The sequence below is a fragment of the Zingiber officinale genome, chromosome 11B (genome assembly GCF_018446385.1).
Source record: "Zingiber officinale cultivar Zhangliang chromosome 11B, Zo_v1.1, whole genome shotgun sequence".
In the NCBI taxonomy this organism is placed as follows: Eukaryota; Viridiplantae; Streptophyta; class Magnoliopsida; order Zingiberales; family Zingiberaceae; genus Zingiber; species Zingiber officinale.
This window is the reverse complement of record NC_056007.1, coordinates 88,118,547-88,173,291: the sequence shown is the minus strand read 5'-3', so window position 1 is coordinate 88,173,291 and position 54,745 is coordinate 88,118,547. Positions and strand designations below refer to the sequence as shown.

Sequence of the window (54,745 nt, the reverse complement as noted above, 5' to 3'; positions counted from 1 at the left end):
ATTAATAGTATTTTTTTTTATTATATTATTGTTTTTTTAATAATGAGAAAAAGAGTAAATAAGATGCTTATTTATTAATTAGTTAATTTATAATTATTTATCGGCAAATAATTTGACAGGCTAGTTAATTATTTAATAATTAATTATTGAATCATGATAAATTATGAATTGCACTGTGAACATCTATTGATTTCGAATCGTGATGGTCTAATTCTGCTATGAGGCCCATGAGGTACTCTATCGAGTCCACTACGTGGCGATCCAGCAATAACTTCCAGTCTATTGAGGCTGCCTCCGGCCATCGGACCGGTTAAAATTATATCCTGGGTGAACCCAGAGGGATCATCGTTAGCATCGCGATCTGTGTCAGAATCCGACCGATTTTGAGTAGGTTTTTTTTTTTGCCGTCGATCTGAGCTCCTGCGTAGATCTGGCCAGATTCTGGTGCCGATCGTGTCGATGACGATCCTTGGGATCTGGCCGATGGCCACCGGTGATGGGCTGGAACTACGAGTGAAATACGGGGACAGATTTTGAGGACAAAGATCCGATCTCCCGTCAATTCCTTAACACAATGCTGGTTCAATCATTAATTGATAAATGGCATTTCAATTAATAAATGTTGTGATTGCGGAACGTGTCGTCGCCGGTGACGAATGACGATGACGAACTCCGTATAAGAACCAGAGGAAGAGCAGAGCATAAGGAATAGATCGAATCATGGTAACGGAAAGGGAATCGGAGTATGCGAAGCAGCTTGCGCAGCCTTCGCTGGATCAGGAAGCGGCCGCAGCCTGCCGGTGGCGCTCGGCCCATTACCTCCGCCGCCGCCGGTGCGCCTTCTGGTGCTGCGGGTGCCTTGGCGCGGCGGTGACCGTCCGATGCGTCCTCGCCCTCGCCTTAACTCTCTTCAAGGTCAAGGACCCCGAACTCACCATCAACTCCCTCTCCCTCGCCGGCTCCCGCTTCGCGGTGGACAACGGCGTCCTCTCCATCTTCCTTTTCAACTTCACGTTCGAGGCCGACGTATCGATAAAGAACCCCGACGTAGCGTCGTTCCGGTTCGGGAGCAGCGTGACTACGTTTTTCTACGAGGAGACGACGGTGGGGGTGGCGTACGCGCTGGGAGGGAGGAGGGGGCGGACCGGACGGTGAGGATGACGGTGAGGGGCGATGTGATGACCAATCCGGTGGCGAGGAGGATGAACGTGACGACCGAGAAGCTAGTGACGGGGGTGGAGGTGGAGCTGAGGAGCTCGACGGAGGTGGAGGGGAGGATGAAGGTGTGGGGGATATACAAGCGGGATCTGGAGGTGGCGATCAGTTGCGATATCACGGTGATAAATACGGTGACAAAAGGTGAATACGTTCGTTTCCAATGCCCCGTCAATTCATCTAAGATTTAACACGAAGAAAGTAAATCACGATTGATGTTGATGCCATATCAAGTGATCAAGAACACACGATGTTCTGCAGCCGTGAGTGAAGAGGATCGAATTTAATTGAAGCATTAATAATTTAATATTTAGTAAAAACCTACTCTTTGAAGATTGATTTATATATAAGATTATGCAATTCATTTTCCATGTAATGCTTCTGATCAACAGATCTTGTGGGGTCATCGTCAATTGTTTGTTGTTATTGATACATAGGTTTCTTTATGTTCCTACGTGTGTAATGGAGGTCAAGTGTTGTAATTTGACTTAAGAGAATGTTAACTTTGTTTAAATAAAACTCAGATTGAACCAGATTAAACTAGTTCAGGGTACCCATCAAGTCTGACTAAAGGATAAACACCAGTAGAATTTTGTTGATAGATTTTGTCACCGATTACTTTGGCTATTATTAATTAGGAAGGTTTTAATGTTTTATTTTTCATTTTAAATGACATTTTATTTGATGATATGTATTTGAAAAAAATAATAGATTATAAAATAAAATTTATAATTTTAAATATTGAAGTAATTAGTTTGAATGAATTAAAATATTTTTCCTTTTTGTTTAACATTTTTCCCTGACTAAAAATGAAACAATCTATTCCAATTTTGTTAAAACTTAGTCCATCACCTCCTTCCACCCTTCTCCTCCCTTACCCTTGACCCTTGCTTTGTTGTTGCATCAATCTCCCACCCTCCTGATCTCCCCTTCTCCATGATTGACGATCCACTTGCCACACGGCCCTCCGCTGTGAAGGGTACATCCCCCCCCCCGAAGGATGACCCTCTCCGCCACACGCCCGACCCTCGCTCCGAAAAAACATGCTTTCCCAGCGCCTGCACCTCCCGATCGTCCTCCGTCTCTGCCACTGCCTACCCCCTGCAGCCTGAGCACCGCCTTGCGATCCGTCAAGAAAAGGAGGAGCAACGACAAGCCGGGAGAGTGATCACCCTGCTTGTAGAGCCTCTACTTCCGTGTTAAAGGATATACTTCCCATGATTTTAGGAATTCCGGATCAGGTTTACAATTATCTCCAAATTTTTAGTGATCGTATCTAATCCCATAAATTAAGGATCTATATTTATTTGTATTTATCATGATCCCACAAATTAAGAATCTTTACTTATTATTATTCATCTTTAAATAGTGTATCAACAATAGTAGTTGTACAACAAGAATTAATACAATATATCCTTCTATATATCCATTTGTTCTTCTTGATATTAGAGCCATAAGGAAAATTTCAACGATCCTATGGCTGAAAAGCTACAACTAACGACGTCGTTCACTACCCAAATATCGACAAAACTAAACCAGAGGAACTACACCCTTTAGAAACCTCAGGTACTACCTATACTAAAAGGTCATTGCTTATTTCAATTTATTTATGGAGAGTTCGTAACCCCAGTTAAGACGATAGTAACTCAAAATGAAGCCGGTGTAGAGGAGATCAAAGTCAATCCTGAATATGCAATCTGGGAGCAACAAGACCAACGTCTTCTCAGTTGACTTTTGTCAACACTGTTAGAGGAAGTCTTGGGGTCAAATCATTGGCCCCCTTGCACCACCTCAATGTGCTTATGGACATTGTTGGAGAAAATGGTAGCCTCACAATCTGGTGCACGCCTCATGCAACTCCGGCTTCAACTACAGACAATGAAGAAGGGCGGGCTATTCATGACCGAATATTTATAAAAGGTAAAATCCATCTCGGACGATCTCATAGGCGCTGGACATTGGGTTCCAAAGACCGATTTAGTGCTTTACATCCTTGGAGGACTCGAATCTAAGTATGAATCTATGGTGGTTGCCATAACAACCAAAAGTGAAGGAGTAAACATAGAAGAGTTAACTAACATGCAGTACTCATGAACAACGTTTGGAGTAGCTACATGCCATTGAGCCATCTCCATGGCATACTTGGCACTTGAATCGTCTGGGAGAAACTTTCACGGAGGTACTGCTCCAGATAGGCGCTATTACAAAGAACCCTCTGTTGGGCGCCCCCTTCTTCGAACCTTCTGGGGCTCTCAACTCTTACGGGTCACCCAACCAATATCAAGCCCAATATTCAGAGAACTCAAGCCTAGCTCCTTTTATATCTACACATGGATTCTCGAACCATAATCAACAATGCGGGGGGCATTCATACCGCGGAGGTTAGCATAATGGAAATAGGCGACCTAAGTGTCAATTGTCTGATAAGTTTGGTCATGTCACTGCTAACTGCCATACATCATACCATTGCCAAATATGTGATGGGAAGGACCATTCTGTAGCATTGTGTCAACGTAGCTTTGACCAGAATTTTAAGATTCTACTACCACCATTAGCTATGATTGACGAACCTGGCACAGTCTCCGATCCTACTTGGTACCCTGATTCAGGCTCTACTGACCATCTTACAACTGATTTAGAGAATTTATAAGTTCACTCTCCTTATTGAGGTATAGAACAAATTATTGTTGGCAATGATATGACTCTTCCCATATCAAATATTGGTGACTCATCTATTTTTAACCTTGCCAGATTATTGCAGCTTCGAAATATATTACATGTGTCTGCCATTACTAAGAATTTAGTCAGTGTTACTTGTTTTACGGTTGACAATAGTGTATTTTTTAAATTTCATCCGACCTTTTGTGTTATTAAGGATCAGGCTACGAAGGTGAAACTACTTCGAGACATCCTTAAAGATGGTCTCTATCGTCTAGCCCAGATTGGTGAGCCCGTTACTAGGTAATCTACTTGTCTTGGAGAGCGCTATTCTATCAGCACATGACATCATCATTTAGGACATCTAGTGTCCGCTATAGTTGCTCGTCTTATCTCTCATTATGATCTACCTACTTTAGGCAATAAGATTATTTTTTCTATGATGCATGTCAATTTGGAAAGGCCCATAAATTATCTTTTTCCTATCTCAGTCTCAAAGTGTAGGACCTCTTGATTTGATACATTCTGATGTTTGGGGACCATATATCCCCTAATTTCTCTACTAATGGGTATCACTACTTTATACATTTTGTGGATGATTTTAGCTGCTATACTTGGATATTTCCTTTTAAATGCAAATTTGATGTACTCTCAACTTTTCTCCGATCTTAAATTTTTATTGAAAATCAATTTAGTAGGATGATCAAAGTAATAAAGATAGATTGTGGGAGGAAAGACATTACCTATCATGTCCACACATGAGTGAACAGAATAGTGTTGCTGAACGTAAAATTCATCACATCACCGAGACGAGTCTTGCTATGCTAGCTCACGCCTCTATGCCCTTACTTTATTGGAATGAAGCATTTCCTAATGTAGCATACTTAATCAATCGACTTTTCCACTGTCACACTGGATCAGGGGCGTAGCCAGGATCTTAATTTACATGGGGTTGTATCTATTTCAAGAATCATGCATATTTCTAGCACCATCATATCTTTATTCCCGTATATTGCGAATATGTAAGTCGTAACAACTAAAAGCATCAGATATTTCTTTTTCTAAGTGTTGCAATAATTGTATCAGTCACATCTATAATGGTGAAAAATCGTTCTGGTAGATATTTACTCTTTTGCTTTAAAAAATAAGTTGATAGTCTTCATTCCCTGAATTTTCTATATTAAAGTGAATAAATATAAAAATTTATCTCATCCTTTTTGATGATCAATCTAATATCTAATATCAAACTAACAATAAAGAAAAGTAATCAATTATATAAATAAAACTAATCAAATTAATTAATAAATCCGTTAATAAATTTAATCAATTTATCAAAAGAAAAAAATAATAATTGACTCGTACAAATAATATCAAAAGAAAATAAACCTACGGTGATGATCACACAGATATTATGTGCTATTCGAGAGAAAGGATATCGCGGTTATACTCGTTGAATTACTATTGAATGTCTATACATTATATGAATATAAAATATCAAGTGAATGATAATGTAAAGACCTTTAAGAAATTAAGAGATTACACCGTTGAGAAAGGAGCTCGAAGGAAATTCATTCCAAAGGCGAACAAATGTGTTCGAACCCAATGATGGAAAAAGACAGAGAATCGAAACCAAAATCTTTTGCACCTGCGGTTCCACGATTGCGAGGAAGAATAAGGAAGGCAGCAACACCTATTGTTCATGTAGCGTGGGACAAATAGAACAATGCGTGGGATTGTGGAGATAAAAGAGTCGTGCACAATTTTTGATTTAATTAAAAATCCTAATAAAGTAATGAGTACTTGGACGTTTAATTAAATCAAATAAAATTTTTTTGATTTAATAAACGTAACCACATGGTACAAGCAATAGGGGAAAAAAAAAGGAAAGAGGCTAGAAAACTTTTTTGGTTTTATTGTTTGTAAGATGGGTGGGGCTGGAGCCCACCCTAGCCCTAGGGTGGCTCCGCCCATGCACTGGATTATCGTTCTCCTTTTGAGATGTTATTTCAACTGTCTCCTAATTATAGGTTCTTTAAAATTTTTAGTTGTAGTTGCTTTCCTCTTACTCGCCCATACAATCGTCACAAGCTAACTTTTCGATCCATCAAATGTATTTTTCTCGGATATAGCCTATCACACAAAGGTTATCATTGTCTTCATATTTCTACAGGGAGGCTATTTATTTCTCGGCATGTGGTTTTTAATGAAACCTCTTTTCCTTTTATTGATCACAAGGATTCTGGATCACTCCATGCTCCTACTCCTATCGTATTAGATATCCTTGCAGGCTCCAAGTCACATACCAATGGTTTCTCATCATTGTTGCCCAGTAACCCCTCCACTGTCACCAGAAATTCTGCTCCTCTAGTCGAGGTACCATCTTCCTCAGACTCTCCGCCAACATCGTCTGACATGGGCCTTCTCAGGGCTCTTGCTTGTTCTCTACCTTCCTCCTTAGATTCCCCGTTGACAATGTCTAACACGAGGCCTTCTCAGGGCCCATTCTTATTCTTTACATCCCATGATTACTCGTGACAAAATTGGGCCTCTTCGTCTCCGTGCCCATCTTGTCACTTCCGATCCTTCTGAGCCAACCAACTATTATGGCTTCAGAGTACAACGCTCTCATTAGCAATGATACATGGTCCTTGGTTCCTTGTACTGCTCATTAAAATCTTGTTGATTGAAAATGGGTATTTAAATTGAAACGAAAGGCAAACAACTCTATTGATCATCATAAAGCTCGTCTGGTTGCCAAGGGTTTCCACCAACAACTAAGCATTGACTATGTTGAGACCTTTAGCCTTTTGGTCAAGCCCACTATAGTTCATATTGTTAGAATTTGAGGGATGTCCTAAGGCAATAGTCTGACGATTTTTTTATTTATTTGATAAGTATAGATTCACTATTTGATTGCATATTATATGTCTGATTGTCTTAAACTTATTTACTGAATGTTCGTAATATAATTCATAGCATGAAAGAATTTGCGATTGGATCGCAACTAGTGATTATCTCTACATGTGTAATTATGAATATATTGAAATTTCTCTAGTCATCGAATTGATGCATTCGGACATCATCAATTCTATAATACTAGCACGGGGTTATACTGCTTGATTCAGCCAAGCAGTTGTTTTCTTACTGTCTGGAGATATTGGGATATCATGAGTTAAACGTGGATGCTGGTTATGGTAATTAGTTCATTGGAGTGACTCGTTGTAAGATTTCATATGATTTTCTACATATATATAGATATATATGTGAAGTTCTTACTGCAGCACGAGTACAAGTTTCCTTCAACTCGAGGTATACAAGTTATCTTTGTCATAGAGACTTATGTATACTTTGACATCTTGAGCAAGCATCTCATTGAGGTGTAGGCCCGGGATGATTGGGTATAAGTTGAAGTGTCTGAAGGTGTTTGGATAGCCCACGGAGAATTCACTGCTCCTTGCGAGGAGACGTATACCCTATGCCTACTCGTTAGGATTATTACTTAAAGTTTTTGGCTAAAGTATCACATGTTAAGAGTGCGAGACTCTTGTACATATGTACCACTGATTTAAATCCGTAGAACAAGAAAGTATCACTTGGACTAGGTGTGACGTAGTCAGCCTAGTGGGGAAAGACACACAGACCATGCCTTAATCCAAGTGGGTATAAGACGAGTGAAAGGAATGAAACATGACTCACTGTAGCTGCTAAAGGATTTAGAATTAATTCTAAGATCAACTATGATTTTCCAACTAATTGGGGATCATGATGTACTACTAGGTGTCACTCATGATCGTTCTATAATTAAGTAGTTAATTATGGGCGACCAACATAAACCGAGAATATATTGGGTCACACATACTAACGAGTCTTTGAAAGACGTAAAACAAGTTAAAGAATAAGATTCTTATATCAACAAATAAATATTTGGTTAGACCATACATAAGATAAATATGAAAATATTTGTCACAATGAAAGTGCGGATGAGCCACATTTCTTATGGAAAAGTTGGAATATATTTAGTTTAATCATAAATTAGTCATGAACCAACTTGGTTTAGTTGTGAGTCAAACCAAGGGGTTAATGGGTTAATTTTTGGTTAAAGGGTAATGAGTTGAATTTGGGCATTCTAATCCAACTCATTAATGAGGGCTATATATTGATATAGTTGGGAGAAGATTATACATATGAGATCATTAATTGACTTATAAAGTTTTTGGAAAAACCTTAACCTAATTTCTCTTCTCCTCTCCCTCTCTCTTTGCCGCCGCCAATAAGGGGAAGCCCTTCCCTTATTCTCGTGACCACCACAAGGAGAAAACTCTCCCTTGTGTGTTTCTCTTCCTCTTCCTCTTAATCCCTCTTCTTCGCTCGTGACTAGTAACTTCCGAAGGAGAGGCTTATACTCAAGGAGTTGTTTTGAGGAACTCGGCGTAGATACGTATAGAGGCAAGGTATAATGTCTGGGCAGAGGGTCTTGTAAGATCTCCTTAGAGAATTGTCGATTGATCCGTTCGGGCGACGTGTTGTTTCGGGGCGCCTTGCTTTTCGTGCATCCCGAACGAGGGCATCATTCGAAGATGATCCCCGTTCTTGATTCACCTAGGATATTTCTGAGGAGATTTAGACCAAGGTGCAATGAAAGGGGATCGGTGCGAGCGGGGTTTCCCCCTGTGTGCCAGTTGACCTTCTATTATGCCCCCATACGAAGATTTGCTTCGCTCGATCTTCCTGCCCTGCCCGTCTCCCGGTTGCTAATGTCGTAGGTTGCGACGCTTGCCGATCGACTAATGCCTGTTGTTGTTGTTGCTCGGTCATCTTTGTCACTCGAACTTGCACGAGCATATCGAGCTCTTCCTGGGTGAGCGTCACGGTGGTGAGTCATCTAGGGTCCTCCATCTTCCTGGCTTGGATGCAAGTTAAGTTCCTACAGAGGACGCTAAATATGATCCTGTTAGAAAGTCGAAGAGATGAAAAGCTGGGGATGTGACACTCCCGTTGACCGCTTATAGACTCCGCTTTGACCTACAACACAGATGACGTCGGTGTCGAGCCAGGGAAGGAGTCCCCGACGTTGGCTCTCCGACGCTCAACTCAGTCACGGACAATGAAGTGTAAAACGGAACAACAAGAAGACTATGGTACAAACAGTGAGTATCACATACTTCCACCGATACTTGGACCCCCCTTTATATAGAGCTCCTGTAGCGCATGTGCATACTATCTAAGGCGAGCACGTTTCCCAAAGTTTTCCCTGAAAAGACTTGTCAGTAAAGTGTCCCTGACACAGTACATTAACATGCCGAGCATATCTTTGAAGTGACAGTGGAAGCTTCCGCGGTACAATCTTCTAGCTGTCCATATCCGGCGTCGACGGCAACTAACTCCCAAAGGGATGTCGATGGATACCAGGGAGAGTATGCCGCTAGGCCGAGCTGGCTGGTCGCTCGGTCGGAACTTTACTGTTCCTGTATCTCGTCCGCTCCGCCGGAACCCAACCGTGCTCTTGACACGTTCGCTCGATCGTATTTCACTATGTTTGTCTCGCCTTGTTGCCTGATCGAGCGGGGTAGCCGTTCAGCAGAAGTTCCATTGTGTCAATATCAAGTCCTACTGCCTCGCGCGATCGAGATAACCACTTGGCTTGGTTTCTGCACATCGTCTCCTACTCCATTGAGCGTCAGTCGTTTAACTCCTCCCCGTGTCGGAGGCTGCGGTGGATCAGGACCTTCTCCCTCCGGTCGAGGAATGGTCGCCCGACAGACCGATGATATCTGAATGTTGACCGTTTTGACTTTGACCTCCACCGTACCAACTACCTTCCGTGGGGTGGTACCTCTCCTCATCACCATATATATATATATATATATATATATATGGGATGGGTTTTGGATGAGTTCATTAAAACTCATAACCTACTTCGAATTCACTTCTAAACCTGATAAACAGATTTAAACCGATCTCATAATCCGTTTAATCAAGTTTAAACTCACCTCAAATGTGACAAATTTAATATAGAATCGAGTTTAAATCTGAGCTATTACGGCTACTATAACTCATCCCTATACGTCTTCTAGACATCAGTACATATGATCAACATATAAATAAAAGCATGCTTAAACTACTGAATTTCAACTGTAAGCCTTTATATCGTAATATTTTAAATCTGAACCACCAGACTGTCCCCTGAAGAAAAAACCACCAGTATCGTATCTCGGTGGGAGCGTTGGTATTTCATGCCGGCAGTGACAGTAGAGAAGAACATCATGCCAATTGATTCATCCAAGACAAAACAGGTAAATTTTCCAATGTCAGTGCAACCAAGAGAGAGAGACAGAGGATGAAGCTCGGATATGGAGACAATTAGTGGGAGAGCGTAAGGAGCAGAGCGGTAGTGGTGGCTTATCTTTTTCAGTGGTCAAAGCTTTTTATTGTTCCGGTCATTGTCTTCCCTTTTCTTTCCTTTTGCTTTCAGAATTGAAGTGAAAGAAAACACGAAAGCAGGATTTCGTGCTGCCGATGAGCTAACCTACGCCCTCGCCCATCGGAAAGCCAAGGGAAAGAAGGAAAGAGACGACCTCTGCCTCCAATAAAAAAAGAAAACCAAGACGACTGTCGCCGGTTACTTAAATAATCAAAAGGATGGCACGATTTCCAACGCTCGGAATCATTCAGGTCTTTGTCCTCTTCCTCGCCATCATTCCCGGACCATCTCTCTAATTCGATACATCGCTTCGAGTTTTTCTTTTTCTATCAGGTGCAACAAGAACATATCAGATCATTAGATGCCTTACAAGTTACAAGACGAGAGGAGTCGAGTAATCAAACGAACAGCAGAATCTTACTAGTTACAAACGTTACATGGAAATGTACGAGGAAGGGAGTAAACACTGCGCTAGACAGAGAAAGGACGGGATTTTGATTTTTTTTTTTTTTTATGGTGAATTGAAATCGTTCTCCGTTCTAATAAAAATTCGGAACGGACGATGATGAGACGACGACGTCGCAGCTCCTGCTGGATTCTGCTGATCTGCCGTCGCCGGGATCGCTTCTTGATCGAGTAAGCGGCGACTCGGAACCTGCAGGGAGAGTTGACCCTGCGAGTTAGATGGGGATTCGACCTCGACAGAGGGAAGATGGTACCTTTGTTGAAGGAGCGCTTGCAGTGGGCGATGGCGCTTTGGATGCCGTCTTGCTGCTCCAGGAGCGAGTCGTCTCGTCGCCCGGACGCCAGCGAAGGAGAGCGGAATGAGACGGCGGCCGACGCTGATCGGCTCTTCCTTAGCCGTCGGCACACCACCCTCAGCCCCGCTGGGATGTTCGCATCTTGGGCCTTCGACGATCGCTTGGGGCCACTCGCCGCCGAAGGTTGTACTTTCGGGTGATCTCCGAAGCCATCTTCGCCGAGCTCCCCGGCGGGGCGCACCTTACCGGCGTCGCTGGATACCAGCGGCCCGGAGAAGCGTAGCTTCTTGCTGTACCGCTTAGAGAGCAGGACGTAGAGCGGCTTGATCTTGCTGATGTAGCGATGAAGCACGTCCTTAGGAAACCGACTCGCGCCGGAGCTGCTGCTGCAGGAGCTTCGGGAGCTGATGTCCCTGGTGAAGTGGGGCGCCGCCGCCGCCTCTGTTTTGAAATTCACAAACGGTTTGTCAGCGGGATCAGCTGGCGGGAAGCTCGAATTCGATTTCCTGCGAAATCCCAGCTTGAAGGCGCGGAACTTGGCGGCGGGGTTGAGAAAGGCCGGAATTTGAGGCGTCGACGACCCCGGCTCCGACGCTGCAAAATCACTGAGCAAAGGCGGCTGAAGCGGGAAGAGCCTACCTTTGAGGAAGAGATCGTCAGAGAAGACGGCGACGCCGTCCATGCGTCGGAGGCTACCGCCGCCGCAGCCTTCAAGACCGCACCTTGCACCCTCCGGGGACATCGCGAGCTCGAACTCGTCGGTCTCCTCATCCGACTCCGCGTCAGAGTAGTTCTGTTGTTGCTTTTCTAGAGCATGCCGCGCTCCATCCTGCAGCGGTAAGGTCATGAACTCGAGGTCGAAGAAAGGGCCGTCGTCCTCACAATCTCCGCCGCCGCCGAAGTCAACGGTGGTGGAGATGGTGGTGGTGACGATGGCGGCGCGCCTCGAAGAAAGGAAAAGTGGCCCGCCGCCTTGTTTAGCTTGAGCGAGGAGTCTGAGGAGCTTCATGGCGCTCGCACCCTGTGGCCTATGGCTTTGTTTTAGGGATCTGCTTTGAGGGCTTTTGTAGTCGTAGAGGGAACAAGAAGAAAAGAGCAAAAGGCAGGCTCAAGTTAAAGGAGGGCACGCATGCAATTGGGGGCGTGGTCATGGTGCCGTGCATGAGGGGCGCGGCTCCTCAGCAGGAGGGAGAAGGAGAACGCCAGCATCAGCTGACAGAGATAGAGTGGAAGTAGACAGTAGGAGACGCCGACGCGCCATGAATTGGATTCGGATTCGATCGGATAGCGAGAGCACGGCTGTCTGCTCTCCTTCCTGCCCTCCTTTGACCGGAGCCTGTGCCCTACGACAGGATAAAGCGACGTGATTTCTCATTTCAGCGGGCACGCATCACGCGGGAGATCACATCCGCCGTTCATTTGACTCATGCAAAAAATCAAAACCTTTTCGGTTGATTGTTTCGCTCAATAGAGATGAAACATTATTATAGGACTCTTGATAGAGGTTTAATTATAATTAATCAAGTTTTTCATGAGTTATTCGAAATTTAATTTGATAAAAATTTATTTGTGTTTGTTTAATGAGATTTATTATAATAAATAAATGAAGCTCAAGCTTGATTCATTAGCATATGAACATATTCATGTTAGGAAGTTTATGAAACAATTTTTAAATTAAAAATAATAATTTTAATATTGAATTTATAGTTTTTACATTCACTTATAAAAAATATAAATAAATATATTAAATTTATTTATTATAATAAAATTATAAATTTTAATAAAAATATTATAATTATCTGTAAATACATAATTTAATTTTTTTATTAATATTTAAATTTATAATTTATATTTATTAAGTTCATTTAGACTCAATAAAAACTCGTGAGCCATAAATATATTCATTAAATAAAACTCGAGTTTAGCTCGATTATAAACGAGTCAAACTTAAACATTTAAGAGTTTGACTTGGCTTGGCTTGGCTTGATAACACCCTTAACTCTTGAGGGTGGATTTAAAAATTCCCTACAAGCGGTGTAATGATTGAGATATGAAATATTATTATATGAGATTTTATGGTCAAAACTCGATTTACCTAAGTATGTCTTCTTTTATATTTTGGCCATCTGCACTATAACTAGTGGCCATCTATAATTTATCTTCTTCGTGTTGGCCTAAGAATAAATTAGCGGGAAAATTGAGATAAACGAATCACCTTTTGTCACATGAAAGTCTTGATTTAAAAATTAAGAAAAAATTTGTGTGCAAAATTTTCCTCAGTGTATTTCACATAAGAGAATGAATTTGATATCCTTCTCCTTATTTACTTGATCTAAAATCATAGACAGATGGATTTATAAATCCATCCATTGATTCCTTCATGAATAAAATTTTATCAATCTAAAATTTGACGGAACGCCACTTTCCTTCCTTCCTTGTGATTGTCACTGTCCTCAACCATGCGTGTCGATTGCACTGTGTCGCCACCGACATCGAGCATGTTCGAACATCGATAATAATGAAAAGAAAACAAAAACAGAAGAGAGGATCTTTGCCATCCCGAAGGTCCTCCGTCGTCCCTAAGGTCCCAGCCACACTTTGAACATCTTGCATGGGTTGTGGATCTTCGCCGTCCATTTTGCCCCACGACCGCTATCAGACGTCACAGTACTGCCTTGGGGTGGAAGGAGGCGAAGGCAATTCCATGGCTATTATTGGAGCATGAGATCGAGGGGTCTATGAGACACTCCGTTCATAATATGCTCCGCAATTAGGGTGAGTTCTCAACAAAGAAGAGACAACGATAGACTTTCCGGACACCACATGTGCCAAGGCTGACACGAAGGTCGACATCTCCCAAGCTAACCAACGATGAGAGAGAAAGGGAGGGACAACATTTCCTACCTCTCCAACGATGGGAAAAGCATCGCCATAGTTGGAGGATGAAGAGGGAAAAGGAAAAGTACCCATAGGCGACTGCTTGGGCAAAGCTGTGAGTTCTAAAAGAGAGAGGGAAAGCTATCACGTATTTAAATAAAACCCCACGTTTCCGAACTCCTCGCGTCACCGATTCTACTCACTGACCGCTAGCAAAGAGAGGCATTGCGCAGCAGCTCGCAAAGGGAAGGGAGGTCTTGCGCTAATGCTATTTTTTTTTTTTTTTTTCCTTTCGTGAGTTTCTCTATTTCTCTCTTTTTTCCTCACCTTTTCCGCAATGATTCACTTTTCTCCCTCTCCTTTGCCCTTTTCCACAATGATTCTCCTCTCTCCTTTCCCTTTTTTTCTCTTCTTTCACGTGAAAGAACTAGCTTTCGCAAAGAATCCTTCCCTATCTCGATTCATAACTCAAAGTAATATTGTTTTATCTTGTTATTTTTTTACTACACATTACACATTACATCAATTGTCCTATAATTTTTATTATCTTTATTTTTTATTATTTTTTTTTTACTTTTTTATTATTTTTACACTCTCCCTATATAATATTTACTTTTCATTATCCAATGTATTCCTTTTATTTTTTTTCTCTCTCAACTTAAATGATATTTTAATATTTAAAAAATAAATTTTATTTTTTAAATTTAGAAAAATACTATTTATAAAATCTAAATTTAGAGAATAGATAACGTACCTAATGTAAAAAACTTTTATATAAAATATAAAATTTAAGATAAATTCTGTATTTAGATAAATTAATTTAGATGTTCTTATTTAAAATTTAAGATAAATTCTATATTTAAAGAAATTGATATAAATACCCTTATTTAAAATTTAAGATAAATTTTGTAGAGACAAAAGCTCCCATAAAGTGGTAAATCAAGTAGGTGAAAAGGATTGGATGTATGCTCATATTTCTGAATCATATCACTCATGTAAGGCAATGGATTGCATAACGATTTTCTCACCAGGTTAATAAAGTTGCAAAAAGGGAATCGGAGACATCTTTTTACCGTGCGTGTTCAAGGCAAAATTGCGCAAACGACGAGGTTAAAGAAAGGGGAGCAGGGAGTTGATCTGTTTGGAGACGACTACTGGTGACTAGGTGCGAGGCATGTGCAGCACCGAGCTTGTCCAAACTCAAAAGTAGAGGGAGAGGGGAGTCTCAAGCCCTCAGCAAAGACTAGGCAGCTTTTACTTTCTTCTTTTTCATTTATCATCAAAAGGAGACCTCATGGCTTAAAGTTATTCACCAAGTTGACCTTTTAAAACCTTCAAAACATTGCTCAATGTTCATCAAAGTTACTTTATGTTACTATAACAACATGAAAAATATGACAATATAATTGATTTGATATGATATGACGGAGGCAGGTGCAGATGTTATATCATCACACTACCCTCAAGTTTTAGGACTATGACAGTGATACTATACGGTGGCAGCTGAAGTGAAATCTAATGCAAGAACAATTGTAGCAGCAGCAGAAAAAATGGTCCTTTTCTAACTCTACCAAATTGCTGGGGACACTTCGACTGTCTGAAGAGCTCATATGATTTGTTTCCGTATGCATCCAAATTGGTAGGAAGCAATAACGTTGATGGTCGACCCATCTTGTCTGCTCTGCTAAGCTAAATTCTTACAACCACCAAATTTATTTCATAAGAGACAATAATTTGGTTGAGACATCATGGTGACAAATGTTAGGTTTCACCTCACTTTTTTAAAACAGAGTATTATTAGGTGCAGGCACTGGCAAATATTTCTTCCTTTGTGTCTGAAACTGGCAAATATACCAGCCACCTGCTCCAAGGTTAATTTGGCTGTATAGAACCGTGTGACAACAAAATTCTCCATATTTTTTTTTTCAATAAATCAAGAACCTCTGAAATATGACCAGTAGTTGATCGTTGGCCAAGAAATCAAGCTTAGAGCTGATACCAGTGTGCGCATTTACCCAATGGTCAACCCATTATTAGATCATCATGTCGAACTTCATTCTAACCAAGAGTGTCCGGTTTGTCCAAAGTCAGAGCCTTTCTTTTCAAATTCTCATAACTTGTACATTGTCCAACACATGTTTTGTAACTTGTGGACCAGAGGTATTTGTTTTATAATAGACATCTCTGGTTCTTATGAGACAGCCATTCTTTTTCTGTTCCATCAACTGCAAAATGTAAGAAAGAAGCACAAGTTAACCGAGCATGGTGGAATGGACAGTGAAGTGCTGGAAGAACTTGTCAAATCATGGTCAAGGGCACATGAAATGCCCAAATGACAAACAGCAAAATTAAGTCCAAAATAAAAAAATAAAAAAAAACTTACATCTTACTCGTTGCTATCCGAGAAAGTGATAATCCAGAGATCCTTGTAACAACTTGCCCATGCCTTAGTCTCTGGATATCATGTTGATGAAGTAGAAGCAGATTCCTTAATTTAAGGTGAGCCACACATGTTGACACTTGCAAGATACATTTGCTATTCTCGACCTTTTTTCAATCAAAATTCTTGGCCTTTACAGAGCATACAATCTTCTGGTGGGTCTACAGTAAGGATTAGTGCTGTCCTGTTATTGGAATTCAACAGCAGATACAATTCAAAAGGTGGCATGATTGGATATTGAAAGTTACTCCTGCATAATTCCGAGCAACCGTTCCTGACTTTAAAAATCTAATCAAAAGCTGCTGCTGCTGCTTCGTAGAAAAATGAATACCCTCTGCAAACCTAAAAATGAAGGTCCCACAATGTGCTGCTTGTCACTGGGAAGCCAGGCAAAGGTCAGGATCACCAGTCTGATTCAAGCTTGAGCTATCGGACCATTTCAATGTGCAATCCTGAAGTTGGTTAGGTAGGCCGAGATCTATTTTCAGATGGTGGACCCACAAGTACAGAAATCCATTAATCAGGCGATTGTGCAATTGGCCAGATAAATTAACCAAGGATCTATATTCTATACGCATGAGGATGAACAGAAACAAAAATAAGAAATTTGCACAATTGGATTTGCACACAGGAAGTAAAGGTGGATGTAGAAGCACATAGGGCCTGCCGAGATTCGCCAATTTATCAAATTTAAAGCATGTGCTAAAGTAAAAGCCAATGAAAATCATTTCTCACTTAAACTAAGAAATAAAACACCAGAGAAAAGGAAAGTATTGCGCAAAAGAGAACTCTAGTAAATCCCCAAATGCTGAAGAATTGAGGTAACTGCCACAAACTTAGTATATATAGATCCTCCTTGCCAGACAATTCGAATAGGCCCTTCTGTGTAATTTCCAATTTACATTAGATACTGACATCATCAGCAACAGCATCCTTTACAGTTTCCTCAATCAACAATTCCAACCCTACCACACTCATTCATTTTTAGTGATGAATAATCAATGGACAATCTCAATTACTATACAGTAAATCTGCTATTTATCTGAACTCATGGTCTTGCACAGAGACACAAGTATATAGCTAATTCAGAGTAGGAACTCTAAAATGTTTTGGAGCCACCTCCTGAAATTTTCAACACTGAGAACTATCATCTTTCCATTCTCATTATTAGGTCTCAATCCAAGTAATGGCTGTAAAAAAACAATCATGCATGGTGACCAACAGAAAAGAATGCCACTTCTGGAGCATTCACGCCAGTTACTGCTTCAATCTCTTCCATTTCCAAAATTGCATTTTTAATATCAATCTTAGATAAACAGGCATGAGAAAATATATTCATCTCTATTTAATTGATCAAAGTATTCTGTATACATGGAACTAAAAGTAGTATGATCTGAGAATATTGCAACAAATATCAGTCAAGCACTTTTAGTTTCATATGTCACACAAGGCCACTAAAGGGATAAGATTCATGTAACTGACCCCAAACAGTTGGCAGTTAGATGATGACAAAAAAATGGGCACAATCCACATTTACTTTCTACCCGTGAAGTTCCCTACCCATAAACAGTAAACAGTTCTTCGATTAGAAAGACCACCAAAACTAGCAGGAATAGTCTGAATGCCAACATTTAAGTACGCTGAAACAATTATGTTTGAATCAACTCATCATTTGAAAGGATAAGTGTAATCTAGATCTAGAGAACCCAATTCCAATTCAACATTGAATATAGAATAGTCATCAATGGATGGCCCAGATGATTATCCAAAAGGCAAGGATTAACAGTCATTCATGTGAAACAGTACTGTATGATCATGTAGTGGTTGGCACAGACAAAAAAAAAAACATCGAATTCAAATTTTACTCAAAATTGACCATGAGGTTTCTTTCTCCCAATAAATAATTTGCAATGAGTATTCTCTGGGTAAACCTAATAAACCTGACTTTGATTAGAAATCATTGTAGATCATAGATGTACTTAATCTTTTAGTGCCTTTCTTGATATTAGTTAAAAATCAACACTAACCGCCTCAATTTTTTTCCATGTAAAGAAGCATATATTAAACTGGAATCCAAGTCTCCAAGAAAATACTGATCCAACAATACTTTTCATTCGAAGCCAATGCAGACAACTTCTTTTGAGTAAAATGGGGTGTAATTGAAATATAATATCCCATTCCACTTGAAAGCAAAAAATAGCTAAATCAAAGGGTCAAACAAATGGGCACAATCCACATTTACTTTCTACCCGTGTTGATGTAGTCCTGCTTATAAAATTACATGTCATCAATGCATAGTGGAATCAGTATCAAGTTCCTTACCCATAAACAATAAACAGTTCTTCTTTGATCATTAAGTCCACCAAAACTAGCAGGAATAGTCTGAATGTTAACATAAGTATGCCGAAGAACTAATGTTTGAATCAAATCTCCATTTGGAAAGGATAAGGGATAATCGAGATCTAGCGAACCCAATTCCAATTCAACATTTAATATAGAATAGTAATCAATGAATGGCCCAGATTATTACCCAAAAGGCAAGGATTATCAATCATTCATCTGACAAACAGTACTATATGATCATGAAGTGGTTGGCACAAACAAAGAAAAAAAATCAAATTCAAATTTTACTAAAAATTGACCATGAGGTGTCTTTTCTCCCAATGAATAATTCGCAATGAGCATTCTCTGGGTTAACGTAATAAACCTTACGGGCTTACTTCGATTAGAAATCATTGTAGATCATAGATGTGTACTTAATCTTTTAGTGTCTTTCTTGATATTAGTTAAAAATCAACACAAACCACCTCAATTTATTTCCATGTAAAGAATCATGTAGTAAACTGGAATCCAAGTCTCCAAGAAAAGACTGATCCAACAATACTTTTCATTTGAAGCCATTGCAGACAGCTTCTCTGAGTAAAGTGGGGTGCAATTGCAACATAATATCCCATTCCACTTGAAAGATAAAAAAAGATAAATTAAATGGTCAAACAAAACCATACATTACTGACAATCCTTCTCACTTCAATAGCATATTTTGCCCATTTAATTCTTTATACACACTAGTTGATGTAAACTATTTCACTCTGGATGGAATCGAGCAAGAGGAAGAAATAAATTAAGATTGTTTGTCTGCTTAGCATGCCATCAGCTTTACTTCTGGTATGGTCTAGTCAAATAGCGAGGATGTAAGTCTAACTCCATTCTTGAGTCAAACCATGACAAGGAAAACTGTCAACTTCCAACATCTAGAGCAACTCAAACAAGGAATCTTTCACAAACCATTTGGACACAGTATTATGAAATATCATTAACATCAGTTCTTCTCCCTGATGTAAAAGTAACTGCAAGCATCTTGTAATTTGCTACAATTTTGGTTCTAGCTGGAAGAGATGCTTGGCAGCTGCTACTGCACTAGGATGATCAAAATACAATCTGAAAGCTCTGAGCAAGGCACCCCTTAAATAATATGATTCTCAGATCCTTGAATCATATTTTTGACTAAACTGTATGCATCAGACAACCTCGCAGCTCAGTATACATATTTTCCATTTAATATTTTACTTGATGCGGTCATAATTCCACACTTGTATATGCATCCATAACAGAGTTGGAACCATCTTAATTCAGAGAGTATTTTGATAGCTTGAGCATGAATGCCCATTATTATCTTTAGGAAGGGAATGCAGGACACAGCAGAGAGCCAAATGAAAATTATAAATTTTCAAACGTGAGACTCAAAACTTTATTGATGGTATTAATCTCAGTACAGGTTTCACTAATTTAAATCTGAAGTAAATAAAGTATCTCATTTTCTCAACTCTGATAAGAATGCCCAGTGAAGAATGCTTGTCATCTGTGAAATTTACCATCCTCTCAATAACCGAAATTTGCACAAGCAAGAATCACATTAGCGAAAATAGATTGAGAAGGATTATATCGTCTCATGGCTATCCAATTGAACAAATTGAGAGCTTCACGTGACTGGTTGTCTTAGAACACCAATCATACCACTCAAGATAGCATTCTAAATCTCCATCTTGTTTAAAAAAAAAAAAAATCCATACCTTTAGAGCAACCGATGAGAGCAAGTTTGATACCACGGAGTTCATTAGGGAAATCCCATGGCTAAGACCTTGCGTGCGGCTGCAATACCACGGAGTTCCACTTTAGGGCATACAGATGAGCGCCGTCTCAACAAATGGGTGCACGCTGTGACAACGAAGTGAAACGTGCGTCCGTCGGGCTCACGCCGCACAAGATGTTAGCACCACCATCTCAGCCGCCGACGAACCGTAGGGTTCCCGTGCTTGAGGCATCCCTTGATAAGGAGGGTATTCGTTGAACACGCCGAGTGGAAGCAATCGGCGAGGAGGAGACTTCGGAGGTGAGATTGTAGCAATCATGGGCCGGGCCGGGCCGGACGCGGAGATCTTAGGATAACAGGACAGAGATCTAATTGGGCCGGGCCCGACGCTTGGTTTGTTTTAATCTTAGCCCTTAATCGAATTTGGGGAGGAGAGCTGAATGCTCCGGCGACATTCCCGTGAAACCCATTCAATGCAGCTTCTTTGATTCCTCCCTTCCCTTTCCCTCCCCGTGATCTCACTTATTGCCCTTCCTCTGCCCCACGCACTCGCTCCGCGTATAAAAAACCTCCCTTCCCTCCAAATTCCCATCCAAAATGGCCGCCGTCGCAACCTTCTTGTGCCTTCTCATACTAACGTTTGTTCCCCTGTTCTCGTCGGAGTACACCGTGGTCATGCCGGACTCCTCCTCCGCTCTCGTCGATGCCCCGCAAACTGGCTTCTCCGACCGCGCCCGGACCGACCCCGCCGAGCAGCGCGCGGTGTACGCCATCATGGAGGCCACCGGCAACGGGTGGGCCACGTCCATCCCCGACGTGTGCCGCGGCCGCTGGCACGGCATCGAGTGCATGCCGGACACCGAGGATGTCTACCACGTCGTCTCCCTCGCCTTCGGCTCCCTCTCCGCCGACACAGCCTTCCCCACCTGCGACCTCGCGCGCGCCGGCTTCTCCCCGGCGCTCCTCGCGCTCCCCCATCTCCGCTCCCTTTTCTTCTACCGTTGCTTCGCCGGCGGCAACACCCGACTCCCGGAATTCCTCGGTCGGCTCGGCCCTATGCTTCGCTCTCTCGTCGTCCGAGACAACGAGCTCGCCGGCGGCATCCCGGAGGAGCTCGGGAACCTCACTGGGCTACGCGTGCTCGACCTCCACGGCAACGGGCTGAGTAATTCCGTTCCCACTTCGCTTTGCCGGCTGACGCGGCTCCGATTACTCGACCTCAGTTATAACCAACTCAACGGTCCGCTGCCGGATTTCAGCTTCCCGGATTTGACCGTCATGGATGTCAGCCACAACCACCTCCAGGGACGGATCCCAAGCTCGATTTCCCAGTGCAATTCCTTGGTCAAAATCGATCTCAGCCGGAATCTTCTCGCCGGCCCAATTCCGCCATCCCTCGGGGAGCTAACGGACCTAATTCTACTGGATTTGAGCCACAATCGACTCTCCGGTCCATTCCCCTGTTCTTTCCCTAACTCACTGACCACTCTGCTCCTCAACAGCAACCCCATGTGCTCGGCCACGATACCAGAGAAGGCATTCAAGGGCATGACGGAGCTAAACACTCTGGTGCTATCCAACATGGGCCTGCGAGGACCCTTACCCGAATCGATTGGAGAACTAGAAAAGCTTCGGATTCTATATCTCGACGGCAATAAGTTCAACGGCTCGTTGCCCAGAAACCTGATGAAGCTGGAGAAGCTGAGCGAGCTGAGAGTGAACGACAACATGCTCGCCGGACCGATCCCCATCGGGCGGGAACTTGTGTGGAAGATGGGCCGGAAGCTGATGGTTCACAACAACTCGGGGCTGTGCTATGATCTGAGCAATGGGAGATACGAGGGGATGGAGTCGATGTCGGGCGTCAAGTACTGCCAAGTGAAGTCGGCGGAGGGGGAAGAAGGGAGGCACGCGACGAAGCATTATGCAGCGGCGGCGGACCCGGCGAGGGTGAACCGCACTCCTGCCTCGGTTTCCGGTTCGAGCTCGTCGGACTCGGTCCCTGGATTAGGAGGGACCCTGGGGCGGCTCGTCGCGGTCGCTGAGTTGCTGTTCTTGGTAACCGTCTTTTTATAGCTTCAGCCTCTGTATGTAAATATGACTTCTTCAACAGAACGCAAGGTAACAATCATTGAGTCTAGCTAACTGATTCGGTTCTACCAAAATTTCTTATCAATCATCAAAATAAATCAAAAAATATTCATAACGGACAGATTCAAGTTACAAATATCTGAATAACAATTTAAATATTTCACCATTGTATCACAACTCAACACATAATAATAAATAGTTATTGAACATTAGATTTGATTTAATTCAGGTTTGTTTTCTTTGAAGGAAAGCAAATGCAAAGCTCAAGCAAGGTGGTATTCACTGGATCCATCATTAATTAATTAATTAATTTATTATTATTATTATATATTTTTTAAAAAAGAAAAATATCTACCGTTTTGAGTTGAGTCATCTACGTCGACTGCACAAGCGCCCGATCCAATTAATCCGATCAATCTTATAATCCAAACGCCATGTGCGTCATGTGACGGACTAAAGACCTGAGCACATTCGCATCGGGTCCACGCGCGGGGAAATGAGTGCTTCATCACCCGTCGCATTATTTAAATAGAAAGCAATAAAATAGAATGAAATAAAAAATAAAATCCGAAACCAAAAAGTGCGCTTCCCGGTACCGAATCGTCTCTGTCGTATCCTCTCTCTCCCTTTCTTCCTTCTTCAGAATCGAAACAAAAATCGCATCTTCACTTCGGAACCGTTCGAGTCTTTCTTGCTTCGTCGGTTTGGGCGCCGGATCACGGAGGCTGAGTGAGGGGAGGAAGGATGCAGCAACTTGGGCCCGAGAGACCGGCCATGACCTTCGATGAGGTCTCTTTGGAGCGGAGCAAGAGCTTCGTCCAAGCGTTGCAGGTGAGCCCTGATTCTCCTCCTAATCCGATGGGCTCCTGATCTGATATTCATCCCTTCTTTATGATTTCTTCGACGCTGATTTCTCTCCTTCGTTGTTTCGTTTATGGCTCATGATATCGTTTACCCAAAGATTATATATTTCCCCCCTTTTCTTATATTACTTGCTGGATATTTGCTTCTTTGTTCCAGTTTTTATTTCCTGCTTGCTGTAATTGGGCCTGCTGGCGATTCTAATTTGTCGCTGTTCTATCGCTTTAGGTTACTTGATTCTCACGATAATTTTCTTACTACGCAATAGAGTGGGAAACAACCGCCGCAAGTCATTTTTCGGTTGTATTAACAATTTTTGCTGTTATATTGGTATAAATATGGTCTGAAACACTTCTCGAAATACTTTCTTTGATCATGCTTAGGAACTCAAAAATTTGAGGCCTCAGCTTTATTCTGCTGCGGACTACTGCGAAAAAGCTTATCTTCACAGTGAACAGAAACAAATGTAAGTTTTCTCTTCTTGTAATTGTTGTTTGACTGTTTTTATTTTGTCTGTTTATCTTTCTTTCAGTTTGTTACAAATATTGTCTTGAATACATTTATAAGCAATCTACATCCTTTTCCCCTTTAGCACTTTTGAACCATCTAGAAAGCTCATGAGGTCTTGTCAAGTTGTACTAATTTAATATTTTAGATGGTAAAGTATAGCTGTTCTGAAGTTGTCTGTGTGAAGTATATGGTGGATATTTGTTGGCTTTCAGGAAATCTAATATTGGGCAACCGATTATCGACTATTTTTGGCTGTTCGCTTACCTGATCTGTGATCTCGCGCTTTCAGGGTATTGGATCATCTGAAAGAGTATGCTGTCCGTGCCCTTGTAAATGCTGTTGATCATCTTGGTACAGTTACTTACAAATTGACAGAGATTTCTGAGCAGCAATCATCTGACATCTCAACTGTAGAGCTGAAGATTTCATGCCTATCTCAGGTTAATGTGCGACAAAATGGAGCAGAATTTATTTGGTATTTCACTAAGACTTTTTTTTTAATAATTTTCAGCAAATACTTACCTGCCAAACTTTCGCCGATAAAGAAGGTCTTAGGCAGCAGCAACTGTCATCAAGAACGACACCGAGGCATAAAAAACATTACATACTTCCGAGTATGATTTTAAATTAAAATTTGCTATTTTCTGAAATTGTTTAAACAATATATATAATTCTTTCATTTTAATTGCTAAGTTAGGTCCCATCCACAAACGTCTAGAGAACATTTCAAACTTACCAAAGGATAACAGGTCAAGTCATGTTCAATCAATGCCTCTTCCTCAATCTTATGGTGTGTAGTTTTTTTCATCTATGTATGTTGATGTTGGCCTTGTTCTTATAACAGTTTTTTGCTGAATCTCAAGCGTTTTTTTTTTTTGGTTGGCCAATAAGGAGTTCTTACACCCAAAACTTTATCTTGGCACCTTGCCTCGGATAACAGCCCTGCACCGAGCAAAGAATCATGGACATCACTTTTGTAGTCCCTGGATTTCTTCCCTGAATGCTAATTCACACAATTTTAACTTTGCATTTTTTTTCTATGGATAATTCTTTATCTCTTGCCTTCTGACAGGGTTGAAGATTCTAGAGATCGAAATGTGACTATGAATTCTCTCCCTCCTTCAGGTATCTTGCCTTTCAATGGCTTCTCATTCTTGTTCTCTCTTTTGATATTCTCACTCATTTTACTGAAGTCCATTCAATTGTAAATAGAGCATGGGGTGCCAATGTCCTTATCAAGTCATCTTCAGGCTGCCAAGGGAAATGGTACTAGTGTGAAGGTGAGAATTTTCTTGATGATGCATAAGTCTGCATATCCAAAGAATCTCCTTCTTCATTAACTTGAATTTTTGTTATAGCGCAAAAACTTGTCTGTTCAAAATGTTAATAATTGTAAATGATCAATCCTCCATTCATTCAAATTAAGGCAACATTCATGATTCACTAAGCAAAAATCTGCACAATGTAGTTTAATTTCATTTTTTGGCAAACATTTTTTATCATGCATTTTGATTTTTATTCTGGAATTGTTTTCATAAAATGTAGTGAAAAGAATAGCGATACATTGAAAAACAAATCATATGATGTATCTACAATAGGATCTAGCTATCATCAAGCTTTAAGGTAAAACAAAACTGAAATTGATACAACGACAAACCAAATGCTGACCTGAGTCCATAGCTAATACCATTTTATCTCTTACTTGTCGTCGGAGATCCTACAAATGCGGAATGGTCTTCTACGGGAATGGATGACAATCCGTAGTCCTTTTCAATGGGGAAGAGAGGAAGAAGATGAAGAAGCTCAATTGAATCCAAGATTCAAGATGCCAAATCAAGAGACTTCTTCCCTTGACCCATCTTATAGGAACCGTGTACATAAAGTTCATACATCATTAACAATCCATTAATGTTAATGAACCAGGTTAACGGATCTACATGTTAAATCCACATCCAATATTATAAACCCCCCCTTCATGCATAAAACATTAGATTACTTAATTGGAGTTTAGTTCCTTAATGGCAATTATTGTGTGTGTTCTTAATCAAGTGTTAACCCAACACAATAACAACAATAACAACAACCATGCTGTATCCCAATAGGTGGGGTCTGATTGATTCAAGTGTTAACCCACCAAATAGAAATTAAATCCTACTTGTAGCACTTGATAGAGTATATGAAGATGCAATATGTATCAGCTTTTTGAGCATCATGGCTATCCTAAAAAAAAAAGAAGAAATCATTCCAATGAGACCTAAAATGAGACACTGATTGGTTGAAGAATATATTATTATCTTTCTTGGCAGCATCTGTCATACCAATATGTTCTTTTGAATCTTTGGGGTTGCCCCACATATACAGAAAGATATTTTCATGTCCACTACTTGGATAAATTTATTCAAAAGTAAACACAAGTTTTTTTATCGCGCATTTTTCTTCTTCTGATTAATCTTTTCATGTCCTTTGATATGTCTCTTGGAAGATCGATTACTCATGCACTGAACTTATAAAAATGAGATGTTTTTAACCTGTGTTAATGTAATTATAGAAGTGATGTTTTAGCATCTACATTAGTGTTTCGATCGGAACTTAATATGACTGATATTTTGGTAATGACTAACATACTCTCATAATAGCCAAACTTTCTGGTCTTATTGACAATGCCTTCTTAGTGGAAGCAGGACGAAATGGAGGCTAAAAAATCTCTATCAGAATTCAAGTCATTCGACAAGTCTGTACGGGGCGAGATCAGCCAGCCTCCTCCTCGCAGCAAGAACATAATTTCAGCATTGTTTCCTAGAAACAAGAACTTCAAGCCCAAAAGAGTTCCAGTCTCCTAATGTGGCAGTTACTGATACGTAGTTCCCCCATTTCCATGGTTGGCGCAGACAGTTGTGTCCTGGAGCGAGTGAGCATCTAGTTTGTTGGTTTACTGACGAGTGTATCTGTCTGTCAGTGGGAATCTCTGCAATTGCTTCCTCATTTGTCAGTCTGCATTGTTTGAGAGAGTCAGTCCTGCTCAACATGGTTTGTTCAGAAAAATTCTCACCTGTTTGTATGAGAACGAAACAGATGATATGTTGTTTGGTATGAGGATTTTTTGGGGGTTCTGTGTGGTTCACCATTATTTGTGACAGTTCTTTGCACGCTTCCCTTGTGTATTTGATATTTTGTTTTTTTCCATAATATATGCATTTTCAGCATATTCTCATCCCAAATTCCAGCTCAGCTTCCAAGATGGGCAATTTCGAGGCCCGCTATGAGCTAGGCCCGTTCGATTCAGGGATGGCCCACTATTCAGGTGATCTTGTAGTCTGCTACGTCGTGCTATCTCACCTGCGGAAGCTCAACCAATCCCTGGACCAGTGGGAATGGTGCGCGGGGTCCACCTTGCTGATCGCGTTCGTCCAATCACGGGGCGGGTACCGATCTTGATGATCCCGCATGGTCACGTAACGGCATCTTTCTATTTTCATCACCTACCAAACGGTCATCTCCATCTCCACCCCAGATCTGAATTTCTTCGATCGTTGTGAATCGAGATCGGAAAGGGCGGAAAAGCGAGGCGACCTATGGGCAGCAGCCGCGAGATGAAGCACCTGGTAGAGGTGGAGAAGGGGCAGGAGGCCGTCGACGGCCGGCCCTCCGTCGGACCAGTTTACCGCAGCGCCTTTGCTAAGGACGGCTTCCCTCCGCCCGTCCCTGGTATAGACTCCTGCTGGGACATCTTCCGGTGCGATGCCCTTGATATCAGATTCGTTTGCTGTCTTATTTCCAAAAAAGAACGTTGTTAAACCTCGATTTAATTTAGTTTGTCTGCTGAGAAATTTCCTGGGAGGAACATGCTTGGCCGTCGAGAAGTCGTGGATGGAAAGGTTGGATGCTGGTTATTTGCAGTCTGTTATATCTTTTGACCTATCATTATTCTTCTCCTCAAATTCGTTTTCAGGCCGGTAAATATGTCTGGATGACTTATAAGGAAGTGTACGACACTGTGATTAAACTCGGGGCTTCCCTAAGGAGTTGCGGGATCGAGCAGGTAAGAGCTATGAGATTGTGACTGTTAGTCTTTGTTCTCGTAAAGTGAATAGCGAGTGATATTCCCAAATGAAGGGACTTAGTGGCAACTGCTGCATATCTTATAAAAAATACAAACTGATTCCTTGCATTCGTTGTTTGTGATTGATACACTTTAGACCATTTTAGATTCTTGCTGATGGCCATCTCACGCTTTCATGTTGTCGTTACTTGTCTGGTAATCGGCAGTGTTTTGGCAACTGCCCCCCTTCACATTTCAGAAACGCAAGTATCTGAGATTGTCACAATTCACTGTTGATTTGAAAGTAAGTATTTTTTTTTTAGCTGCCTCCAGGTATCCAGCTTACGTAGACTAATCTGCCCATTAAAGGAAATTCATCCGTTAATTCGCCGAAGCTGAGACTCGATCCTTATATACCTTAACTTTAGGGTTTAGAACTTTAGGTCAGTTTCATTGAATGGATAAATTGAAAGATGAACTAGAAGCTAGGGATAAGTGAATAGTGGGATCATTTTTTCCATTATTTATTGGATGAATAAAGAGGGAGATTAGTATTTGAAAGGGCAAATTTAACCACCCATTCTCAGTAACTTGTCTGGCCCAAATCCGGGTAGAAATTTAAAAGTGCAAAAAATTATGCATCCTTAATGATCCTGTCCGAGCGCTGAGTCGACGGACGCTGGGGACGTGGCACGCTCCGCTATCTCCGGCTGGTGGTGTAGCTCTCCGACGATCCTGCAAAGAAGCCGAGCCGGGAGGGATTTCCCAGCGACGGCCCTCCGACTCTCAAGTCAGGCAACAAGAGAGGCAAAGTAACGAGGCTACAGTAGAGATGTGTGCATACCTTCGTCAACGTCTGGGGTCTTTATATAGGATCTCGGGGAAGCGCGGGCACGTTTCCCGATGCGTGCACGCTTCCCCAAACATACCTTAACAAGCTTGTGTCTGAAAAGTACCTCTGGCGCCATTCCGCAATCGTCCGAGCATATCCCGGATGTGACGGTGGAAGCTTCCACCGTATGATTCTGTGTACGGCTCGGCCGCCAACTCTGTTGCTTGTCGGCGGCAGGTGTCTCGAGGATGATATTATCCCCTGTCTCCTTTGTCCTCTCGCGTTCCTTGTCTGTTCCGGGGCCGAGCGGATCGGCCGCTGGGCAGGCATATTACTTCTGCATTGGTCATATGCTCGGATGAGACCGCTCCTGCCTGTACTGCCTTGTGCACCGGACGAACGGACAGCGCGCTCGACCCTTGAAACCTTTTTTTCCTTGAGCATCGGAAACCCGACCCCTAGTCGGGTTGTCTTTCATTCGGTTCGGAGGATTCACGGCCGGTCGGCCTGCGGGGCCCTGTCGGTAGGCCTGCTCCGTCCGGTCGGACGGTCTTTGGGTTGACTATCTTGACATTTGACCCCCACGTGCCTTTGACCCCCCTCCGACGAGGGTCCCCCGTCCTTATCACCGGATCACTTAAGAATGCATCCATTCAAGGAAACAACTCAAGGAACAATTCTTTCTTGTATCTCCTCTCTGTTTACCTTGTCTTTCCAATATGCCCATCTTTTTAATTTATTATTCTTCAAAAGAGACAACCTCTAGTCTGTTTCTTTTTTGATCTTAGATGGAATTGCATGTAAATGAAAGAGATCAATCAAATGGTTGTTAAAAAAAATTACCAACCACCCTGAGCTGAGATCTCATTTTTTACACTACCAATAATTTTCCTCTCATGAAAAACACTGTCGACTCCTTCACTTCCAATATTAACTTTCAAACTCCTATCAACTTGGAGAATGTATTATCTAATATTCCCAATTCATTCCAAAGCTATTTCATTTGAGACTCTCTAACAGAGATTGTGCCATCCAACAAGGGAAGTACTAATCTTCCTTTTTACCAGATTTTCACATACAAGGCTTGAACACTGTCAACTCCTTCACTTCCAATATTAGCTTTTAAACTCCTATCAACTTGGAGAACGTATTATCTAATATTCCCAATTCATTCCAAAGCTATTTCATTTGAGACCCTCTAACAGAGATTGTGCCATCCAACAAGGGAAGTACTAATCTTCCTTTTTACCAGATTTTCACATACAAGGCTTGGCTACCACAATCCAAATCATAGGTTATATATATATATATATATATCTCAGTAAGTTACCATCAACTGTTGCAAAATAACTAGAGTGTGTTTCATGAGGAGAATAAGTTCAACTAGCGACTGTATATCATTTTATTTTTGTGCATTTTCATATGTTGGGCACATGATTTGCGACGGTTTCTGTATGACACCACAAAGTAAGGATTTTCTAGATCCCACATTGTTTGCACAAGACAAATTTGCATTTCATGAGAAGATATTAATGAACTTTGTCTATGCTTATAACTTTTTGCATGATTATGTTGATATTTGAATGAAGATGGCTTCACTCTATAACTTTAACATTGCTCCTTAACAGGGTGGTCGTTGTGGTATCTATGGTGCTAACTGCACTGAGTGGGTTATTAGTATGGAGGTAAATTTGCTGCACAATTTAAGCAAGTCATGTGGAGCAATCGATTGGTGTTTCATCAGTCGATTGGTATCGAGCTGTTGGCCTGTAACGATCGAATTTCACTTAGGACCAGTCGACTGGTGTTTTTACCAGTCGACTCGTGGCGGGAAAACAATTTGGTGTTTTACTCCCGAGCTCTATTTAATATAACTTGGGGTGCTTGGGCATGGTTGACGAAATAGAGGCAGTTAACCCCTATTAGTAGTCTTCCAAGCTCCTGTGTGTCATCTATATGCACGTGATCAAAATTGTGGCGAGGTTTCTCCACCCACAAGGAGATTGAGTTAGCCGGAGGTTTTCCGAGAAGTCATCTACCGATGGATCGAGATCATCCACCTTACCGTCATCCATGGAGTAAGAACCTTAATCTCGAAATCACGTAAACGCCTTGTGTTACGGTTTGTTTTGGTTTATTGTCTTTCCTTATTGTTTATAGGGTTTAGCTTTCTTCTTGTTAATTTGTATTTTGTTTTCCACTGCGTACTAACAAGTATAGAAAGTGGCGTTTTGGGTGAGATCCCAACAGAGTTTTCTCTCATGTACCTTGCCTTGAGTTTTTCTCATAGCTCCTTGGCGGTTCCTACTGTATGGTAGATATCAAACAGGTTATCCCCCATAGCGTTGAGAATGTGACCTCTACATATTTTGTCGCCCGTCTCCCACTTCTGTTTTGCATGGAGCTTGTCCAATGTCTCCTCCTCCTCTCCTTCATGTGTTGGCTTTCGGGTGTTGAGCCAATAAACCACCTTTAGGGTCACCAACAGGAAATGAACCCTCTTCTTCCAACAGATGAAGTTGTCTTCATCAAACCTGTCAAGCTTAATTATACTAGATGTTAGGTCTTTCACAACACTAGTAATTTTGGATGGTAACATAAAACCTTAAGAATATTAGTGTATTAGAGGCTAGTGCTCAAAAATAAGATCAATCTTAAATTTCAAATCATGTTTCAAACACTATCTTTAAAGATTTATTTGATCTATAAATTATGCACCCTAAAGATTAAATATATTATAGAATTAGATGAAATTAATTATCTATACTTTTTACACTGAGTAAGATAATTCAAAAAATAAAGAAAAGAGAGTCAAAATGTGTTTTCTTTTATCATCCAACTTAATCATTTTACATATAATCAAGTTCATCAGGATGTTGAAATGACCAAAAATTATAATTTTTCCTAAAAGTTACGACTCGTTCAAAAGTTAAGATTTTTCCTTCGCATCTTTTCATTTATTTAAAATATTCAACGTTCTTCTACCTTAACAAATTTAAATGGATAAACCATCGGATGATAACTAACTTCGACTGCCATGCCATGGCCGTGATAATTATTTAAAGAATGTTCCAATAGGAATTTGTTCGACGGATTATAGTTTACGATCCAAAGGATCCGATCTCACAAGCAACCAGAATCTTCTAGACCGTAATCTTTGATCCACTCCTAGATCAGGAGTTATTAATAGGTAGGATCTCATGGACTTTACCTGTATAACAGATTGGGTCTATAAAATCTCACTTATAAATGAAGTGGTTCATCATCTGGACCGCACTTTGCGGTCCAAAGGATCCATCCTCACAAGCATCCAGGATTCTCTGGACCATAACCCTTGGTCCGCTCCTAGACCGGGGGTTACTAATAAGTGGGATCCCATGGACCCTACCTGTATAATAGGATCCTCTGGACCATAACCCTTGGTCCGCTCCTAGACCAGGAGTTGCTAATAGGTAGGATCTCATGGACCCTACCTGTATAACAGATGGGGTCCATAAAATCTCACCTATGAATGAAGTGGTCCATCCTCTGGACCGCACTTTGCGGTCCAGAGGATCCGATCTCACGAGCAGTCAGGATCTCTGGACCGTAACCCTTGGCCAAGGGTTGCTAATAGGTGAGATCCTATGACTCTACCTGTATAACAGATGGGGTTCATAAAATCTCACCTATGAATGAAATGATCCATCCTCTAGATCGTAAAGCGTTCTGAGGATCCGACCTCACAAGCAAGGATGAGTTCTCTTGATTTGATACACGTTCCATTCGCAAGAACCAAATTAATCGAAACATGGGCCATACTCAAACAAAAGCAGAGTAACGAATTAATCTCACAGAGTTATGTTTCCAGGACCACTTTCGCATTTATATATATAAAGAAAAATAATATGTAGAGAAAAAAAATCTGAAAGAAAAATTCAGGTATAGACATATAAAGTGATGGAGTTTACAAAAGTAAAATAATGGATCATGAATTTATAACTTTTTTTTTGAGATTTTTTTCTTTCTGCATATCATTACTCATATATAAAAAAAATGTTTTTATTAAATCATATAGATTAAAGCGGTAAAGGGCAATCAGCTTAGTTCAAAAGCAATGTTAAAGACAGATTAGTTCGTTGTTACCAGTTACCTCTCTTGTACGACAGTTGCTACTTTGAAATAACTTTAAAAAAAATTTGAACTTTTTAAAATGTTATGGTGGAAGTTTAACCAACACAAAATAGCCAGTTAAATTCTATTAATAAAGATTGGAGCACAAGACTCGCTTCATAGCAATAATGTCCGCTTCCTCTGTTTCACTGTAGCAGTAGAGAAATCAATTTTTACATACCTTTAAGTAAGACGACAACGAGAAACAAGATAAATATAATAATCTTTATAATTTAGTGCATGTTTAGTGCTTTTGTTTGCAGCGTATTAATTCATCTACCACGTTAAGGACTACCAGTGTCCCTCGAAACGATACGATGATTAAAACATAAAATATTATAATATAAAATTTTAAGATTTGACATAAAATATTATCATATAAATTTTTAAGATCAAAACTCAAAATATCCAAACATATCTCTTTCATATCTTAAGACTAACGCTAATGACTAATAATCACTCATAATTTACTTCCTTCGTATAATCTAAAATCCTCGTATAATCTAAAGACGAATTACTGAGACAATGAGAAAAAACAAATCACCTTTTATCACGTTGAGGACTATCAATGCGATTTCAAAAGAAGATAGACGACGTACTCAAATTGACGACGTACTCAAATTGATATCGTCCGTATTGCCCATACCAAAAGATTAATAGTTGTCAACCACGAGTGAATCACATCATTCATCAAAAAACAGAACAGGGAGCACGCAATCAATTAGCTGACTTTTTCCATCTGGCAAAGAAAAATTGAATTGGCTGTGTGTCACCATCTCTCCTATTCCATGATTCTTGCGCGTGAGCGATAGCTGTTAGGCCAAGCAAGGGAAAAGGAAATAAGTGGCCGTGAATATATTACAAGGAAGATTTGAAATGGCTCTAGCTCTTGTTGCTGGCTTCGCCTAGATGGATTTGAAATGAAGGCTCACTGCTTGTCTGAGCCACTTACTGCTAGTGCCATCAGCAATCTGCAGAATATCATGGATCACAAAGGATATACCAGAAGTACTGGCGTCCCAACTGTTTAATTCGAACACCACGATGTCCTGGCGCGGAGTGGTTTTAGCTGTACGACCACCACGCTGATGTTGTCTTCGCTTTCTCTGGAGACAGCGAGTTGAGCTAATAGAGCAGCTGCTTCGGTGGCAGTGGAGCCGCCAACGGCATCGGGGAACATCCTTGCCATCCGGCCATTGAGGCATTGCCTAGCAATCTTACACGCTGCCTCGTTCGACACCACGTCCCATAAGCCGTCGCTAGCCAATATGAGGAACTCATCTTTGTCGGTCCTCTCGGTCACGGTCACGTCGGGTTCTGATATCACAAATGGCTTCAGGTAGTAGTCCCCTGCAAGATTGTAATGCTATGGCAGGCCGTTCACAGACTGGCAATGAATTACATGAATTTAACTAAGGAGGAAGACATGTGAAGGACGGAAGAGAAACCGATAGATCTTGAAGTGGCTAGAACTCCCAAGACGCGATACCCTTCCCAATTGATAACCCTCCCTCCGGCCGCCTCCACTCTTGCCATCTCATCTGGTCTATCAGCCTGCGATGCTCAAGAATAAGAGATTCACAAACAGGAAACAACTATCATTTTCCAAAACATTCAAAGTGATAATTAAGAAGATAGGATTGATAAAAGTCAAACTGCTGAACAATTTTGTTTCAACAACTAAGCAAAAACAAATTGTAGGCATATAAAACATTCACCACAAATGATCAATTTTGCAGCTAAGCTGTGCAAAGACCATTGGTTTTCCTACTGATTAGATTCTCTTTAGTAAGACCACTAAGACGAAAATAGCACCATGTAGAAATGATAGTTAAATAAGACAGTAAATCTCTTATTAGTGTACTTATGTAAACATTTTGATTTTGGGACTTCTGTTTGAATGAAAAAGATACACAAGTCAGATCCTAATTCAACCTGCTCTCTTACATGTGTATACATTAAAGTTGTCTAAACTGAGTTCACACAGAAGACAATCCTACTAGTAGAACGAACCTTGCATGAAGCCCCCTTCACTGCCAACAAGCATTTACGACTAGTAACTACTACAATAGGTGGCAAGATGCACATCTTGTTTATGTATCTAACTATACGAGGGTATATTATTTGAGATACTACACCGACCATGTTCAGGAAAAGCCAAGGCTTTTGCAGATCTCTTGTTTGCCGTTAAACCAAAATGAGGATAATGTACATTGAATGAAAAAGTGTATCAGTAAATTGAATGTCACAAAAAGAAACAAATTAAAAGGTCAAGTGCAACAGCTATCCAATTTAATTGTCGGAACAAATAGCATAAGGTGTGAGAGCATAGTTTAGCCAATTCAAAGAGAAAGCCATCAACCCTAGACATGTATCAGCATGTATCAAGAGACAATTCTTACAGACCAGTATGGCTCAAAGATCCACCCTTTCTTCAATCTCTAACCATGACAAAACAATTTTATTGAAAGGACTTCAATGCATGCTGATATACCATAATAGAAACAGATACCACATGTTTGCATAACGTATCAAAAGGTATGTTATACACTAAAATGTGGGCAAGAGAAGGGTCCAGCCTTCTGAAGAAGCCAGTTCGAAAAGAAAAAGAACCACTTTTCTGTTGTTCAGGTCAGTGCACCATTAAAAAAAAATCAACCAAAAAAATTCAAGGTAGCTTAGATTCAAATAAAAATAATGTTGTTCGTTCTTTGGAATAATCTCATATTGGGTGCCAATTCATCACACTTAACATCATCCAATCCATAGTACTTGTACGGTTTTACCTTGTGGTCGAAGGAGAGGGGAAGAGCGGCACCGCCGCGGCAGAGCACGGCCCTCGAGTCGCCGCAGTTGGCCACCACGATCCGCTTTGTCCCCACCACGGCCACAACGGCCGTCGACCCCATTGTCCTCTCCGACTCAGCCTGCGCCGTTGCCTCCGCCTCGCCGTCCACCCTTGAGAAACTCGCCGACATGACCTCCCTCCACCGGCCTTCCGCACGGGGCCACCCCACGGCCGACACCTCCTCCGCCAGAACCACGTGCAGTCGCTCCCGGCACAGCTGTGCCACCCTCGCGCCGCCGTGCCCGTCGTACACCCCGAAGAAGTCGTACTCAGACGGCCCACCTCCCCCGATGAACCCCGGCACCACCGCGACCGCATCCTCCATCTCGCGCCTCCGACCGATCAACGAAACGGCTCCGTGGGACAGGCAAGGAAGCCGGGTCCCCTGCCCCTCCCTAACGCGGATCTCCCCGCCGCCGGCCATGATTCCGAAGACGCCTTCATCGGCATCCCGATCGGACGTTGGCGAAGAATTGGATCCCTCTTCAGGGGAATCCATGGAGCGCTTGACCTCGAGGCCTACAGACCTGCCGCGACGGAGTCCGATTCGACGACCACGAGCCGACGACGGCTTCTTGAGGAGGATGGACACGGTTTCATTTTCTTGGGAGAAGCCCACTGCTCCGCCGGCCTTCGAATGGATCTCGTCGGCTCCCGCCATGGTTTAGGGCTCGAAAGCTACCAAACAAGAGAGACAGAAACGAAAGAAAGAACGGCGAGGAAGGCGAAAGGCACGCCAGAAGCGCCGTTTAAACTATCAGTTAAGCGGAAAAGGGAACACGTGGAGAACGAATAGCCGTCAGATACTTCCAACCGCCTCCGATGCGCGCCACCTTGGTGACGCCGAACGCGAGGACCATCATCAAGCGGGGCCGCCCCTGAAGGAGACGTGGACGGTCAAGATGAGGCTCCGCCTCGAACGTGGCGCGGCAGGTGCGAGACGATCGGGATTTTGTATTGACCCGAGGCCGGTTCGTTATTTCCACCCGCTTTTTTTTCCTACTCAGAACGTAGTTCGAAGGACGCGTAGCCAACCTGAAATTGCGCAGCGGCAACGAGAGGTGTGAGAATAGGAGGAGTCTCTGAGGTTGCGGCGATGACGTCTCGGACAGATGGAAGCGGTCAACCGAAGTTGACCCGGAGGGACGCGTGGCAAGTTGTCGGGTGAGGCGGATAAACGTTCCGGCGTGCTGCGGCTACCGTTCCACTAAACCAATACGAATCTGTCGCTAGTTATCAAAAAAATCACGTTTATAACGGCACAAAATATTACGGAGTATCTTAAGATCCCATAGATCAACCGACACTGCCACGTAACTTAATTTCCCGACTAAATTTATGGTCATCTGATTACGATGAAGACTTTATGATTAATTATTTTTCGCAAATTAATTTTAATTTCTAACCGCAAACCATAAAAAAACAATTTGCAGCCTAACTTATTGGAAAAGTTTTCTGGAAAATCTCCTTCTAAGATCATCAAATTGACATCTCTCCTGCCTTGAATATTTTTTAAGACGAAAAAACGAATGGCCTTGACAAATAATTTACTTAACTTGTTCTAATACACAAAATAGTTAAATAAATACTAGAATAAGATCTAATATCACTATCAAACAAGGGTTAAGCTTGCAACAAAAACCACTAGGCAAATCACATCAGATGTGACAAATGTAAAGCACTGGACTGAGTTTTGAAACACCCTTATGCTTTAAGTTGAGATATAAGATTTAGAGAGTCACATTGCTTGAGCTGGAAAAGAAGAAAAGCAGTATTTAGCATGGAGTTTCAGATGCCATAAGCAGTACTGAAGTAACACTCGGTTACATTCCTGTTCAGAATCTGCAGCACCTTGATGTTGGACTGGCCGACAAATCGAGGTGTCTTGAACTGGCTCATTGCGCCGCCGAGATCCAGGTAATGATCCATGATCTTGTGGAACGTTCCTTTGCGCACGATGCATAGCTCGAGAGGTCCGATTGCACCGACTTTGCGCGAAGAAACATAGCCGGCATCCACAAAGGACATGTCCAGACAATTGCAGCAGCTGTGAAGGACTTCCTCTGTCGCTGCATCAGAGCTTAGCTCCCAAAAGATCACATAGTGACCAGGCTCCATGGACGTATCGACATGGCTTGTGAAGTCCACAACTTCAAGCTTTTCCACGGCCAACAGCTTGGCTGCCTCTTCAACTGCCAACTGCAGATCTTTCTCAGTGTTCTTGTCGATGTTGATGCTTAGCACAAGGCTTCTTCTGCATATGAATTGGAGCTCTGGTGTGCTGTTGTGAAAGCCAGCTACCCTTAAGACGTCTCCCAATCTGTACCTATAGAGACCTGTCATAGGATTTCAATATGCTTGTCCTAAAGTATTCTCATAAGAGAAAGAAGTAAAGCCAAAAGATAAGATAAATGGAGCAAATGCAAAGAAAGCAATACCTGCAAAATTGGTAAAGGCAATTTCATACTCTTTTCCAACTTCAACTTCAGTAAGGCCAACTGGTTCACCTTCTATATAGTGAATGGTGGCTTTACTGATCTCTGTCTCCTGCCCTACTGGCTTCTCCAGAGGGATGAATTCAAAGTAGCCGATATTAGGAAGCACGGCGAACGTCACAGACTCGGGCGGTAAACTAGGATTCACATTAGCTCCAATCCAACCTTCCGAAGAGCCATAGTCGGCGCTCATGAGGGGTAGGCTTCCTGCATAATGCCTTAACTTGTTCAAGTAGGGTTCCATGGACCCTGTCATAATGCCATAGACGTACTTGGCATTCGGCCAAAGCTCCTGGATCACGCCGTACCAATTGCTCAACCTCGTACATTTATTGTAGATAGAGTCCGCGAGATCGGGACTGGGCCTTAGGAGCTTAGAAACAGCTGCACGCATCGATGGAACAGTAATTCTACTTGATAAAACTCCGGTTCGGATATCTTCACAAAGTTCCTCCCACACATCCTCAAATTTCCGGAACGCATGAACTATGCTATGTGCAAATGTGGAGAAGACAAACTGCACTTCATCGGAGTAGATCAGCCCGCAAAGGAGGTGGCAATACAAGGACTGCTGGAAATCAGAACCAAAGATGACTTCATCTGGACTGCAACACTGTGATTGGATATCCTTCATTGTACACTTGAACTGCTCGGTTCGGTACACATTGGTGGTAGCTGTGGTGGCGATGAGGCCACCTTTAGTTTGAACCTGCTTGCTGCTATAGATGAACTGCAGAGCTTTTCCATTGCCAATGGGATATTCTCTGCAAATCGCATCTAACTCTTAACTCTGAAGTATATATTGAACATGAACTCACATTTCAAAATGTTCATGAAGATGCAGTAATTTGGAAAGTAATTGAACATGAGATTGAAGCAACAAAATGAGTAGTAAACTTTTATACCGTTCCTGGTATCACAAATTTACCAAAACACAAGCATAAACCACATCAACAGATTTCACATGGAAAGATTTGGAAAGTGATTATGATTCAGGCATGAGATTGAAGGGGTAGAAAGAGAAGATTAATCTATCAAGCATCATACCTGTTCCGGAATGCAAATGAAGTTCGATAGATCTGCATTGTGGACTGAACTAACTCATCAGTGAATGGCAAAAGCTTGGGTTTTCCTTGTGTTGTACCAGAACTACGTGACAAAGAGCAAGTTTCCAAAATTATAATTACTAGACATTGTGAATAGGGAAAACAAGGAAAAGAGAGGTTCCACCTGAGTGAAATGGAACGTATAGGCTTCCCAGTGAGAATGGGAGAAGTATCTCCGTTGGCTATCCTCTGAATAAAAGGATCTAAGTCGCTGTGAGTGACCAGAGGGACACAAGCCTTGAAGCTCTCAGGGTCAGTTCTTCCTCCGAGGCCTAGTTTCTGCAAGTACTCTGCTTCACCATTTTGTTCGAGTATTTTTCGAAGAGTCTCCCTCTGCTGCTGGCCAGCATCCTTTGTCAGCTCTTCAAACTCATCGATCACGCTCTCGAGGCTGAAAACTCTCATCTTTATCTTACAGTATCAGCGAAGCCTCCTAAAAGTCGCAAGGAAAAACCTCCCAAGTCATTGAAGGGCATTAAATCTAGTCAACAAACAAGGAAAACACCAACAGATTCTTTAAGGAGCCCGATCTCAAACTAGAATCAAGAATCTCGTTTGATCCGACAAACTTTAATTACTAGAGCAGGACGGATGCATGCAAAGGGAAAACACAAAATCAAACAAAAACGATAGAAGACGAGCAGTGTCTATCAGGAAAGTAAAGATACAAACTGAGGTCATTTCACTTCTTTAAAATCTACTAGTTGGAAAATAAAGTGAACAGAAGAGAGATTCAATGGGAGGTAAAATAAATTAGGAAAAGGAAGCCAAAGCAACCGAAAGGCGAGAGCAGGAATCGGAGGAACGAGAACACAGTGGAAAAGGCATAAAAACGTCGGCTTTCGACACCTGTCCCGGACACCATCTAAAAACAAATTCGACCTAACAAGAATCCCGCCGCCAGAACCGCCGCCGCCGCCGCCGCCAACCTTCTTCCCCCACCCGATCTGCGCTCGAATCCAACAAACAGCAGACAGAGAAAGAAAGGATCACACAACTCCTCCTTCCTCGAGCTCGATTTTCAATTCGGTCATAAAAGAAATGGTCGCTAGCGAGTATTACTCAATCAGAAGCATCAAGATCTCACCTTTGGGTCCTCTCTGCCCTCGCTGCCCTCCAGCAATCTCCACGCCGAGGAACGCCGAACCAAGGGGTCGAATTTATAGAGAAGAGGATTAGGCGGCTGAGCCCCCAGCAGCCGGATGAAGGAAGAAGACCGCTGCGTCGAGTGGGTTGCCGACCGTGAGTGAAGTGACTCCTCAGCCGGCTGCGCTGTTAAGTGCTACTAGTGCCCAGGTTGGGCGACCACGGCGGAGACACACGTCGACGTCAATGCGCTGAGAACGGTGGAATTGGGACACTAACGGAAGTCCGCATGGGACACAGACTGCATAAGTCCTCGCTATTTTAACTCTCTGGGACCATCCCATTTAGCTTGCTGCGGGACTCAAAACACGTCCACCAATCATTGATGCCATCTAGATTATTTCCAGTGTGAAATTTTATTAATCATATAAAATATATAACAAAATAATTTTGGATAAACTTCGAGGATTTATTAATCTGTCATCCATTCATAAAGAATATCTATAATATGACTAGATCACTGCTACAAAGATCTTAAACTATTTTTATAACTACTAATTAAATAAGCATACTGTTGAAGATAAGAACTGCGTTAATGGAACTCATATTCAGAAAGGAAGTCAGTGCTCTCTATCTATGGATAGGAACACGCGTGGCAGCTGAATGAAATCACACTGAACAGTAAAGAAGATGCAGTGCAATGCCTTTTTTAGTGGATTGCAGACTTGGAGTGTAGCCTAAAGAGGGGAGACCAAATCAAATTTGGGAGCTGATAAGATTAAAAGTGCCAATTAATTTTCAGGTTCGTGTTTAGAGAGGTTTAATAAAACGTTATGCATTGCTGACATTGAAAAGGAATGGGCATTAGGTGATGGTAATGGCAATGGAGATGCAGAACGGTTCTTTTCGGTCACTAAAGGAAAAAAAAGCAGAGGCGAGAATTGGGCAGAAGAGTAGAGTGGACAACACTGCAACTCCAACACTTGCAAGCTATAGACTAGAGAGAGAGGGGCTAGTTGAAAGGTGATAGATAATTAAAAGTTGCACACAGTAATCATTTAGTTGTTTAGTTACGTATTTGAAGTGTACATTAAATATGGAGGTCAGTATCAGCCAATTGCAATGATACACCAATTAAGGTTCTGTGGATTGCACATACAAGAGCCTGATACTCCATTTTCTTATTCCAACTGAAGTTATTTTAAGGATTATATGATTCGATCAGTAAAGAAAGATTTGGACGGAAGGAAAATAGTAATAAGAAGGGAAATACACAAGATTTTATTCAACTATCATTATAATTGATCCTGCCCGGAGTAATGAAGTGACATTAGCGTTGACAGAGAGGAGATTGTGACATTGTGATCGCACGGGCTTCAGAGAACAGACCCTCACCATGGCCCAGCAAAACTGCTAGACTTACGCCTGTGGTATTAGATCTCTGCACACTCAGACAAGCACATGGAACGTTAGAGATCATGAACTAGGGAAAAAGTCCCCGGAGCAGGTCCTCAGACGCTCAAGTCAGGTACTTTTTCTCCAGAAAAACAGTGTACGAAGGAATAAGAACAGTAGGCAAGTGTGCGAGTGAGCGTACCTACGCAAGGGAGAGGACGTCCCTTTTTATATGACAATACGTAACTTCTGGACACTGACCCCTGTCAGAGGATGTCGGGTGTCAGGATTTGTTGAGTGGTGGAGGACACGTGACTTTTCCTATAAATTGGAGGAAAGTTCTACTGACAAATGATCTCAACCACTGGAATATTCCCCGATATACAGCAGATATTCTCAGACAGGTAGTTACGTTTCCATGACCTATTGTCGCGTAGTCCCTTCTATCCTACCCGGGTATGATTGAAATAACCCTGATCGGTCTGTTGAGTGCTGATGAACATATTGGTCGGGCCCTTTCTGCCAGCTTTTATGATTCCAACCCCACCGAGAGGGATGAGTTTGCTCACGTGAGTCAGTCCGACCATCCCTGATCGGTAAAGTCAAGTCGGGTTTGGTCCTGACCGCTCTTCTTGTCACGACCCTAATTTCCCGATTGGGAGATTCCTTTCTGCCTTCAAACACAAGACGGCCCCGAGTGGTCCCCCTACTGTCCCATAGATCTCCTTGATTTTCGATTGTCATGTCATTTGACTTCTGACTATCATATCCTCTTGATCAGACTCTATCATTATACACTGTATCAATGATATTATCATCCTCATATACATACGCATGTGAATTGTCCAAGAGCACGTTCTTCATAAGGGACGGATACTAACTACAAAAAGACTTATTCAATGCATGAACAAAGGTCATTGCAATGTTGTTTTTGTATATCATTTTTAAAGGAGCAAATTTTTGTCGATTACTTTCCATACATTGTCCTGAAAATTCAGATTAATCTTTTGTTTTTTCAGTGGATGGCGGACGGTGCATTACGCATGTGTGTTGGATTATATCGTCATGCAATTGCATCCATCCAAGTCTTGTGCGTAGTTACGTATGGATAGACGTGAACTCTCGAAGTTAGTTAGTTGATTATTGTGATAGACAAATGAAGGGAACTGGATAAAGTTATACAGCATATGGTGTGAGTGCAGTGAGTGGTCGTTTTAATAAGTGTGAGACATGGAGAGTTAGTGGATTGGCAAGAACTGAAGTGTTCGTCATCCTCGGAGTTGAATTGAATGGATTGTAAATGCGTTTAAATATCTGTTTAATCCATTAGAATTCAAAAATCAGAGTGGCGCAGCGGAAGCGTGGTGGGCCCATAACCCACAGGTCCTTGGATCGAAACCTCGCTCTGATAAGATTTTGTTAATTTTTATTTTCCCTGAATTTGAATTAAAAAAAAAAAGGTATAAACCGGGTTCGGTTCGCGGGAGTGGACGGTGGACCTGATGCTAGCACGCGGCCCAGTATATATTTTTCCATTTTTTAAACGAAAGCATTGAGATGGAATTAAATAGTTAAAATTTATGAATCTTCCATAAAATTTATTTGAAATATTTTTGGCAGCTATTGCTCATTAATTTTTATTAGAAATTGTTCAAAGCATTTATCGAAATGAGATTTATCATTTATGACGAACGATTCCACTAGAATCAACTCCTAAAAAGATAGATATAAAGGGATAAATCTCTTTACATCCAAATATATTCTCTTTTCAAATATGCTAAAGTTGAGTTAAATCTCTCATGAAATATATCCAAATAATTTAGTTGAACTCGGCCATTTTAAAACATCATTGTCAACAGATTCTTCTACGAGTTTTCTATTGCCATGAATTTCATTCAATAGAAAAATCATGAGATAATTAAATTAATAACTCGGCACTTGATCCGGAGAATCATTAGTAGACGTTATATAGATAAAAAAATTTTTTTGATAAAACCTGTTAAGGTAATTTCAACATAGAAAAGTCTCAGGTCTTCTAACTCTTTAATTTCTGTCAAATCTTTCGACTCTTACCTTTCGGATCTCTTGGCTCTTTAGTCTCTTGTTCTTTTAGATCTCTCAACTCCTGACTTTTAGGTTTCTCGACTCTCAGGATAATTACTCTCTTGGTTTCTTGGTCTCTTGGCGACACAAGACGTAGGAACATTTCAAAAAAAAAAAAATCATCGCATAATTTTAAGATTATTTAATCATCACATAAATTTTAGATTATTTCGAGAAAAAAATAACAACGTTAAAGTTCATGAATAGTCCCCTCGGGGTCCCCTCGGGGCGCAGCGATGATTAAAACATGGGGTGTTGTCACATGAGGTCTTGGGGTCGAAACTCGGCGTGATCGAGCATAACCTTCCCCATGTCTTGACCATTTGCACTAATGGCTAGTAGTGACCCGTGACTTACCTCCTCCGTGTTGGCCTAAGGACGGGTTGGCGGGGGGCGTTGGGGGCGAGCGAATCTCCTTTTTTGCCACATGAATAGTCCCCTCGAGGATGATTGAGATAGTTATCACATAAAATCTTAGGATTAAAACTCGACACATCTAAATACACCTTCTTCTTGTTGGAAAAAATAATTTGTTGCCGGAGATTTTTTAGAGACTTAGCTGAATTTAAAATTATAGAATCTAAATTCAACTTACAATCGAGATGACCTGAGCGAATAATCTCAGACTGCTAGTAGGGGCTGATTTTTGCAACGTACCGAATAACGGCTGATCGGACTCAGTCGTGGAGCGGGCAGATCCACTGAGCAGCATATCTGTATTTCCGAGCTGAGCAGTCAAGAGACAGACAGACAAATCAGACATATCATAGTCCAACCAGAGTGACCGAACACAATAAGGTCGGGCGATTAGAAAGGCCTAGCGAGAAGCAGGCCGGGCGAGCTGACAGGCAAACAAGCCGGTCGGGCGAAGCAGTCAGGCCGAGCACAGATAGACCGATCTAAGCAGACATGTCGAGTGTCAGTCAAGCCGGTCGAAGCAGTCAGGCCGGGAGTAGCGGTAGGTCGAGTGTAGACTGGCCGATCGAGCGAAGCAGACAACCGAGTGGGATGGTGCAAGTCGGGCGAACAGACAGGCCGACCAAGCGAAGCAGGCAGACAGGTCAGGCGAATAGAGAGGTCGACTGGATGGATGAAGAGACCGATCGGGAAAACTGACCGAGGCCTGCGACTAACACAGTTTCCTTGAAACAGATTCGCCCCACCTCCGTCAGTGCTTCGAGGTTTACTCAGGTCGTCTGTTTCCCAGGATATAACAGTTGACCATGATTCCACCCTGGTCACGGTGAACTGAGAGGCACTCGAATGCTATCACGGGCACTCTGTGTGTCTTCTGCTTGTGATCGAAGTCTCCTTATATAGGAGCTTAGATCAACGGCAGCGTTAATGGTTGATTAATGATCATTACTTGCCGAGCACCCAATGTTTCACTCATTATCGCTCACCCGTTTTGATTCTACATTAATCTCGACTTTTAATGCATCAGTTAACACACGCAGGTCATGCTCACATACGAGTCAACATGATTCAGTGCAATCCAGACCCTAGATTTATACCCCCTATCACCCACACGTGATAGAGAGCCTCTCCCCATTCATTTGTTCATGCCCTCAATGCATGTGAATTAATATAAACCAACTATCATGCCATGAAACTCTAATGTGAAACTAAAATTTCATTCACAATAAAACCTCTTTCAACTTCCACCTCTTCTCCCTCCGTTTTTATTCAACACTTCTATATCTTCATCACCTATACTAATAACTAATGATCATCTATAATTTACCTCATTTATATTAATATGAGTTGAATCGCCCACACCTTTTGTCCCTCTAATAAGAAAAAAAAAAATCAAAAAGTAACGGCTACAAAATTAATCAAATCACCATGCATGAACCAGATGCTTCGCCACTTTTCCCTATAAACAGCTAATTTGGCCCCATTGCTGCAAAAACAAAACAAATTATATTCTTAAAATTTCGCTCTCTGATTTTCTTATCAGGAACCAATAGTCAAACAATATCCTATCCACAAATAATTACTCTCGCAGTGTCCGCCAGGATCATCGTTTCGTCACGATGGCTCCTTCCTATCGACTGTACCCAATTGATACACACGTGAGAGTCCGCTTTACGCACACAACGTCTTCAAGCGGGACCCACATGACAATACAGATCCCTGCACTGCTGGGTAAAAGAGTGAGTATGGAAAAGATCATCCCCGTCTGACACCTGCACAAAGCGAACCTCATTCTTTTCTCTCCCCCTCAGGAGAACGGAACCTCTCGCCGCCACTTTTGAGGAAAGAAAAGAGCCAATGGAGGTCGCCTTCGCTTGATCCGCTTGTCCCAGGACCTCCGGGAAGCTTCGTGCCTCTCCGAAGTGCTCGGTCCGTGTAGGTTTTCAGATCGAATGATCTTTGCTGCAGAGTTTGATGGCATCAGAGGATGTGGTGGGGAAGAGCACGGGGGAATCGGCGGTGACGACGATAGTGAATCTCGCGGAGGAGGCGAAGCTCGCGCGAGAGGGAATCAAGGCTCCCAGTCACGCGATCCTGAGCATCTGCAAGTCCCTTGTGGCCGGTGGAGTAGCGGGAGGAGTGTGAGTTACTTTGGTCTCTTTTCACCAATATTGACTGACACTGATCTGTCCTTTTTTTTTCTTGAAATTATTGATGATTAGAGTTGCTTTCCTGTTTTTTTCTTCCAACTATTCATTGATCGTGTCTGGGTGCAAAGGTTGCTTTCTGGTTTCTTATGACCTATTGACCTGTAATCTTGGTTCTCTCGTTTTTTTTGTTTCTTGCAAGTCTTACCCTTCCCAAAATGTCGTTAGTCACGTCGACATTTCGGCGGAATAATTATTGCAAGTCTGAAGCTCAACGATTATAACTTTTAACTCCTTATTACTTATCATATGGTATGTGTTCATACAGATTTGAATTTTATGCAGATTGGTAGTCTTTCATAAAATTCAGAATGAGTCATCATTCCGATTGACCTCTAACAAATGATACCAGCCTGACTAACTAACCATACGAAGTTGACACACTGCACAATTCTAGCCTGTGAATTGGCATGTCATCCAATATGTAATGTCAGAGGCTTATGCATAGACCTTGAGAGCTATAGCAAATGAGAGTTGAAATCCTTTGGCTCTGGTTTGTACTTTTGCCAGAAGTCCACTCATCCATGTCATGTGGTTGTCCCTGCTCAGTTCGCCACAAACTTAATAATTTGAATTCAGTTTGGTCAGAACATTTCTACTAATCCATAATACATAGTGGTGCTGGGAAACTCTTTCAGTGTTTACTCATTTTAGATAGCCAGATGAGCCTTCACCCTGTATGATGGCAATTCATAGTCAACTAGAAATGAACATTTTGGGTTAGAGTCATCTTGGTTGTTGATTACTGCAAAAATTCTTTAGGCACATAGGTTGTCAGTATAAATACTATAGTATAGATGGGAATGTGTGTTATTTTACTACTGTGAATTTATTTTTCAATTCCCTAAAGGAATGATAACTAGCTGATCTTTTAGAGCCTTTTCTTAGCTATTAAAGCTTATTTCATCCTCTAGGGTAAACAAATACTAAAAGTATAACCCCTAGTGCTTACCAATTCTGGTTTCTTCAGAATAAAAGTTAAAATTTGTCGTTTTTTTGGATTTGTTGGTTCATATTTTGTTAGATTGGTACTCATTTTAATAATCAATCTAACGACCTATTCTAACTGATAATATTTTGAAAGAGAAAATTAATAATAAATCTAACTACCTATTCTAAAGGTTAATATCTTGAAGTGTTATTTGAATATGTGTATTTGGGGATCCTATCATTTGAAAGGAACCTGCGCCCTATCACATAAAAAAAAATGGAGAAAAGAGGGATAGGATGATCACTTCGAGAGAATCAACCTCTATTAATGATCACTTCGAGGAAACCAACCTCTAATAATCAAAATAATTGGATTAATTAATTGTATTGCTTTATTTCTTGTCTCTATAAACTCTGTTACTGAAAATTGTTAATTTTAGCATTTAGATTGGCAATTCAGTATCATTAGCAGATATGCAATACTATGAAGATGAGTTGTTGAAGCGTATATTGGATCTTGAATACTACCAGTTCATACTTTGTATAAATTTTTAGATGGCTGGGACTAAAATTAATCCTCCTGAAATAAGGTGATCATGTATTTTCATAACAAGATTTCAAGTTTGCAACAAAATAAAATTTTGATTGGTTTGTTGTGAGATTAGGCATATACTTGGATACTTGTTTTAAGGCTCTCAACATAATGTAAAAGGTTTTGAGAAAGTCTTGCCATGCTTAGGCGCAGTATATGACATTTTTTCTCGTATTGGAACTTTTGGAAAAACATTTTATTCGTCTTAATTACTTTTCCTTCTTTTCTCTTTTTTTTTTCTCTAAAGAAGAGTGCTACTATTTTGACAAAAATGTGCGTGATTATGATTCAAGAGGATCCTTTGTCTATAAGGAATTAGGTTTGTTTGTTCATGTTGCACTATTATTTTCATCTGTGTGAATCTAACTTATCTAACTTTAACTGAAGTTCTAGTTTTTTTCTTCAAATGTGTTCTCATTATTTAAGAATGAAGTAAAAGAATTGAAAGGGATTTCTAAACATACGCTCAATGTTTTTGCAGATCAAGAACAGCTGTTGCTCCACTTGAGCGGCTAAAAATCCTATTGCAGGTGGCATTTTGTTTGGATTATCTATCATTTTTCTTTCCTTCCCTTTTTTTTGATTTTGTTCTTTTTTGGCAACTTTATATTTATGTGAAAAAACCTATCTTGTGTTTCTTTCTGAGATTCAGGTATCATTACCATAGTACACATTTCTTATATGACAGAATCAAAAAATATTTGTGCATCACTGCGTTTTAGTGTTTTCTTTCATTATTTGCATGTCTTCTTTAGCAAAAATTTCTAAGGATGACCCTTCAAACCATCAAATATTGTTGAGAAAGCATGTTCAATGTCAGTCAATAAATTCCATAGTAAAGTTGAATCCATCATAGTGAAGGAATTGTTGGATATCGTAGCCTGCTAGAAGGGAGGTTGGATAGACGATCACCCCAAACGTTCGCTTTCCTACATATTCGTTAGTGCACAGCGGAAATACAAAACTAATACGAATACAAAAGCTAAAGACAAGAAAGAAATGAAAACTCTAACACATTCGTTTAACATAGTTTAGAGATAAAGCTGTAGGATCGAAAATAATTTAGATATCTCGACATTAGTATGATACTGCCCACTTTGGGCCTAAGCCGATCTTTCCCATGTGTTTTCAATGTGGGACTATGTTTGCAACCATGCAATCCCAACAATCCCCCCCTCAAATAAAGGACCACAGGATCCCCCTCAAGTATCGGGCCACTCTTGACTTGCTCAGGACCTCCTCTCGAGCATCGGGTCATCTTGACCTACTCAGGCCTCCCCTACTTTGTTCAAGGTTTCTCCCACATAGTTCGATCTTGGATCATGGCTCTGGCTCGTGCTTCTTCCGGCGGTTAATCAGGTGAAGAGCGACCTCGCTCTGATACCAATTGTAGAATCGAAAAGAATTTAGATATCTCCACAATAGTATGATATTGTCCATCTTGGGCCTAAGCCCTCATGGTTTTGCTTTTGGGCTCTACCCAAAAGGCCTCATGCTAATGAAGATATCTTTTTCTTATAAATCCATGATCTTTCCCATGTATTTTTAATGTGGGACTATATTTGCAACCTGCAACTCCAACAAAAGCTCCTACTCTACGGTTATCCGTAAGATGGACGATCCCTATCCGTTAGTGGATTAGTCCTGGGCAAACTCCGACTAGCACAATCCTCCTCAGTGGAGAAACCTTGCCACAAACTCAATCAAGACCTTGAATTGCACTGAGAACTTGGAGACTCTAATTAGGGGTTAACCATCTTTAATTTTGTCACCAAGGTCAGTCACCCCAAGCTTCATTATATAGAGCTTGGGGAAATCAGCAAGCTTATTTTACTGTTACCAGTCAACTAGTCCTTGTATAAGTCGACTAGTCCTTACACCAGTCGACTGGTGCTAGTCAACGACACTCCACAGAGTCCGTGATTCTGCCAATGACTCTTTACCAATCGACTGATGTCTCAGCCGTCGGGCATAGAAACATTCTGTGTCCTGCCCTAGTCAACTGGTCCAGTTGCCAGTCAATTGGTAAAACCCTAAACCTAAGGTTTCCCTTCCCGAATACATTTCTCTCGCATTCAGACCCTCACGACTCAGTTAACTCTTCCTCACAACTTTGACCTCTTGTCTTCAAGCCTCCTTCCTTTGGCTCTCGTCCCTCGGATGCATTCAAGCCCGCGGCTTGTCCTAATGTCATCCTTCACATATGCCTCGAAGTGCTCTTTCCTTGGCTTGTCGTTGTTATCTTGTCCACGATTCCTGAGATGTTTCATCCTTCACTGGACCTGAAGCCATCAAGCTAAGTCATATGTGTATCATATAAACTTGCACAACTCAAATACACATATCAAATACAAGGGTAAACTTAACTTAAACTCTTTGTCCAAACATCAAAACTCATGATTACACCGGACCCTCAAGATTGTTGCCAACAGGAATGATAATAAGAAACTAAAGAAAATATTGGCAAATTAACTTGCAGACTCACCAAAAGTTGGGAAATTCTCAAAAGGTATGCCTCATTTGTGTTTTTCTTAATTCACGTACCTTCTCTTGCCTTTTCTACTTTACATGCCCAAAGTACCCTTTGTGTCATGAAAGCCACTTTTTTCTTAAATTTTGAGGTCTAAAGCTATACTATTTTGGAAAAATAAGGGCATTATTTGATTCGTATGAGTGAGATGTATCTGGGAAATAAAAGAGTTAAAATGAGATTGTTTGGGCCAAGGCGGCTTATGTCACACCACCTTGATGGATCTGGGAACATCAAATGGTTGAGGGAAGGCCACCAAATGTTGCTCTCGGTGCTCCCACAAACCCAACCATGTGCTCCGACTTCCACTTCCACTACCTGACCATCCAACTCTACCAAGGTTGTCTGTGTCAAACCTTCTTCGATTGCTATTATCCATATATTCATTTATTTATTTTTGTGAGATGGCCTAAGTTCAAATGTAGGTAGGTATTGTTTTGCAACTAATGTCTTTGTATATGGAGTTGATGCTGTACTATGTCCAATATTGTTCATAAATTATCTGGTATGTGCCGTTCACAATGTATTTTTGTTTTCTCATATTGAATTTATGGTGATAAATATAGGTTCAAAACCGCCATGCTATTCAGTATAATGGAACTATTCAAGGGCTCAAGCATATATGGAAAACTGAAGGTTTTCGAGGGCTTTTCAGAGGCAATGGTACTAATTGTGCACGTATTGTCCCAAACTCAGCTGTAAAGTTTTTCAGCTATGAACAAGCATCAAGGTAAGTTTTGATGTCATGCAATCACATTTCAAAATTCTCCTTGATTGTTGCAAGATTTGTAACCTGAAGCCTTGTTCTGATTTAGTCAATTAACTGTCAAGTCTCTTAAAATTATTATTCCAAAACTTCTTTCCGAGAAGTAATGTCCTCTTTGTTCTGGAAACTTATTCGTCGTATCTGTTTGCTTCAAAAGTAAGTTCTGCAATTTAACTAAGAAAACATTTTCTTCATCCAACATGCTGTCAGTACTAGTGAGAAAAAAAAACTCTTCAGCTCAAACCATGTCAAGTGCTAGCTCTATTCTAGTGCCATTTTTTAAGATTGGACTTAACAGACATTCTGACCTGAAAATATGATAAACATCATCACAGGATTAAGAATGCACGACACAAGTTGATGGTCGTGGTCTATTTTCTAGTCCTAAAACTAACTTGATCATCTTCTCACTCAAGGAATCTAATTGAGGTGTCATGATAAAATCAAAATGGATTGTCAAAAAATAGGTCTGCCGCCTAGTTTGGCCATTTCTTTTATATTACTCTTTTTTGGGGGCAAAATGTTTGTTTCTTATTACTAATATTTTGATATATTTATCAGTGGAATTTTGTGGCTTTACCGGCGTCAATCTGGAAATGGTACGCCTTGCCCTCATATAATGTGTGTTTTGTCTTTTATCTTCAGACCTTATATTATGTTCATGCATTGCTAGGTTGTTTTTTAACTCACTGAAAAGAATATTTTACAGCATTCCACATCCACCTATTGTATCAAATTGATTTTCCTTTTTAAAAGTAAGCCAGTTTCTGAGTCAATCCTGACATTTATGCAATTATGCCTTTGATATTGTATCTGTAGTTCTGTACCACCTTTTTCCATTGATAATTGTTAATACAACAAACCTTAGGAAAAAAAGAATGGGCAGTTGTTCATGATTAACTTAGTTGATATGGTTTAGGACACCAGAGTTCTTGGCCAACTTGTTTGTTCTACAGTTAATTGGATGCATGGATGTAGTGTACATAGCTCACATTCATCTTGGTAAAGTCAAATTCACTACTTTGGCTGAACATTTTTCCAATTAATTCGTTTTGGATGGTATTTTTGAATACAAACTAGAAAATAAATGCCCATTAAAGTCTAAACTATAGATCTCTGTCACTCAATGTCTCTTCAATTAATCAGTAAAATCATTCTTTGTTATGAGTGCTAGTGAATGGTTTTGTATTTCTCAAGCAGAAGATGCCCAACTTAGTCCTGTATTACGTCTTGGTGCTGGAGCATGTGCTGGTATAATTGCTATGTCTGCTACTTATCCAATGGATATGGTCCGTGGAAGGATTACAGTTCAGGTGCTCCTACCTCTTGCTATTGTCATGTCTTCTATGACATGGTAAATCCTTTAACTCTTAGCATATATTGATTACCAATATATTGTTTTCCAAAACAGACCAAAAACTCACCTTACCAGTACAGAGGAATGTTTCATGCATTAGGCACTGTTTATCGTGAAGAAGGATTCCGTGCTCTGTACAAAGGGTGGCTTCCATCTGTCATAGGAGTAGTAAGTGATCTTAGAATCTCATTTTTCACTTTCTTCAGCTGGCACATCCAAATAGTTGGCACTTTAGATGTTTATTTTTATTACCATTGAAACAGATTTTAGAAAAACATCAACAGAAACTCAACCAACTTTTTTCTTGTCATTCTGGTAATACATCTGAAATGATAAACCTATAGTACGAAGTTTTGACATAGTAAGGGCTAACCTACTGCAAGCTTAGAGCTCTTAAGAATCATGACCAGAAGAAGCCTTCTATCCCATCCCAAACTTAACCACGACAGATTATTTTGGCTGTTGTCCGTGTAGGTTCATTAAATGGGAGGTCGGGAAGCTATACGCTGGAAGATCGATGGCCAGCTAGGCAATCTAGTTTGCCACCTGGAATCGAAATAGTTTATTTGCTTGAGTGAACACGTAGCTCTCACGGAATGCTTTGAGAATACTTTTTTCTTTTTTATGCTCGACGATGAAGTCCAGGGCATTTTCTTTTCCTTTGGTAGTTTTCTATCTTATGTTTAGTAATAAATATGATGCGATTGGTATTCCCTTGTACGGGTTACCCGTGATGATGACTTAAATGGAGAATTAAGACCTTTTTTTTTTTTTTGCCTGTCATCTTCAATTCCATTGAGTTTGCCACGATATATTTGAGAAATTTTCAGATGATGTATTGACATCGAGATGTGACTCTGTTTTTAAATTGATTTTTTTTTCATTTTATTATCGAAAAAAACTTGTAACTTTTCTGTTTCTTTTAATATTCTATTCGTACCATAATTATTTTTTGTCGGATTGAAATCTGGCAATTAAATTCTCCTTGTTTTATCAATCAATTATTCATTTAGTTATTTACTTTAGGTTAATAAGGCAAATAATTTTATTTTATCTCTTCTCATAAAAAACATTGTGGCAATGTCACAATTGTCACAATGTTTTTTTGATTTCCGTCCCCTCGGAATGATTTAGTCACCTCCTCCACCTCCCCCTCTCTCTCCCTGCCAAAAGACGCATGTACCCCTCCACCTCTCCTTTTTGTTTTTTTGTTTTTTTTTAATTTCATTTAATTCTTACTTTGTTTTAATTTTTTAATTAATTTTATTTAAAAATAACTCTCATACAATTATATTTTTAATTTTATTTAATTTTACTTTTTTAATTAATTTAATTTATTATTTTTTATCAATACTTTATTTTTCAATTTTATATAAATTTTATTTAATTTTTATTTTTTTAATTAATTTAATTTATTATTTTTTATCAATACTTTATTTTTCAATTTTATATAAATTTTATTTAGTTTTTATTTTTTTAATTAATTTAATTTATTATTTTTTATCAATACTTTATTTTTCAATTTTATATAAATTTTATTTATTTTTATTTTTTAAATAATTTAATTTATTATGTCAAGTGTTAAAAGAGTGACCATTTAAAGTTATGAGAGATTTTGACATGTGTCAAAGGTTGGAAGGGGGGTCATTTAAAGGGATAAAAGATTTTGACATGTGTCAAGGGTTAGAAGTGGGGTAATTTAAAGGGAGGGGAGGTTCTGACATATGTCAAGCATTGAAGAGGGGTAATTTAAAGGGAGGGGGTGTTTTGACAGGTGTCAATGGTTGAAGAATGACGAATTTAAATGGAGGGAGTGTTTTGACAGGTGTCAATGGTTGGATGATGGGTAATTTAAATAGGGTGAGAGATTCTGACATGTGTTATATGTCAATGGTTGGAGGGATGGATGATTTAAAGGGAGAGAAGATTATGATATGTGTTAATAGTTGGATGCGGGTAATTTAAG

The 54,745-nt window shown here is 40.8% G+C and overlaps 8 protein-coding genes and 1 long non-coding RNA gene across 14 annotated transcripts; 5 read left to right on the top strand and 4 right to left on the bottom strand.

The window, feature by feature from the left end:
- Window positions 1-720: 720 nt before the first annotated feature.
- Window positions 721-1,155, top strand: LOC122034171. Its single transcript, XM_042593295.1, has one exon. It carries the CDS (start codon window positions 721-723, stop codon window positions 1,153-1,155), a length of 435 nt encoding a protein of 144 aa, XP_042449229.1.
- Window positions 1,156-10,689: 9,534 nt separating this feature from the next.
- On the bottom strand, window positions 10,690-12,526 carry LOC122035385 (probable membrane-associated kinase regulator 2). Of its 2 annotated transcripts, none has more exons than XM_042594796.1 (2): window positions 11,695-12,526; window positions 10,690-11,496 (listed from the first exon to the last, which is right to left on the bottom strand). In XM_042594796.1, exons 1-2 carry the CDS (start codon window positions 12,062-12,064, stop codon window positions 10,766-10,768), a joined length of 1,101 nt encoding a protein of 366 aa, XP_042450730.1. In that variant the 5' UTR covers window positions 12,065-12,526; the 3' UTR covers window positions 10,690-10,765. The 2 variants fall into 2 exon arrangements, with proteins under 2 accessions (XP_042450730.1, XP_042450729.1); XM_042594795.1 differs by having other exon boundaries at window positions 10,690-10,949; window positions 11,014-12,518.
- A 2,756-nt stretch (window positions 12,527-15,282) lies between these two features.
- Window positions 15,283-20,764, bottom strand: LOC122035003. Of its 3 annotated transcripts, none has more exons than XR_006126852.1 (3): window positions 20,443-20,764; window positions 16,316-17,035; window positions 15,283-16,157 (listed from the first exon to the last, which is right to left on the bottom strand). It is a non-coding gene; the product is annotated as an uncharacterized LOC122035003 (long non-coding RNA). The 3 variants fall into 3 exon arrangements; XR_006126851.1 differs by having other exon boundaries at window positions 16,316-16,933; window positions 20,443-20,763; XR_006126853.1 differs by having other exon boundaries at window positions 16,316-16,850; window positions 20,443-20,760.
- A 294-nt stretch (window positions 20,765-21,058) lies between these two features.
- Window positions 21,059-22,665, top strand: LOC122034816 (protein TOO MANY MOUTHS-like). Its single transcript, XM_042594171.1, has one exon. It carries the CDS (start codon window positions 21,060-21,062, stop codon window positions 22,536-22,538), a length of 1,479 nt encoding a protein of 492 aa, XP_042450105.1. The 5' UTR covers window position 21,059; the 3' UTR covers window positions 22,539-22,665.
- Window positions 22,666-23,113: 448 nt separating this feature from the next.
- LOC122034840 (probable protein ABIL1) lies at window positions 23,114-27,060 on the top strand. 3 transcript variants are annotated; one of them, XM_042594196.1, is made up of 9 exons: window positions 23,114-23,384; window positions 23,798-23,880; window positions 24,214-24,364; window positions 24,436-24,538; window positions 24,622-24,714; window positions 24,819-24,900; window positions 24,997-25,049; window positions 25,137-25,204; window positions 26,597-27,060. In XM_042594196.1, the coding sequence occupies exons 1-9, from the start codon at window positions 23,298-23,300 to the stop codon at window positions 26,762-26,764; spliced, it is 888 nt and encodes a 295-aa protein (XP_042450130.1). In that variant the 5' UTR covers window positions 23,114-23,297; the 3' UTR covers window positions 26,765-27,060. The 3 variants fall into 3 exon arrangements, with proteins under 3 accessions (XP_042450130.1, XP_042450131.1, XP_042450129.1); XM_042594197.1 differs by having other exon boundaries at window positions 23,116-23,384; window positions 24,816-24,900; window positions 26,606-27,060; XM_042594195.1 differs by having other exon boundaries at window positions 23,116-23,384; window positions 24,816-24,900.
- A 349-nt stretch (window positions 27,061-27,409) lies between these two features.
- Window positions 27,410-30,962, top strand: LOC122034170 (long chain acyl-CoA synthetase 4). Its single transcript, XM_042593294.1, has 5 exons — window positions 27,410-27,657; window positions 27,736-27,799; window positions 27,874-27,963; window positions 30,424-30,527; window positions 30,956-30,962. Exons 1-5 carry the CDS (start codon window positions 27,497-27,499, stop codon window positions 30,960-30,962), a joined length of 426 nt encoding a protein of 141 aa, XP_042449228.1. The 5' UTR covers window positions 27,410-27,496.
- Window positions 30,963-33,560: 2,598 nt separating this feature from the next.
- Window positions 33,561-36,513, bottom strand: LOC122034972 (protein phosphatase 2C 51-like). Its single transcript, XM_042594324.1, has 3 exons — window positions 35,734-36,513; window positions 34,396-34,501; window positions 33,561-34,297 (listed from the first exon to the last, which is right to left on the bottom strand). The coding sequence occupies exons 1-3, from the start codon at window positions 36,454-36,456 to the stop codon at window positions 33,975-33,977; spliced, it is 1,152 nt and encodes a 383-aa protein (XP_042450258.1). The 5' UTR covers window positions 36,457-36,513; the 3' UTR covers window positions 33,561-33,974.
- Window positions 36,514-37,482: 969 nt separating this feature from the next.
- On the bottom strand, window positions 37,483-40,819 carry LOC122033694 (jasmonoyl--L-amino acid synthetase GH3.5-like). The gene is made up of 5 exons (XM_042592815.1): window positions 40,484-40,819; window positions 39,521-39,829; window positions 39,338-39,439; window positions 38,234-39,054; window positions 37,483-38,131 (listed from the first exon to the last, which is right to left on the bottom strand). The coding sequence occupies exons 2-5, from the start codon at window positions 39,799-39,801 to the stop codon at window positions 37,584-37,586; spliced, it is 1,752 nt and encodes a 583-aa protein (XP_042448749.1). The 5' UTR covers window positions 39,802-39,829; window positions 40,484-40,819; the 3' UTR covers window positions 37,483-37,583.
- A 5,552-nt stretch (window positions 40,820-46,371) lies between these two features.
- On the top strand, window positions 46,372-53,037 carry LOC122034169 (mitochondrial adenine nucleotide transporter ADNT1-like). Its single transcript, XM_042593293.1, has 6 exons — window positions 46,372-46,538; window positions 48,608-48,656; window positions 51,223-51,386; window positions 51,984-52,021; window positions 52,623-52,735; window positions 52,834-53,037. Exons 1-6 carry the CDS (start codon window positions 46,372-46,374, stop codon window positions 53,035-53,037), a joined length of 735 nt encoding a protein of 244 aa, XP_042449227.1.
- Window positions 53,038-54,745: the final 1,708 nt, after the last annotated feature.

Bases quoted from the DNA above. Each gene is read 5' to 3' on its own strand.
- LOC122034972 (XM_042594324.1), bottom strand. From the start codon at position 36,456: ATGGCGGGAGCCGACGAGATCCATTCGAAGGCCGGCGGAGCAGTGGGC. The intron at 34,502-35,733 runs GTAAAACCGTAC...TGAGCATCGCAG, and splicing joins CCCTCTCCTTCGACCACAAG to GCTGATAGACCAGATGAGAT. The intron at 34,298-34,395 runs GTTTCTCTTCCG...ACAATCTTGCAG, and splicing joins AGCCACTTCAAGATCTATCG to GGGACTACTACCTGAAGCCA.
- LOC122033694 (XM_042592815.1), bottom strand. From the start codon at position 39,801: ATGAGAGTTTTCAGCCTCGAGAGCGTGATCGATGAGTTTGAAGAGCTG. The intron at 39,440-39,520 runs GTGGAACCTCTC...TTTGTCACGTAG, and splicing joins ATACGTTCCATTTCACTCAG to TTCTGGTACAACACAAGGAA. The intron at 38,132-38,233 runs GTATTGCTTTCT...ATCCTATGACAG, and splicing joins TGCCTTTACCAATTTTGCAG to GTCTCTATAGGTACAGATTG.
- LOC122034170 (XM_042593294.1), top strand. From the start codon at position 27,497: ATGGGCAGCAGCCGCGAGATGAAGCACCTGGTAGAGGTGGAGAAGGGG. The intron at 27,658-27,735 runs GTGCGATGCCCT...GATTTAATTTAG, and splicing joins TCCTGCTGGGACATCTTCCG to TTTGTCTGCTGAGAAATTTC. The intron at 27,964-30,423 runs GTAAGAGCTATG...GCTCCTTAACAG, and splicing joins GGAGTTGCGGGATCGAGCAG to GGTGGTCGTTGTGGTATCTA.
- LOC122035385 (XM_042594795.1), bottom strand. From the start codon at position 12,064: ATGAAGCTCCTCAGACTCCTCGCTCAAGCTAAACAAGGCGGCGGGCCA. The intron at 10,950-11,013 runs GTACCATCTTCC...CTCTCCCTGCAG, and splicing joins CAAGCGCTCCTTCAACAAAG to GTTCCGAGTCGCCGCTTACT.
- LOC122034816 (XM_042594171.1), top strand. From the start codon at position 21,060: ATGGCCGCCGTCGCAACCTTCTTGTGCCTTCTCATACTAACGTTTGTT.
- LOC122034171 (XM_042593295.1), top strand. From the start codon at position 721: ATGGTAACGGAAAGGGAATCGGAGTATGCGAAGCAGCTTGCGCAGCCT.
- LOC122034169 (XM_042593293.1), top strand. From the start codon at position 46,372: ATGGCATCAGAGGATGTGGTGGGGAAGAGCACGGGGGAATCGGCGGTG. The intron at 46,539-48,607 runs GTGAGTTACTTT...ATGTTTTTGCAG, and splicing joins GGTGGAGTAGCGGGAGGAGT to ATCAAGAACAGCTGTTGCTC. The intron at 52,022-52,622 runs GTACGCCTTGCC...TTTCTCAAGCAG, and splicing joins CCGGCGTCAATCTGGAAATG to AAGATGCCCAACTTAGTCCT.
- LOC122034840 (XM_042594195.1), top strand. From the start codon at position 23,298: ATGCAGCAACTTGGGCCCGAGAGACCGGCCATGACCTTCGATGAGGTC. The intron at 23,385-23,797 runs GTGAGCCCTGAT...GATCATGCTTAG, and splicing joins GCTTCGTCCAAGCGTTGCAG to GAACTCAAAAATTTGAGGCC. The intron at 24,365-24,435 runs GTTAATGTGCGA...AATAATTTTCAG, and splicing joins AGATTTCATGCCTATCTCAG to CAAATACTTACCTGCCAAAC.